This window comes from Festucalex cinctus, chromosome 18 (assembly GCF_051991245.1).
Source record: "Festucalex cinctus isolate MCC-2025b chromosome 18, RoL_Fcin_1.0, whole genome shotgun sequence".
Lineage (NCBI taxonomy): Eukaryota > Metazoa > Chordata > Actinopteri > Syngnathiformes > Syngnathidae > Festucalex > Festucalex cinctus.
The window spans coordinates 20,625,788-20,697,876 of NC_135428.1; the positions used below are offsets into that span (position 1 = coordinate 20,625,788).

The 72,089-nt window shown below is 42.8% G+C and overlaps 1 long non-coding RNA gene and 2 pseudogenes across 3 annotated transcripts; 1 reads left to right on the forward strand and 2 right to left on the reverse strand.

The window, feature by feature from the left end:
• Positions 1-13,322: 13,322 nt before the first annotated feature.
• LOC144006812 (pyridine nucleotide-disulfide oxidoreductase domain-containing protein 2-like) lies at positions 13,323-39,429 on the reverse strand (annotated as a pseudogene).
• Positions 39,430-40,075: 646 nt separating this feature from the next.
• On the forward strand, positions 40,076-43,636 carry LOC144006451 (uncharacterized). Of its 2 annotated transcripts, XR_013279833.1 has the most exons (4): positions 40,076-40,640; positions 40,729-41,925; positions 42,116-43,435; positions 43,559-43,636. It is a non-coding gene; the product is annotated as an uncharacterized LOC144006451 (long non-coding RNA). The 2 variants fall into 2 exon arrangements; XR_013279832.1 differs by having other exon boundaries at positions 40,729-43,435.
• A 1,943-nt stretch (positions 43,637-45,579) lies between these two features.
• LOC144006466 (pyridine nucleotide-disulfide oxidoreductase domain-containing protein 2-like) lies at positions 45,580-55,307 on the reverse strand (annotated as a pseudogene). The gene is made up of 16 exons (XR_013279836.1): positions 55,185-55,307; positions 54,815-54,834; positions 54,616-54,709; positions 54,189-54,262; positions 53,966-54,120; positions 53,730-53,883; positions 52,994-53,055; positions 52,812-52,909; positions 52,448-52,589; positions 52,215-52,349; positions 52,058-52,130; positions 47,370-47,523; positions 47,110-47,254; positions 46,684-46,782; positions 46,362-46,482; positions 45,580-46,276 (listed from the first exon to the last, which is right to left on the reverse strand). The product of XR_013279836.1 is annotated as a pyridine nucleotide-disulfide oxidoreductase domain-containing protein 2-like (transcript).
• Between the last annotated feature and the right edge of the window lie 16,782 nt (positions 55,308-72,089).

Consider the following 72,089-nt stretch of genomic DNA (forward strand, 5'->3'; position numbering starts at 1 on the left):
AGACTTAGAAAAAATTCTGGCCAGCATGGGACTTTGAAAATTTTCAACCAGGCATCAGACTTAGAAAAAATTCTGGCCAGCATGGGACTTTGAAAATTTTCGGCCAGGCATCAGACTTAGAAAAAATTCTGGCCAGCATGGGACTTTGAAAATTTTCGGCCAGGCGTCAGACTTAGAAAAAATTCTGGCCAGCATGGGACTTTGAAATATTTCAGGCAGGTGTCAGACTTAGAAAAATTTCTGGCCAGCATGGGACATTGAAAATCTTTGGCCAAGCATCAGACTTAGAAAAAATTCTGGCCAGCATGGGACTTTGAAAATTTTCGGCCAGGTGTCAGACTTAGAAAAAATTCTGGCCTGCATGGGACTTTGAAATATTTCAGGCAGGTGTCAGACTTAGAAAAAATTCTGGCCAGCATGGGAATTTGAAAATTTTCGGCAAGGCGTCAGACTTAGAAAAAATTCTGGCCAGCATGGGACTTTGAAATATTTCAAGCAGGCGTCAGACTTTGAAAATTTTCGGCCAGGCGTCAGACTTGGAAAATAATTCTGGCCAGCATGGGACTTTGAACATTTTCGGCCAGGCGTCAGACTTAGAAAAAATTCTGGCCAGCATGGGACTTTGAACATTTTCGGCCAGGCGTAGGACTTTGAAAAAATTCTGGCCAGCATGGGACTTTGAAAAAATTCTGGCCAGCATGGGACTTAGAACATTTTCGGCCAGGCATCAGACTTAGAAAATAATTCTGGCCAGCATGGGACTTTGAACATTTTCGGCCAGGCGTCAGACTTAGAAAAAATTCTGGCCAGCATGGGACTTTGAACATTTTCGGCCAGGCGTAGGACTTTGAAAAAATTCTGGCCAGCATGGGACTTTGAAAAAATTCTGGCCAGCATGGGACTTTGAAAATTTTCGGCCAGGCGTCAGACTTAGAAAAAATTCTGGCCAGCATGGGACTTTGAAATATTTCAGGTAGGCATCAGACTTTGAAAATTTTCGGCCAGGCGTCAGACTTAGAAAAAATTCTGGCCAGCATGGGACATTGAAAATTTTTGGCCAAGCATCAGACTTAGAAAAAATTCTGGCCTGCATGGGACTTTGAAATATTTCAGGCAGGTGTCAGACTTAGAAAAAATTCTGGCCAGCATGGGAATTTGAAAATTTTCGGCAAGGCGTCAGACTTAGAAAAAATTCTGGCCAGCATGGGACTTTGAAATATTTCAAGCAGGCGTCAGACTTTGAAAATTTTCGGCCAGGCGTCAGACTTGGAAAATAATTCTGGCCAGCATGGGACTTTGAACATTTTCGGCCAGGCGTCAGACTTAGAAAAAATTCTGGCCAGCATGGGACTTTGAACATTTTCGGCCAGGCGTAGGACTTTGAAAAAATTCTGGCCAGCATGGGACTTTGAAAAAATTCTGGCCAGCATGGGACTTTGAAAATTTTCGGCCAGGCGTCAGACTTAGAAAAAATTCTGGCCAGCATGGGACTTTGAAATATTTCAGGTAGGCATCAGACTTTGAAAATTTTCGGCCAGGCGTCAGACTTAGAAAAAATTCTGGCCAGCATGGGACTTTGAAATATTTCAGACAGGCGTCAGACTTAGAAAAAATTCTGGCCAGCATGGGACTTTGAAAAAATTCTGGCCAGCATGGGACTTAGAACATTTTCGGCCAGGCATCAGACTTAGAAAATAATTCTGGCCAGCATGGGACTTTGAACATTTTCGGCCAGGCGTCAGACTTAGAAAAAATTCTGGCCAGCATGGGACTTTGAACATTTTCGGCCAGGCGTAGGACTTTGAAAAAATTCTGGCCAGCATGGGACTTTGAAAAAATTCTGGCCAGCATGGGACTTTGAAAATTTTCGGCCAGGCGTCAGACTTAGAAAAAATTCTGGCCAGCATGGGACTTTGAAATATTTCAGGTAGGCATCAGACTTTGAAAATTTTCGGCCAGGCGTCAGACTTAGAAAAAATTCTGGCCAGCATGGGACTTTGAAAATTTTCGGCCAGGAGTCAGACTTAGAAAAAATTCTGGCCTGCATGGGACTTTGAAATATTTCAGACAGGCGTCAGACATAGAAAAAATTCTGGCCAGCATGGGACTTTGAAAATTTTCGGCCAGGCGTCAGACTTGGAAAAAATTCTTGCCTGCATGGGACTTTGAAATATTTCAGGCAGGTGTCAGACTTAGAAAAAATTCTGGCCAGCATGGGACTTTGAAAATTTTTGGCCAAGCGTCAGACTTAGAAAACATTCTGGCCAGCATGGGACTTTGAAAAAATTCTGGCCAGCATGGGACTTTGAAAATTTTCGACCAGGTGTCAGACTTAGAAAAAATTCTGGCCAGCATGGGACTTTGAAATATTTCAAGCAGGCGTCAGACTTTGAAAATTTTCGGCCAGGCGTCAGACTTGGAAAATAATTCTGGCCAGCATGGGACTTTGAACATTTTCGGCCAGGCGTCAGACTTAGAAAAAATTCTGGCCAGCATGGGACTTTGAACATTTTCGGCCAGGCGTAGGACTTTGAAAAAATTCTGGCCAGCATGGGACTTTGAAAAAATTCTGGCCAGCATGGGACTTAGAACATTTTCGGCCAGGCATCAGACTTAGAAAATAATTCTGGCCAGCATGGGACTTTGAACATTTTCGGCCAGGCGTCAGACTTAGAAAAAATTCTGGCCAGCATGGGACTTTGAACATTTTCGGCCAGGCGTAGGACTTTGAAAAAATTCTGGCCAGCATGGGACTTTGAAAAAATTCTGGCCAGCATGGGACTTTGAAAATTTTCGGCCAGGCGTCAGACTTAGAAAAAATTCTGGCCAGCATGGGACTTTGAAATATTTCAGGTAGGCATCAGACTTTGAAAATTTTCGGCCAGGCGTCAGACTTAGAAAAAATTCTGGCCAGCATGGGACATTGAAAATTTTTGGCCAAGCATCAGACTTAGAAAAAATTCTGGCCTGCATGGGACTTTGAAATATTTCAGGCAGGTGTCAGACTTAGAAAAAATTCTGGCCAGCATGGGAATTTGAAAATTTTCGGCAAGGCGTCAGACTTAGAAAAAATTCTGGCCAGCATGGGACTTTGAAATATTTCAAGCAGGCGTCAGACTTTGAAAATTTTCGGCCAGGCGTCAGACTTGGAAAATAATTCTGGCCAGCATGGGACTTTGAACATTTTCGGCCAGGCGTCAGACTTAGAAAAAATTCTGGCCAGCATGGGACTTTGAAAAAATTCTGGCCAGCATGGGACTTTGAAAATTTTCGGCCAGGCGTCAGACTTAGAAAAATTCTGGCCAGCATGGGACTTTGAAATATTTCAGGTAGGCATCAGACTTTGAACATTTTCGGCCAGGCGTAGGACTTTGAAAAAATTCTGGCCAGCATGGGACTTTGAAAAAATTCTGGCCAGCATGGGACTTTGAAAATTTTCGGCCAGGCGTCAGACTTAGAAAAAATTCTGGCCAGCATGGGACTTTGAAATATTTCAGGTAGGCATCAGACTTTGAAAATTTTCGGCCAGGCGTCAGACTTAGAAAAAATTCTGGCCAGCATGGGACTTTGAAATATTTCAGACAGGCGTCAGACTTAGAAAAAATTCTGGCCAGCATGGGACTTTGAAAAAATTCTGGCCAGCATGGGACTTAGAACATTTTCGGCCAGGCATCAGACTTAGAAAATAATTCTGGCCAGCATGGGACTTTGAACATTTTCGGCCAGGCGTCAGACTTAGAAAAAATTCTGGCCAGCATGGGACTTTGAACATTTTCGGCCAGGCGTAGGACTTTGAAAAAATTCTGGCCAGCATGGGACTTTGAAAAAATTCTGGCCAGCATGGGACTTTGAAAATTTTCGGCCAGGCGTCAGACTTAGAAAAAATTCTGGCCAGCATGGGACTTTGAAATATTTCAGGTAGGCATCAGACTTTGAAAATTTTCGGCCAGGCGTCAGACTTAGAAAAAATTCTGGCCAGCATGGGACTTTGAAAATTTTCGGCCAGGAGTCAGACTTAGAAAAAATTCTGGCCTGCATGGGACTTTGAAATATTTCAGACAGGCGTCAGACATAGAAAAAATTCTGGCCAGCATGGGACTTTGAAAATTTTCGGCCAGGCGTCAGACTTGGAAAAAATTCTTGCCTGCATGGGACTTTGAAATATTTCAGGCAGGTGTCAGACTTAGAAAAAATTCTGGCCAGCATGGGACTTTGAAAATTTTTGGCCAAGCGTCAGACTTAGAAAACATTCTGGCCAGCATGGGACTTTGAAAAAATTCTGGCCAGCATGGGACTTTGAAAATTTTCGACCAGGTGTCAGACTTAGAAAAAATTCTGGCCTGCATGGGACTTTGAAATATTTCAGGCAGGTGTCAGACTTAGAAAAAATTCTGGCCAGCATGGGAATTTGAACATTTTCGGCAAGGCGTCAGACTTAGTAAAAATTCTGGCCAGCATGGGACTTTGAAATATTTCAAGCAGGCGTCAGACTTTGAAAATTTTCGGCCAGGCGTCAGACTTGGAAAAAATTCTGGCCAGCATGGGACTTAGAACATTTTCGGCCAGGCATCAGACTTGGAAAAAATTCTGGCCAGCATGGGAATTTGAAAATTTTCGGCAAGGCGTCAGACTTAGAAAATAATTCTGGCCAGCATGGGACTTTGAACATTTTCGGCCAGGCGTAGGACTTTGAAAAAATTCTGGCCAGCATGGGACTTTGAAAAAATTCTGGCCAGCATGGGACTTTGAAAAAATTCTGGCCAGCATGGGACTTTGAAAATTTTCGGCCAGGCGTCAGACTTAGAAAAAATTCTGGCCAGCATGGGACTTTGAAATATTTCAGGTAGGCATCAGACTTTGAAAATTTTCGGCCAGGCGTCAGACTTAGAAAAAATTCTGGCCAGCATGGGACATTGAAAATTTTTGGCCAAGCATCAGACTTAGAAAAAATTCTGGCCTGCATGGGACTTTGAAATATTTCAGGCAGGTGTCAGACTTAGAAAAAATTCTGGCCAGCATGGGAATTTGAAAATTTTCGGCAAGGCGTCAGACTTAGAAAAAATTCTGGCCAGCATGGGACTTTGAAATATTTCAAGCAGGCGTCAGACTTTGAAAATTTTCGGCCAGGCGTCAGACTTGGAAAATAATTCTGGCCAGCATGGGACTTTGAACATTTTCGGCCAGGCGTCAGACTTAGAAAAAATTCTGGCCAGCATGGGACTTTGAACATTTTCGGCCAGGCGTAGGACTTTGAAAAAATTCTGGCCAGCATGGGACTTTGAAAAAATTCTGGCCAGCATGGGACTTTGAAAATTTTCGGCCAGGCGTCAGACTTAGAAAAAATTCTGGCCAGCATGGGACTTTGAAATATTTCAGGTAGGCATCAGACTTTGAAAATTTTCGGCCAGGCGTCAGACTTAGAAAAAATTCTGGCCAGCATGGGACTTTGAAATATTTCAGACAGGCGTCAGACTTAGAAAAAATTCTGGCCAGCATGGGACTTTGAAAAAATTCTGGCCAGCATGGGACTTAGAACATTTTCGGCCAGGCATCAGACTTAGAAAATAATTCTGGCCAGCATGGGACTTTGAACATTTTCGGCCAGGCGTCAGACTTAGAAAAAATTCTGGCCAGCATGGGACTTTGAACATTTTCGGCCAGGCGTAGGACTTTGAAAAAATTCTGGCCAGCATGGGACTTTGAAAAAATTCTGGCCAGCATGGGACTTTGAAAATTTTCGGCCAGGCGTCAGACTTAGAAAAAATTCTGGCCAGCATGGGACTTTGAAATATTTCAGGTAGGCATCAGACTTTGAAAATTTTCGGCCAGGCGTCAGACTTAGAAAAAATTCTGGCCAGCATGGGACTTTGAAATATTTCAGACAGGCGTCAGACTTAGAAAAAATTCTGGCCAGCATGGGACTTTGAAAAAATTCTGGCCAGCATGGGACTTAGAACATTTTCGGCCAGGCATCAGACTTAGAAAATAATTCTGGCCAGCATGGGACTTTGAACATTTTCGGCCAGGCGTCAGACTTAGAAAAAATTCTGGCCAGCATGGGACTTTGAACATTTTCGGCCAGGCGTAGGACTTTGAAAAAATTCTGGCCAGCATGGGACTTTGAAAAAATTCTGGCCAGCATGGGACTTTGAAAATTTTCGGCCAGGCGTCAGACTTAGAAAAAATTCTGGCCAGCATGGGACTTTGAAATATTTCAGGTAGGCATCAGACTTTGAAAATTTTCGGCCAGGCGTCAGACTTAGAAAAAATTCTGGCCAGCATGGGACTTTGAAAATTTTCGGCCAGGAGTCAGACTTAGAAAAAATTCTGGCCTGCATGGGACTTTGAAATATTTCAGACAGGCGTCAGACATAGAAAAAATTCTGGCCAGCATGGGACTTTGAAAATTTTCGGCCAGGCGTCAGACTTGGAAAAAATTCTTGCCTGCATGGGACTTTGAAATATTTCAGGCAGGTGTCAGACTTAGAAAAAATTCTGGCCAGCATGGGACTTTGAAAATTTTTGGCCAAGCGTCAGACTTAGAAAACATTCTGGCCAGCATGGGACTTTGAAAAAATTCTGGCCAGCATGGGACTTTGAAAATTTTCGACCAGGTGTCAGACTTAGAAAAAATTCTGGCCTGCATGGGACTTTGAAATATTTCAGGCAGGTGTCAGACTTAGAAAAAATTCTGGCCAGCATGGGAATTTGAACATTTTCGGCAAGGCGTCAGACTTAGTAAAAATTCTGGCCAGCATGGGACTTTGAAATATTTCAAGCAGGCGTCAGACTTTGAAAATTTTCGGCCAGGCGTCAGACTTGGAAAAAATTCTGGCCAGCATGGGACTTAGAACATTTTCGGCCAGGCATCAGACTTGGAAAAAATTCTGGCCAGCATGGGAATTTGAAAATTTTCGGCAAGGCGTCAGACTTAGAAAATAATTCTGGCCAGCATGGGACTTTGAACATTTTCGGCCAGGCGTAGGACTTTGAAAAAATTCTGGCCAGCATGGGACTTTGAAAAAATTCTGGCCAGCATGGGACTTTGAAAATTTTCGGCCAGGCGTCAGACTTAGAAAAAATTCTGGCCAGCATGGGACTTTGAAAATTTTCGGCCAGGCGTCAGACTTAGAAAAAATTCTGGCCTGCATGGGACTTTGAAATATTTCAGACAGGCGTCAGACTTAGAAAAAATTCTGGCCAGCATGGGACTTTGAAAATTTTCGGCCAGGCGTCAGACTTAGAAAAAATTCTGGCCTGCATGGGACTTTGAAATATTTCAGGTAGGCATCAGACTTTGAAAATTTTCGGCCAGGCGTCAGACTTAGAAAAAATTCTGGCCAGCATGGGACTTTGAAAATTTTCGGCCAGGAGTCAGACTTAGAAAAAATTCTGGCCTGCATGGGACTTTGAAATATTTCAGACAGGCGTCAGACTTAGAAAAAATTCTGGCCAGCATGGGACTTAGAACATTTTCGGCCAGGCATCAGACTTAGAAAATAATTCTGGCCAGCATGGGACTTTGAACATTTTCGGCCAGGCGTCAGACTTAGAAAAAATTCTGGCCAGCATGGGACTTTGAACATTTTCGGCCAGGCGTAGGACTTTGAAAAAATTCTGGCCAGCATGGGACTTTGAAAAAATTCTGGCCAGCATGGGACTTTGAAATATTTCAGGTAGGCATCAGACTTTGAAAATTTTCGGCCAGGCGTCAGACTTAGAAAAAATTCTGGCCAGCATGGGACTTTGAAAATTTTCGGCCAGGAGTCAGACTTAGAAAAAATTCTGGCCTGCATGGGACTTTGAAATATTTCAGACAGGCGTCAGACTTAGAAAAAATTCTGGCCAGCATGGGACTTTGAAAATTTTCGGCCAGGCGTCAGACTTGGAAAAAATTCTTGCCTGCATGGGACTTTGAAATATTTCAGGCAGGTGTCAGACTTAGAAAAAATTCTGGCCAGCATGGGACTTTGAAAATTTTTGGCCAAGCGTCAGACTTAGAAAACATTCTGGCCAGCATGGGACTTTGAAAAAATTCTGGCCAGCATGGGACTTTGAAAATTTTCGACCAGGTGTCAGACTTAGAAAAAATTCTGGCCTGCATGGGACTTTGAAATATTTCAGGCAGGTGTCAGACTTAGAAAAAATTCTGGCCAGCATGGGAATTTGAACATTTTCGGCAAGGCGTCAGACTTAGTAAAAATTCTGGCCAGCATGGGACTTTGAAATATTTCAAGCAGGCGTCAGACTTTGAAAATTTTCGGCCAGGCGTCAGACTTGGAAAAAATTCTGGCCAGCATGGGACTTAGAACATTTTCGGCCAGGCATCAGACTTGGAAAAAATTCTGGCCAGCATGGGAATTTGAAAATTTTCGGCAAGGCGTCAGACTTAGAAAATAATTCTGGCCAGCATGGGACTTTGAACATTTTCGGCCAGGCGTAGGACTTTGAAAAAATTCTGGCCAGCATGGGACTTTGAAAAAATTCTGGCCAGCATGGGACTTTTAAAATTTTCGGCCAGGCGTCAGACTTAGAAAAAATTCTGGCCAGCATGGGACTTTGAAAATTTTCGGCCAGGCGTCAGACTTAGAAAAAATTCTGGCCTGCATGGGACTTTGAAATATTTCAGACAGGCGTCAGACTTAGAAAAAATTCTGGCCAGCATGGGACTTTGAAAATTTTCGGCCAGGCGTCAGACTTAGAAAAAATTCTGGCCTGCATGGGACTTTGAAATATTTCAGGCAGGTGTCAGATTTAGAAAAAATTCTGGCCAGCATGGGACTTTGAAAATTTTCGGCCAGGCGTCAGACTTGGAAAATAATTCTGGCCAGCATGGGACTTTGAACATTTTCGGCCAGGCGTCAGACTTAGAAAAAATTCTGGCCAGCATGGGACTTTGAACATTTTCGGCCAGGCGTAGGACTTTGAAAAAATTCTGGCCAGCATGGGACTTTGAAAAAATTCTGGCCAGCATGGGACTTAGAACATTTTCGGCCAGGCATCAGACTTAGAAAATAATTCTGGCCAGCATGGGACTTTGAACATTTTCGGCCAGGCGTCAGACTTAGAAAAAATTCTGGCCAGCATGGGACTTTGAACATTTTCGGCCAGGCGTAGGACTTTGAAAAAATTCTGGCCAGCATGGGACTTTGAAAAAATTCTGGCCAGCATGGGACTTTGAAAATTTTCGGCCAGGCGTCAGACTTAGAAAAAATTCTGGCCAGCATGGGACTTTGAAATATTTCAGGTAGGCATCAGACTTTGAAAATTTTCGGCCAGGCGTCAGACTTAGAAAAAATTCTGGCCAGCATGGGACTTTGAAAATTTTCGGCCAGGAGTCAGACTTAGAAAAAATTCTGGCCTGCATGGGACTTTGAAATATTTCAGACAGGCGTCAGACTTAGAAAAAATTCTGGCCAGCATGGGACTTTGAAAATTTTCGGCCAGGCGTCAGACTTGGAAAAAATTCTTGCCTGCATGGGACTTTGAAATATTTCAGGCAGGTGTCAGACTTAGAAAAAATTCTGGCCAGCATGGGACTTTGAAAATTTTTGGCCAAGCGTCAGACTTAGAAAACATTCTGGCCAGCATGGGACTTTGAAAAAATTCTGGCCAGCATGGGACTTTGAAAATTTTCGACCAGGTGTCAGACTTAGAAAAAATTCTGGCCTGCATGGGACTTTGAAATATTTCAGGCAGGTGTCAGACTTAGAAAAAATTCTGGCCAGCATGGGAATTTGAAAATTTTCGGCAAGGCGTCAGACTTAGAAAAAATTCTGGCCAGCATGGGACTTTGAAATATTTCAAGCAGGCGTCAGACTTTGAAAATTTTCGGCCAGGCGTCAGACTTGGAAAAAATTCTGGCCAGCATGGGACTTAGAACATTTTCGGCCAGGCATCAGACTTGGAAAAAATTCTGGCCAGCATGGGAATTTGAAAATTTTCGGCAAGGCGTCAGACTTAGAAAATAATTCTGGCCAGCATGGGACTTTGAACATTTTCGGCCAGGCGTAGGACTTTGAAAAAATTGTGGCCAGCATGGGACTTTGAAAAAATTCTGGCCAGCATGGGACTTTGAAAATTTTCGGCCAGGCGTCAGACTTAGAAAAAATTCTGGCCAGCATGGGACTTTGAAAATTTTCGGCCAGGCGTCAGACTTAGAAAAAATTCTGGCCTGCATGGGACTTTGAAATATTTCAGACAGGCGTCAGACTTAGAAAAAATTCTGGCCAGCATGGGACTTTGAAAATTTTCGGCCAGGCGTCAGACTTAGAAAAAATTCTGGCCTGCATGGGACTTTGAAATATTTCAGGCAGGTGTCAGATTTAGAAAAAATTCTGGCCAGCATGGGACTTTGAAAATTTTCGGCCAGGCGTCAGACTTAGAAAAATTCTGGCCAGCATGGGAGTTTGAAAATTTTCGGCCAGGCGTCAGACTTAGAAAAAATTCTGGCCAGCATGGGACTTTGAAAAAGTTCTGGCCAGCATGGGACTTTGAAAATTTTCGGCCAGGTGTCAGACTTAGAAAAAATTCTGGCCTGCTTGGGACTTTGAAAATTTTCGGCCAGGCGTCAGACTTAGAAAAAATTCTGCCCAGCATGGGACTTTGAAAATTTTTGGCCAAGCGTCAGACTTAGAAAAAATTCTGGCTAGAATGGGACTTTGAAAATTTTCAGCCAGGCGTCAGACTTAGAAAAATTCTGGCCAGCATGGGAGTTTGAAAATTTTCGGCCAGGCGTCAGACTTAGAAAAAATTCTGGCCAGCATGGGACTTTGAAAAAGTTCTGGCCAGCATGGGACATTGAAAATTTTTGGCCAAGCGTCAGACTTAGAAAAAATTCTGGCCTGCTTGGGACTTTGAAATATTTCAGGCAGGCGTCAGACTTAGAAAAAATTCTGGCAAGCATGGGACTTTGAAAAAATTCTGGCCAGCATGGGACTTTGATAAAATTCTGGCCAGCATGGGAATTTGAAAATTTTCGGCAAGGCGTCAGACTTAGAAAATAATTCTGGCCAGCATGGGACTTTGAACATTTTCGGCCAGGCGTCAGACTTAGAAAAAATTCTGGCCAGCATGGGACTTTGAAAATTTTCGGCCAGGCGTCAGACTTAGAAAAAATTCTGGCCAGCATGGGACTTTGAAATATTTCAGGTAGGCGTCAGACTTTGAAAATTTTCGGCCAGGCGTCAGACTTAGAAAAAATTCTGGCCAGCATGGGACTTTGAAAATTTTCGGCCAGGCGTCAGACTTAGAAAAAATTCTGGCCTGCATGGGACTTTGAAATATTTCAGACAGGCGTCAGACTTAGAAAAAATTCTGGCCAGCATGGGACTTTGAAATATTTCAGGCAGGTGTCAGACTTAGAAAAAATTCTGGCCAGCATGGGACTTTGAAAATTTTTGGCCAAGCGTCAGACTTAGAAAAAATTCTGGCTAGAATGGGACTTTGAAAATTTTCAGCCAGGCATCAGATTTAGAAAAAATTCTGGCCAGCATGGGACTTTGAAAAAATTCTGGCCAGCATGGGACTTTGAAAAAATTCTGGCCAGCATGGGACTTTGAAAATTTTCGGCCAGGCGTCAGACTTAGAAAAAATTCTGGCCTGCATGGGACTTTGAAATATTTCAGGCAGGTGTCAGACTTAGAAAAAATTCTGGCCAGCATGGGACTTTGAAAAAATTCTGGCCAGCATGGGACTTTGAAAATTTTCGGCCAGGCGTCAGACTTAGAAAAAATTCTGGCCAGCATGGGACTTTGAAAATTTTCGGCCAGGCGTCAGACTTAGAAAAAATTCTGGCCAGAATGGGACTTTGAAAATTTTCGGCCAGGAGTCAGACTTAGAAAAAATTCTGGCCTGCATGGGACTTTGAAATATTTCAGACAGGTGTCAGACTTAGAAAAAATTCTGGCCAGCATGGGACTTTGAAAATTTTCGGCCAGGCATCAGACTTAGAAAAAATTCTGGCCTGCATGGGACTTTGAAATATTTCAGGCAGGTGTCAGACTTAGAAAAAATTCTGGCCAGCATGGGACTTTGAAAATTTTTGGCCAAGCGTCAGACTTAGAAAAAATTCTGGCTAGAATGGGACTTTGAAAATTTTCAGCCAGGCATCAGACTTAGTAAAAATTCTGGCCAGCATGGGACTTTGAAATATTTCAGGCAGGCGTCAGACTTTGAAAATTTTCGGCCAGGCGTCAGACTTAGAAAAAATTCTGGCTAGCATGGGACTTTGAAAATTTTCAGCCAGTCATCAGACTTAGAAAAAATTCTGGCCAGCATGGGACTTTGAACATTTTCGGCCAGGCGTCAGACTTAGAAAACATTCTGGCCAGCATGGGACTTTGAACATTTTCGGCCAGGCGTCAGACTTAGAAAAAATTCTGGCCAGCATGGGACTTTGAAAATTTTCGGCCAGGCGTCAGACTTAGAAAAATTCTGGCCAGCGTGGGACTTTGAACATTTTCGGCCAGGCGTCAGACTTAGAAAAAATTCTGGCCAGCATGGGACTTTGAAAATTTTCGGGCAGGCATCAGACTTTGAAAAAATCTTACAACCAGGCCAGAGAGCGGGTCGTCTGCCCGAGGAGGCCGCCCCAACACTCCTCTTTGTCGGACATAGGTCTGGCGAGCCTCCCTTGTTCAGCCCTGGAGATGTCACGTCTGAAATTGCTCCCTTCTGAAATCGTGACAACTCCATTTTGCGGTTTGGGTGTAAAGGTGCCCAGATAGGGAACCGGGTGCCCTATCTGCAGCGCCCCGCGATGGTGGCCCGCGGTACTGCAACCCTGGTAACCCAGGCTATTGAAGTGAATGGTGTGGGACTTTGAAAAAATTCAGGCAGGTGTCAGACTTAGAAAAAATTCTGGCCAGCATGGGACTTTGAACATTTTCGGCCAGGCGTCAGACTTAGAAAAAATTCTGGCTAGCATGGGACTTTGAAAATTTTCAGCCAGGCATCAGACTTAGAAAAAATTCTGGCCAGCATGGGACTTTGAACATTTTCGGCCAGGCGTCAGACTTAGAAAAAATTCTGGCCAGCATGGGACTTTGAAATATTTCAGGTAGGCGTCAGACTTTGAAAATTTTCGGCCAGGCGTCAGACTTAGAAAAAATTCTGGCCAGCATGGGACTTTGAAAATTTTCGGCAAGGCGTCAGACTTAGAAAATAATTCTGGCCAGCATGGGACTTTGAACATTTTCGGCCAGGCGTCAGACTTAGAAAAAAATTCTGGCCAGGCGTCAGACTTTGAAAAATTTCGGGCAGGCGTCAGACTTTGAAAAATTTCGGGCAGGCGTGAGACTTTGAAAATTTTCGGGCAGGCGTCAGACTTTTAAATATTTCAGGCCTGCATCAGTGTTTGAACAGTTGCTAGTGTCAAACAAATCACGAGTGTTTCCCCCTCCGGTGAGCCCAAAAATACTCTCCAGGTCAGGCGGAGTTAGGATGTCCCTGCCCACCACTGACTCTTTGAATCCAGGGGCGTATTTCTTCACCCACTCGAATACTACATGAAACAAACACAGGTGTTAACAAGATTAAACTATAACAGATTCCAGTTCAAATATTCTTACACTGTTTGACAAAAATGCTCAAGTATGTAGGGTATTTTTCCAAATTATGTCGCCAACACCTTAATAAATATTTCTAAATTTCCAACCTTTGACATAAAAACCAAATAAACATGACACCCTTTTCAAAATAAATAAACATTAAAATAATTTGATTAAAATAATTTCATCAAACCTTGTGTGAAGACAATGCATATGAAAGACACGACTTTTAATCTTGTTAAAACTATTTTGCCAGCATTTCTAACCATTATCTGAAAAGGCCTCTCTGTCCTGCTCAGTCCACTCTCTGCCCTCGATATGGAAGGGGGTGAACTGTGTGAACATTGACACCACATGACTGCCAGAGGGCGTCAATGTGCGGTCCAGCACAGACGGGATGGTCATCTCGATCATAGGCCTGAAGCACAAAACCCAAATAAATACTGGTAGATCAGATTGCGTGTCAGCTACTACAATGCGGTCAAATGTGATGTGTCATTTCAGAGTGCTGGTGAAATAATGAGACAGTTTGCCTGGTTGAGGGACGTCCATTCATGGCCTCCATGTAGGCTGCCTCCAGTATGTCCACACTCTCACAGTTGATGTGAATGGAGCATTGATGGTGAGGTCCTGGTTTATTGTCTGGTGTGGGAGCTGCGAGAAAGTTTGGCAGCTTGTCCACTGCCACTATTAAAAACAATTGGGCGGAGGGGGGATTACACTTAAAACAATGTGTGACTTATCCATGAAATTTCTGTTTTGATTGTAAAGTGTGACTTTTAAAGTTAATTTTACGAGGCCAAAGCTTGTTAGCTCGCAAGCTAGCTGGTTGCTATAGCGCCTCTTGTTGTCTTCCACGACAACCCAATGGGATATACTCCAGCCACTGGTTTTAAGCGAATAATATTTTTCGCCGATAGTTATTTGTAGGTATAAGAAAGATACTGGACCAAGTTGAATTTGATTGACAGCTGATAGACAAGCATTGTCTATGCAATGATAGAGACCAATTTAAAGTCTCATTTTTATATGCTTGGTGATTCTTTTTGATCATCCAAATTTGGGAGGATTAACAACATTTCTTTATGTGGTGCGTCAAAGTTATAAAACATATTGTTACTTTACAAGGACTTTAATTTTACAATACATTCTACTGTATATATCGGCCTTATCATCATATTTGATATTCACAAATGACTTAAAATGTTAATGTAATGTTTATGAAATAGTTAGTTAGTAATTAATAGTTATATAATAGTTAATCCCCAAACACCCTGGTCAAATTTTAGGTTAAATAAATTTTTTGTAGAATGGTAACATTTGATAAAGTGGCAAAAAAAAAAATTGAGTGTGAGAGTTTTTTAACTATAATTTGTAGGTATTGAGATTGAATAAATGGAAATTCGATTTTTGTTTATGTTATACTGTATTTTAATGTCATGTTTATTTACAGTAATATATCAATACAGTGTAATTTTTAAGGGGAAAATATTTTATAAATAAATACGTATTTATTATAATCATACGCCTGATCACGCGTGGCATCCATTTCAATTAATGTTTCTAAATATGCTGTGTAAACAATGCTGCAATATTTATGCCAATATATACCATTACTGCACTTTAAATGTTTTTTGTTGTTTTTTTCCGGCCCAATGTTTTTTTTTACATTTGCATAATAGGACCAAATATTTACCATTGATCTTAGTAATAGGTGAGGTGTAATCAATCTGATCGACAGCTTTCAAGAATTCTGATGACAGGGCACCCTTGAAAAAAAAAAAAAACAGGAACATGGAAAAAATATATCTTATGCAGTCATCAGTATTGCTAATTGTTGATCTATTATTAGGGCCCGAGCAGCGACCGCTGCGAGGTCCCTATTGTTCCTGAAGGAATTCTTATTAGGGCCCGAGCAGCGGCGGCGGCGGTGCCGCTGCGAGGCCCTATTGTTTTTGTAGGAATTCTTCTTATTATTATTAGGGCCCGAGCAGCGACCGCTGCGAGGTCCCTATTGTTCCTGAAGGAATTCTTATTATTATTCTTCTTCTTCTTCTTCTTCTTTTTCTTTGTTATTATTCTTTTCCGCAAACAACCACATTTTTGAGGCACTAAACATGAACGAAAACTCACCAAACTTTACACGCAGATCGGGTCTGGCGAAAAATTTGATATTTTAAAGTCGCCATACATGATAACAGAAAAATGGCTCTGTAGCGCCACCTACATAGGTTTAACGGATCCCTGTCCCGCTACGATTGTCCTATGGCTACGAAAATTGTGTGGCACCCGTAGCACATCCAGATGAACAAAAACCTCTTTGATATGTGTACCCTAAAATAGACAGGAAGTGAGGTATGAGTATTTGAATGTCCAATTTTGGCCCATTTTTGCACATTTACAGGGGTCATACTTTTGCCCGCTTCTCCTACACGGTTAACCCGATTGACTTCAAACTTGGGATGTACCATCTCAACACCTGGGACAACATCATGGTAAAAAATCTAAAGTTTTTGACATACTATATGACGGTGGCGGGGCATCAAATTTACAGTTTCAAAATTCTTACTTAACGAAGCATTGCCGGTGGTACGTTTAATCTAGAGCTACGAAAATTGGTACACATATGTAACAGACTATGATCTACAAAAAAGCCTGTTGGTGCCATATGCTAAACCTAACAGGAAGTCCGCCAGAGGCGAGGCATCAAATTTTGTGTTTCAAAATTCTAACTTAATGAAGCATTCCCGGCTGTACATTTCACCTAGACTTACCAATATTTGAAGACATATGTAACAGCCCTCAAGGTACAAAAAACTCTTTTTGAACCATATGCTAAACCGAACAGGAAGTCCGCCATTTTGATTTACTTTGGAACGTGTTGCCATTTTTTGGGCCATTTCATAGGGGTCTTATTTTAACGAACTCCTCCTACAGAGTTTATCCGATCATCTCCAAACTTGGTGTGATTCATCTTAAGATGTTGAAGATGAAAAGTTATTGAAAGCTTTTTATTTTGTCGCACGCTGTTGCCGTGGCATGCACAGTTTGCAAAGGAAAAAATTACTTCTTAATGAAGCATTCCCAGTTGTACGAAGCAGCTAGAGCTACGAAAATTTGGAGACAAATGTAACAGCCCACGATGTACAAAAAAGTCTCTTGGTGCCATGTGCTAAACCCAACAGGAAGTCCCGTAGGGGCCGGGCATCACATTTTGAGCTAAAAAACTCCTCTTTAACGAAGCATTCCCGGTTGTACGTTTCACCTAGCGCTATGATAATTTAGAGGCATACATAAGAGCCCACGATGTACAAAAAAGTCTCTTGGAACCATGTGCTAAACCAAACAGGAAGTCCGCCATTTTGATTTATGATGGGATTTGTAGCCTTTTTTTGTGGCCTTTTTTAGGGGTCATATTTTAACTCCTCCTACAAAATTCATCCGACCGTGTTCAAACTTGATGTGTTTCATCTTAAGATGTTTAAGATGCAAATTTATCGAAAGTTTTTTATTTTGTCGCACGCTGCTGCTATAGCGATGCATTGGTTGCCAAGTAAAGTGCTGCTTTGTTTTTTTTTATCTATACATGTGTGAAAACTCGTAAAACTTTGCACACACATCAGACTTGTCATTAACATGAATTTTTAGAGATTTCTTGTGCAATTTGCAATAAATCGCACCCTCTATACATTTTTTATGGAGCATTTCCGATTGGATGATTCAAGCGCGAAATAACTAAAGATGATTTGACTTGACCTAGATTTGTGAAAACTCAGAGGCATACCTATTATATTATTATTATTTTTTGTACCTTACAAGATTATCTCTTGTGCCACATTAAACCCCTTTGCAGGCCTGAGCCAAACCACGGTCCATACATTTGATACCACTGCTTTATTTCAATGGTCAAGTACTTCATAACCACACCTACTTATGCTTGTCCTTGCATATATAGTAGACAACAAAGAGCTCTTTCAACAAAAGACATTTCCATCTACAAAGTCATACAAGGTAAGCACTCTATAAATTCTGCAATCACTACACTTCTATTCCTAAATTATCACTTCAAATACCAACAATGGTTAATACAGCTACAAATTTCTTGTATGTTTATGAAGTATGATACTGTATTTATTTCTACTCCTTTGCTTTTCTACAGAACATGAACAAATCACCAAGCAAATTCTCTTTTGATAAAGACCCTCTAATCATCTCCATACGCAAAGATTGCCAACTTTTTTCCGTAAGTATACAATACATAAACTAAACAGGACAACTTTCTCAATCATATACAGTATGCCATACATATATGTATTAAGTTCTCATTTATTAACAGGTTTGTTAAAGGCACCTTTAGTGTGTTTTTCTGTTTGTAATGTTTCTCCACGAGCACGTCTAGCCATTGATATCATGTAGAACACATATGCTAACCTTTTAGAGACAATTGAAGCTTACTTGCACAGTAGCCACTATCTTAACCACTTAATTCACATGTCTACTTGACAACTTATTACATGTAGTGAAATGGTACTTTGTGCGTCTTATGCTTTTTTCTGAACACTGCTTTTCAACTCTTTCCTTAAAACCAATACATGCGGTACTGTTATACTGTATAAATATATATGTCCGTGTGTATATATTTGTATATTCTTTCAAATAAACTCGTTTTGACACACACAGCCATTGAGTAACATGCAACACGACCACAACGTTTTGCACCAACACGTTACACTTACATAACCATTTATGTACCTGTCGTATCCTTACTTTTATTCATCATTTCATCACACAATCCTAAAACATTGCTTTTTGACCCAGATGATTCAACTATACCATTTTTGCGTGTCTTATTACTTACTAGCTATATTATTTATTAACGGGCAAAAACTATGAATATAAGATCACCGTCGAATATTACGTCTGTAATATCCATATACAGTGCATTACATAATATGCATTTGTATTAAGACACTACCATGCTAAAAATATGCACACGACTGTTCTGTAAACTACACCTAAGACAACCAAACTTCACAGATCTAACATGATTCTTCATTCTTTTTTGTTCTACAGATGTATCAAATGCTGCCACACAGACAGAAGAAGCCACTGAGGACATGCACGAAGACGATGATCACAATATAACAGGACAGGTTAACCCCCCTGAAGTTTTAGCCCGCAGGTCAAAGCGTCCTAGGACTAATTCATCCATGGAGGTTACATTATCCTAAGACAGACTATGTGCTAACCCAAACTCTTTGACCCCAAGGGATTCATCTGTCCCAGAAAACTTTTACACTAAAGAGTTTATCTGTCCTAGGGCGCTGTTAACCCCAGGTTAAAGTGTTATTTAATCTGTCCTGTTACAACAGCTATACATAAACAGCTGCATTCCTCTCCTGTTCCATCTCTCGCACTTCTTTCGTCTCTTTTTCTCCTCTACTTATACCTATGCTTGCTCATGTGCTTTTTTCCCCTTTAGATGATGTCATTGGTTAGCCTGCTTCAAAGCTAAATTTTTTCTTGAATAACTGTCACACATTTACTGTTTGCTGGACCCTACAAAACTGTCACAATACTTCACTATGTCATGAATACATATGTGTTGCACAGCGACACCACATTAAGAGTCATCAAAAAGCTTTTTATTTGATCACACACCATCTCTGTGCCATGCAATGTTTTCAAATGAACAGATGCTGGTTTTGAATATCAAACGAGCGACTTTTCATGAAACTTTGCACACACATCAGAAAATCCACACTTTTGAATTTATTTTGGGAATTGTGCATCATTTTTGGCCTTTTACTGCACCTTTTTACACACAAGGCAAGGCAAATGCATTTCTATTTTCCATGGTCCTTATCTATTTAACAGTACCCCAACGTGCAAGTCCCCCGACTTGCATATACCCCAACGTGGCCCGGGTTGCGAGGGCCCTTTATAGCTGCTCGCAGCTCTAGTTATTATTATTATTATTATTCTCCGCAAACGATCACATTTTTGAGACACTAAACGTGACCGAAAACTCACCAAACTTTACACGCACATCAGGCCTGGCGAAAAATTTGATATTTTAAAGTCGCCATACATGATAACAGAAAAATGGCTCCTTAGCGCCCCCTACATAGGTTAAACGGATCCCTGTCCCGCTATGATTGTCCGACGGCTATGAAAATTGTGTGGCGCCTGTAGCACATCCCAATGAACAAAAACCTCTTTGAAGTGTGTACCCTAAAATAGACAGAAAGTGAGGTATGAGTATTTAAATGTCCAATTTTTGCCAATTTTTGCACATTTACAGGGGTCATACTTTTGCCCGCTTCTCCTACACGGTTAACCCGATTGACTTCAAACTTGGGATGGACCATCTCAACACCTGGGACAACATCATTGTGAAAAATGAAAAGTTTTTGATATAATATATGACGGCGGCGGCGCATCAAATTTAGAGTTTAAAAATTCTTACTTCACGAGGCATTGCCGGTTGTACGTTTAATCTAGAGCTACGAAAATTGGTACACATATGTAACAGACTATGACCTACAAAAAACTCTTTTTGAACCATATGCTAAACCTAACAGGAAGTCCACCATTTTGATTTATTTTGGAACGTGTTGCCATTTTTTTGGCCATTTCATTGGGGCCTTATTTTAACGAACTCCTCCTACAGTGTTTATCCGATCATCTTCAAACTTGGTGTGATTCATCTTAAGATGTTGAAGATGAAAAGTTATTGAAAGCTTTGTATTTCGTCGGACGCTGTTGTCATGGCATGCACTGTTTGCAAAGGAAAAAAAATATCCTTAAAGAAGCATTGCCAGTTGTACGAAGCAGCTAGAGCTACGAAAATTTGTAGACATATGTAACAGCCCAAGATGTACAAAAAAGTCTCTTGGTGCCCTGTGCTAAACCCAACAGGAAGTCCCCCAGGGGCCGGGCATCACATTTTGAGCTAAAAAAAACTCCTCTTTAACAAAGCATACCCGGCTGTACGTTTCACCTAGAGTTACCAAAATTTGTAGAGGTATATAACAGCCCTCGAGGTACAAAAAACTCTTTTTGAACCATATGCTAAACCTAACAGGACGTCCGCCATTTTGATTTACTTTGGAATGTGTTGCCATTTTTTTTGCCCATTTCATAGGGGTCATATTTTAACAAACTCCTCCTACAGAGTTTATCCGATCATCTTCAAACTTGGTGTGATTCATCTTAAGATGTTGAAAATGAAAAGTTATTGAAAGTTTTTTATTTCGTCACACGCTGTTATCGTGGCATGCACTTTTTGCAAAGGAAAAAAATCCTTCTTAATGAAGCATTCCCAGTTGTACGAAGCAGCTAGAGCGACGAAAAATTGTAGACATATGTAACAGCCCAGGATGTACAAAAATGTCTCTTGGTGCCATGTGCTAAACGCAACAGGAAGTCCCCCAGGGGCCGGGCATCACATTTTGAGCTAAAAAAAACTCCTCTTTAACGAAGCATTCTCGGTTGTACGTTTCACCTAGCGCTATGATAATTTGCAGGCATACATAAGAGCCCACGATGTACAAAAAAGTCTCTTGGAACCATGTGCTAAACCAAACAGGAAGTCCGCCATTTTGATTTATGATGGGATTTGTTGCCATTTTTTGTGGCCTTTTTCAGGGGTCATATTTTAACGAACCCCTCCAATAAAACTTATCCGACTGTCTTCAAACTTGGTATGTTTCATCTTAAGATGTTTAAGATGCAAAGTAATCGAAAGTTTTTTATTTTGTCACACGCTGTTGACATAGCAATGCATCGAATTGCACACCATATTTTGCGTTTTGATTAAACAGACAAAGCATTCCCGGTTGTACGTTTCACCTAAAGCTATGATAATTTGCAGGCAAACATAAGAGCTCAGGATGTACAAAAAAAGTCTCTTGGAGCCATATGCTAAACCAATCAGGAAGTCCACCATTTTGATTTACGTTTGGATTTGTAGCCATTTTTTGTGGCCTTTTTTAGGGGTCATATTTTAACGAACTCCTCCTACAAAATTTATCCGACTGTCTTTAAACTTGGTGTGCTTCATCTTAAGATGTTTAAGATGCACAGTTATCGAAAGTTATTTATTTTGTCGCACGCCGTTGTCATGGCGATGCATTGTTTGCCAAGTAAAATGCTGCTTTTTTGTTTTGGTCTAAACATGTGAAAAAACTCATGAAAATTTACACACACATCAGGCTTGTCATCAGCATGAATATTTTAGAGATTTCTTATTCAATTTGCAATAAATGGTTCAATAGCGCCCGCTTTTGCAAATGTTTTGTGTTTTATGATTCAGATACATTTGTAAAAATTGGGATACCTATCAGCCTAAGACTTACAAAAGGTTTCTAAAGCCATATGCTGAATCAAAAAGGAAGTCTGCCATTTTGATTTACTTTGGTATTTGTAGCCATTTTTTGGGGCCTTTTATAGGGGTCATATTTTCAACAGAACTTATCAGATCGTCTTCATTCTTTGGCGTGTTTCATCTTAAGATATTTAAGATGAAAAGTTATTTAATTTTTTTATTTTGTCACACTCCTTTGCTGTAGCCATGCATTGTTTGTGAAGAAAAATGCTTTTTTGAGAGTCTAAATATGGGTGAAAACTCACAAAACTTTGCACACACACCAGACCTGTCTGGAACATGAATATTTTATTTAGAGATTTGTTGTGCAATTTGTAATAAATGGCTCAATAGCGCCCTCTAGACATTTTTATGAAGTCTTTCCGATTATATGATTCAGCTAGATGTGTGAATATTGGCAGGCATGCCGAATATATTCAAAAAGTATTCTATATAGCCATGTGCCAATCCATTTTGATTTTATTTTGTTAATTGTGCATCGTTTTTGGCCTTTCCATGAAACTTTAAAAACACAAAGCATGGCAAAAACGTTTACAATTTAGATGGTTTCCTATTTGACAGTACCCCAACATGCCAGTACCCCGACGTGCAAATACCCCAACGTGGCCCGGGTTGCGAGGGCCCTTTATAGCTGCTCGCAGCTCTAGTTATTATTCTTCTTTTTATTTGTTATTATTCTTTTCCGCAAACAATCACATTTTTGAGACACTAAACGTGAACGAAAACTCACCAAACTTTACACACACGTCAGGCCTGGCGAAAAATTTGATATTTTAAAGTCGCCATAGGTGATAACAGAAAAATGGCTCCATAGCGCCACCTACATAGGTTAAACAGATCCCTGGCCCGCTACGATTGTCCGACGGCTATGAAAATTGTGTGGCACCTGTAGCACATCCAGATGAACAAAAACCTCTTTGATGTGTATACCCTAAAATAGACAGGAAGTGAGATATGAGTATTTAAATGTCCAATTTTGGCCAATTTTTGCACATTTACAGGGGTCATACTTTTGCCTGCTTCTCCTACACGGTTAATCCAATTGACTTCAAACTTGGGATGTACCATCTCAAGACCTGGGACAACACCATGGTAAAAAATCTAAAGTTTTCGACATACTATATGACGGCGGTGGGGCATCAAATTTAGAGTTTCAAAACTCTTACTAAACGTAGTATTGCCGGTTGTATGTTTAACCTAGAGCTACGAAAATTGGTACACATATGTAACAGACTATGACCTACAAAAAAAGTCTGTTGGTGCCATATGCTAAACCCAACAGGAAGTCCGCCAGAGGCGGGGCATCAAATTTTGAGTTTCAAAATTCTTACTTAATGAAGCATTCCCGGCTGTACGTTTCACCTAGAGTTACCAAAATTTAAAGACATATGTAACAGCCCTCAAGGTACAAAAAACTCTTTTTGAACCATATGCTAAACCTAACAGAAAGTCCACCATTTTGATTTACTTTGGAACGTGTTCCCATTTTTTTGGCCATTTCATAGGGGTCCTATTTTAACGAACTCCTCTTACAGAGTTTATCCGATCATCTTCAAACTTGGTGTGATTCATCTTAAGATGTTGAAGATGAAAAGTTATTGAAAGCTTTTTATTTCGCTGCACGCTGTTGTCGTGGCATGCACTTGTTTGCAAAGGAAAAAAATTCTTCTTAATGAAGAATTCTCAGTTGTACGAAGCAGCTAGAGCTACGAAAATTTGTAGACATATGTAACAGCCCACGATGTACAAAAAAGTCTCTTGCTGCTTTGTGCTAAACCCAACAGGAAGTCCCGCAAGGGCCGGGCATCACTTTTTGAGCTAAAAAACTCCTCTTTAACGAAGCATTCCCGGTTGTACCTTTCACCTAGCGCTATGATAATTTGGAGGCATACATAAGAGCCCACGATGTACAAAAAAGTCTTTTAGAACCATATGCTAAGCCAAACAGGAAGTCCGGCATTTTGATTTACTTTGCTATTTGTAGCCATTTTTTGGGGGCCTTTTATAGGCCTCATATTTTCTACAAAACTTATCAGATTGTCTTCATTCTTTGGCATGTTTCATCTGAAGTATTGCCGGTTATACGTTTAATCTAGAGCTACGAAAATTGGTACACATATGTAACAGACTATGATCTACAAAAAAGCCTGTTGGTGCCATATGCTAAACCTAACAGGAAGTCCGCCAGAGGCAGGGCATCAAATTTTGCATTTCAAAATTTTTACTTAATGAAGCATTTCCGGCTGTACGTTTCACCTAGAGTGACCAAAATTTGAAGACATATGTAACAGCCCTCGAGGTACAAAAAACTCTTTTTGAACCATATGCTAAACCTAACAGGAAGTCTGCCATTTTGATTTACTTTGGAACATGTTGCCATTTTTTTGGCCATTTCATAGGGGTCTTATTTTAACGAACTCCTTCCACAGAGTTTATCCGATCATCTTCAAACTTGGTGTGATTCATCTTAAGATGTTGACGATGAAAAGTTATTGAAAGCTTTTTATTTCGTCGCACGCTGTTGTCGTGGCATGCACATTTTGCAAAGGAAAAAAATCCTTCTTAATGAAGCATTCCCAGTTGTACGAAGCAGCTAGAGCGACGAAAAATTGTAGACATATGTAACAGCCCAGGATGTACAAAAAAGTCTCTTGGTGCCATGTGCTAAACCCAACAGGAAGTCCCCCAGGGGCCGGGCATCACATTTTGAGCTAAAAAACTCCTCTTTAACGAAGCATTCCCGGTTGTACGTTTCACCTAGCGCTATGATAATTTGCAGGCATACATAAGAGCCCATGATGTACAAAAAAGTCTCTTGGAACCATGTGCTAAACCAAACAGGAAGTCTGCCATTTTGATTTATGATGGGATTTGTTGCCATTTTTTGTGGCCTTTTTCAGGGGTCATATTTTAACGAACCCCTCCTACAAAATTTATCCGACTGTCTTCAAACTTGGTGTGTTTCATCTTAAGATGTTTAAGATGCAAAGTAATCGAAAGTTTTTTATTTTGTAACACGCTGTTGCCATAGCAATGCATTGTTTGTCAAGTGCTGTTTTTTTTTTTTTTTTTTATACACATGAAAACTCATGAAACTTTGCAAACACATCAGACTTGTCATGAACATGAATTTTCAGAGATTTATTGTGCAATTTGCAATAAATAGCGCCCTCTAGACATTTTTATGAAGCATTTCCGATTGTATGATTATGCTAGACCTACAAAAAAGTATTATGTAGCCATTTGCCAAACCAAAGAGGAAGTCCGCTATTTTTATTTTTTTTGGGAATTATACATCATTTTTGGCCTTTTTCATTAAACTTTGCACAGACAAGGCATGGAAAAAACTAACATTTTAAATGGTCCTTGTTCCATGTAACAGTACCCCAACGTGCCAGTACCCTGACGTGCAAGTAACCCAACGTTGTGCTCTATAGCGCCCTCTATGCATTTTTATGGAGCATTTCCAATTGTATGATTCAAGCGATACACAACTAAAGATGACTTGACCTAGATTTGTGAAAACTGGGAGGCATACCTATTAGCTTAAGACCTACAAAAAGTATTCTGTAGCCGTATGCTAAACCTAAAAGGAAGTCCGCCATTTTGAATTTATTTTGGGAATTGCGCACCATATTTTGCGTTTTGATTCAACTTTGCACACACAAGGCTTGTCAAAAACATTTTAGATGGTCCTTGTCCTATTTGACAGTACCCCAACGTGCCAGTACCCCGACGTGCAAGTACCCCAACGTGGCCCGGGTTGCGAGGGCCCTTTATAGCTGCTCGCAGCTCTAGTTATTATTATTCTCCGCAAACAATCGCATTTTTGAGACACTAAACGTGAACGAAAACTCACCAAACTTTGAACGCACATCAGGCCTGGCGAAAAATTTGATATTTTAAAGTCGCCATACATGATAACAGAAAAATGGCTCTGTAGCGCCACCTACATAGGTTTAACGGATCCCTGTCCCGCTACGATTGTCCTACGGCTACGAAAATTGTGTGGCACCTGTCGCACATCCAGATGAACAAAAACCTCTTTGATAGGTGAACCCTAAAATAGACAGGAAGTGAGGTATGATCATTTGAATGTCCAATTTTGGCCCATTTTTGCACATTTACAGGGGTCATACTTTTGCCCACTTCTCCTACACGGTTAACCCGATTGACTTCAAACTTGGGCTGTACCATCTCAACACCTGGGACAACATCATGGTAAAAAATCAAAAGTTTTTGACTGGGACAACATCATGGTAAAAAATCAAAAGTTTTTGACATACTATTTGACGGGGGCCGGGCATCAAATTTAGAGTTTAAAAATGCTTATTTAACGAAGCATTGCCGGTTGTAAGTTTAATCTAGAGCTACGAAAATTGGTACACATATGTAACAGACTATGACCTACAAAAAAGTCTGTTGGTGCCATATGCTAAACCCAACAGGAAGTCCGCCAGAGGCGGGGCATCAAATTTTTGCGTTCTTACTTAATAAAGCATTCCCGGCTGTACGTTTCACCTAGAGTTACCAAAATTTGAAGACATATGTAACAGCCCTCAAGGTACAAAAAACTCTTTTTGAACCATATGCTCAACCTAACAGGAAGTCCGCCATTTTGATTTACTTTGGAACGTGTTGCCATTTTTTTGGCCATTTCATAGGGGTCATATTTTAACGAGCTCCTCCTACAGAGTTTATCCCATCATCTTCAAACTTGGTGTGATTCATCTTGAGATATTGAAGATGAAAAGTTATTGAAAGCTTTTTATTTCGTCGCACGCTGTTGTCGTGGTATGCACTGTTTGCAAAGGGGAAAAAAATCCTTCTTAAAGAAGCATTCCCAGTTGTACGAAGCAGCGAGAGCTACGAAAATTTGTAGACATATGTAACAGCCCAAGATGTACAAAAAAGTCTCTTGGTGCCCTGTGCTTAACCCAAAAGGAAGTCCCCCAGGGGCCGGGCATCACATTTTGAGCTAAAAAACTCCTCTTTAACAAAGCATTCCCGGTTGTACGTTTCACCTAGCGCTATGATAATTTGCAGGCATACATAAGAGCTCAGGATGTACAAAAAAGTCTCTTGGAGCCATATGCTAAACCAAACAGGAAGTCCACCATTTTGATTTACGTTGGGATTTGTAGCCATTTTTTTGGCCTTTTTTAGGGGTCATATTTTAACGAACTCCTCCTACAGAGTTTATCTGATCATCTTCAAAGTTGGTGTGTTTCATCTTAAGATGTTGAAGATGAAAAGTTATTGAAAGCTTTTTATTTCGTCGCACGCTGCTGCTATAGCGATGCATTGTTTGCCAAGTAAAGTGCTGCTTTGTTTTTTTAATCTATACATATGTGAAAACTCGTGAAACTTTGCACACACATCAGACTTGTAATGAACATGAATTTTTAGAGATTTTTTGTGCAATTTGCAATAAATAGCGCCCTCTAGACATTTTTCTGAAGTATTTCCGATTGTATGATGATGCGAGATTTGTGAAAATTAGGACAGACCCCTATCAGCCGAAAACCTACAAAAAAGTATTATGTAGCCATTTGCTAAACCAAAGAGGAAGTCCGCTATTCTGATTTTATTTTGGGAATTATGCATCATTTTTGGCCTTTTTCATGAAACTTTGCACACACAAGGCATGGAAAAAACATTAACATTTTAAATGGAACTTGTTCCATGTAACAGTACCCCAACGTGCCAGTACCCCAACGTGCAAATAACCCAACGTTGTGCTCAATAGCGCCCTCTATGCATTTTTATGGAGCATTTCCGATTGTATGATTCAAGCACTATATAACTAAAGATGACTTGACCAAGATTTGTAAAAACTGGGAGGCATACCTATTAGCCTAAGACCTACAAAAAGTATTCTGTAGCCGTTTGCTAAACCTAAAAGGAAGTCCGCCATTTTGAATTTATTTTGGGAATTGCGCACCATCTTTGGCCTTTTGATAAAACTTTGCACACACAAGGCTTGTCAAAAACATTTTAGATGGTCCTTGTCCTATTTGACAGTACCCCAACGTGCCAGTACCCCGACGTGCAAGTACCCCAACGTGGCCCAGGTTGCGAGGGCCTTTTATAGCTGCTCGCAGCTCTAGTTATTCTTTTTCTTTGTTATTATTCTTTTCCGCAAACAATCACATTTTTGAGACACTAAACGTGAACGAAAACACCAAACTTTACACACACGTCAGGGCTGGCGAAAAATTTGATATTTTAAAGTCGCCATACGTGATAACAGAAAAATGGCTCCATAGCGCCACCTACATAGGTTGAACGGATCCCTGTCCCGCTACGATTGTCCTATGGCTACGAAAATTGTGTGGCACCTGTAGCACATCCAGATGAACAAAAACCTCTTTGATATGTGTACCCTAAAATAGACAGGAAGAGAGGTATGAGTATTTAAATGTCCAATTTTAGCCCATTTTTGTACATTTACAGAGGTCATTCTTTTCCCCACTTCTCCTACACGGTTAACCCGATTGACTTCAAACTTGGGCTGTACCATCTCAACACCTGGGACACCATCATGGTAAAAAATCAAAACTTTTTGACGTACTATATGACGGGGGTGAGGCATCAAATTTAGAGTTTCAAAACTCTTACTAAACGTAGTATTGCCGGTTGTACGTTTAACCTAGAGCCACGAAAATTGGTACACATATGTAACAGACTATGACCTACAAAAAAAGTCTGTTGGTGCCATATGCTAAACCCAACAGGAAGTCCGCCAGAGGCGGGGCATCAAATTTTGCATTTCAAAATTCTTACTTAAAGAAGCATTCCCGGCTGTACGTTTCACCTAGAGTTACCAAAATTTGAAGACATATCTAACAGCCCTCAAGGTACAAAAAACTCTTTTTGAACCATATGCTAAACCTAACAGAAAGTCCACCATTTTGATTTACTTTGGAACGTGTTGCCATTTTTTGGCCATTTCATAGGGGTCTTATTTTCACGAACTCCTCCTACAGAGTTTATCCCATCATCTTCAAACTTGGTGTGATTCATCTTAAGATGTTGAAGATGAAAAGTTATTGAAAGCTTTTTATTTCGTCGCACGCTGTTGCCGTGGCCTGCACTTGTTTGCAAAGGGAAAAAAATCTTCTTAATGAAGAATTCCCAGTTGTACGAAGCAGCTAGAGCTACGAAAATTTGTAGACATATGTAACAGCCCACAATGTACAAAAAAGTCTCTTGGTGCTATGTGCTAAACCCAACAGGAAGTCCCCCAGGGGCCGGGCATCACATTTTGAGCTAAAAAACTCCTCTTTAACGAAGCATTCCCGGTTGTACGTTTTACCTAGAGTTACCAAAATTTGAAGACATATGTAACAGGCCTCGAGGTACCAAAAACTCTTTTTGAAACATATGCTAACCCCAACAGGAAGTCCGCCATTTTGATTTACTTTGGAACGTGTTGCCATTTTTTTGGCCATTTCATAGGGGTCTTATTTTAACGAACTCCTCCTTCAGAGTTTATCCGATCATCTTCAAACTTGGTGTGATTCATCTTCAGATGTTGAAGATGAAAAGTTATTGAAAGCTTTTCATTTCGTCGCACGCTGTTGTCGTGGCATGCACTTTTTGCAAAGGAAGAAAATCCTTCTTAATGAAGCATTCCCACTTGTACGAAGCAGCTAGAGCTACGAAAATTTGGAGACATATGTAACAGCCCACAATGTACAAAAAAAGTCTTTGAGTGCCATGTGCTAAACCAAATAGGAAGTCCGCCATTTTGATTTACGTTGGGATTTGTAGCCATTTTTTGTGGCCTTTTTTAGGGGTAATATTTTAATGAACTCCTACAAAATTCATCCGACCGTCTTCAAACTTGGTGTCTTTCATCTTAAGATGTTTAAGATGCAAAGTTATCGAAAGTTTTTTAGTTTGTCGCACGCTGTTGCCATGGCGATGCATTGTTTGCCAAGTAAAGTGCTGCTTTTTTTTTTGTCTATACGTGTGAAAACTCATGAAACTTTGCACACACATCAGACTTGTAATGAACATGAATTTTTAGAGATTTCTTGTGCAATTTGCAATAAATCGCGCCCTCTAGACATTTTTACGGAGCATTTCCGATTGTATGATTCAAGCGCTATATAACTAATGACTTGACCTAGATTTGTGAAAACTGGGAGGCATACCTATTAGCCTAAGACCTACAAAAAGTATTCTGTAGCCGTATGCTAAACCTAAAAGGAAGTCCGCCATTTTGAATTTATTTTGGGAATTGCTCACCATCTTTGGCCTTTTGATAAAACTTTGTACACACAAGGTTTGTCAAAAACATTTTAGATGGTCCTTGTCCTATTTGACAGTACCCCAACATGCCAGTACCCCGACGTGCAAGTACCCCAACGTGGCCCAGGTTGCGAGGGCCCTTTATAGCTGCTCGCAGCTCTAGTTATTCTTATTATTATTCTTCTCCGCAAACAATCGCATTTTTGAGACACTAAACGTGACCAAAAACTCACCAAACTTTACACGCACATCAGGCCTGGCGAAAAATTTGATATTTTAAAGTCGCCATACATGATAACAGAAAAATGGTTCCTTAGCGCCCCCTACATAGGTTAAACGGATCCCTGTCCCGCTACGATTGTCCGACGGCTATGAAAATTGTGTGGCACCTGTAGCACATCCCAATGAACAAAAACCTCTTTGAAGTGTGTACCCTAAAATAGACAGAAAGTGAGGTATGAGTATTTAAATGTCCAATTTTTGCCAATTTTTGCACATTTACAGGGGTCATACTTTTGCCCGCTTCTCCTACACGGTTAACCCGATTGACTTCAAACTTGGGATGTACCATCTCAACACCTGGGACAACATCATTGTGAAAAATGAAAAGTTTTTGATATACTATATGACGGCGGCGGCGCATCAAATTTAGAGTTTAAAAATTCTTACTTCACGAAGCATTGCCGGTTGTACGTTTAATCTAGAGCTACAAAAATTGGTACACATATGTAACAGGCTATGACCTACAAACAACTCTTTTTGAACCATATGCTAAACCTAACAGGAAGTCCACCATTTTGATTTATTTTGGAACGTGTTGCCATTTTTTTGGCCATTTCATTGGGGTCTTATTTTAACGAACTCCTCCTACAGTGTTTATCCGATCATCTTCAAACTTGGTGTGATTCATCTTAAGATGTTGAAGATGAAAAGTTATTGAAAGCTTTGTATTTCGTCGCACGCTGTTGTCATGGCATGCACTGTTTTTAAAGGAAAAAAATATATCCTTCAAGAAGCATTCCCATTTGTACGAAGCAGCTAGAGCTATGAAAATTTGTAGGCATATGTAACAGCCCAAGATGTACAAAAAAGTCTCTTGGTGCCCTGTGCTAAACCCAACAGGAAGTCCCCCAGGGGCCGGGCATCACATTTTGAGCTAAAAAACTCCTCTTTAACAAAGCATACACGGCTGTACGTTTCACATAGAGTTACCAAAATTTGAAGACATATGTAACAGCCCTCGAGGTACAAAAAACTCTTTTTGAACCATATGCTAAACCTAACAGGAAGTCTGCCATTTTAATTTACTTTGGAACATGTTGCCATTTTTTTGGCCATTTCATAGGGGTCTTATTTTAACGAACTCCTTCCACAGAGTTTATCCGATCATCTTCAAACTTGGTGTGATTCATCTTAAGATGTTGACGATGAAAAGTTATTGAAAGCTTTTTATTTCGTCGCACGCTGTTGTCGTGGCATGCACTTTTTGCAAAGGAAAAAAATCCTTCTTAATGAAGCATTCCCAGTTGTACGAAGCAGCTAGAGCGACGAAAAATTGTAGACATATGTAACAGCCCAGGATGTACAAAAAAGTCTCTTGGTGCCATGTGCTAAACCCAACAGGAAGTCCCCCAGGGGCCGGGCATCACATTTTGAGCTAAAAAACTCCTCTTTAACGAAGCATTCCCGGTTGTACGTTTCACCTAGCGCTATGATAATTTGCAGGCATACATAAGAGCCCATGATGTACAAAAAAGTCTCTTGGAACCATGTGCTAAACCAAACAGGAAGTCTGCCATTTTGATTTATGATGGGATTTGTTGCCATTTTTTGTGGCCTTTTTCAGGGGTCATATTTTAACGAACCCCTCCTACAAAATTTATCCGACTGTCTTCAAACTTGGTGTGTTTCATCTTAAGATGTTTAAGATGCAAAGTAATCGAAAGTTTTTTATTTTGTAACACGCTGTTGCCATAGCAATGCATTGTTTGTCAAGTGCTGTTTTTTTTTTTTTTTATACACATGAAAACTCATGAAACTTTGCAAACACATCAGACTTGTCATGAACATGAATTTTCAGAGATTTATTGTGCAATTTGCAATAAATAGCGCCCTCTAGACATTTTTATGAAGCATTTCCGATTGTATGATTATGCTAGACCTACAAAAAAGTATTATGTAGCCATTTGCCAAACCAAAGAGGAAGTCCGCTATTTTTATTTTTTTTGGGAATTATACATCATTTTTGGCCTTTTTCATTAAACTTTGCACAGACAAGGCATGGAAAAAACTAACATTTTAAATGGTCCTTGTTCCATGTAACAGTACCCCAACGTGCCAGTACCCTGACGTGCAAGTAACCCAACGTTGTGCTCAATAGCGCCCTCTATGCATTTTTATGAAGCATTTCCAATTGTATGATTCAAGCGATACACAACTAAAGATGACTTGACCTAGATTTGTGAAAACTGGGAGGCATACCTATTAGCTTAAGACCTACAAAAAGTATTCTGTAGCCGTATGCTAAACCTAAAAGGAAGTCCGCCATTTTGAATTTATTTTGGGAATTGCGCACCATATTTTGCGTTTTGATTCAACTTTGCACACACAAGGCTTGTCAAAAACATTTTAGATGGTCCTTGTCCTATTTGACAGTACCCCAACGTGCCAGTACCCCGACGTGCAAGTACCCCAACGTGGCCCGGGTTGCGAGGGCCCTTTATAGCTGCTCGCAGCTCTAGTTATTATTCTTCTTCTTCTTCTTCTTCTTTTTCTTTGTTATTATTCTTTTCCGCAAACAACCACATTTTTGAGGCACTAAACATGAACGAAAACTCACCAAACTTTGCACGCAGATCGGGCCTGGCGAAAAATTTGATATTTTAAAGTCGCCATACATGATAACAGAAAAATGGCTCTGTAGCGCCACCTACATAGGTTTAACGGATCCCTGTCCCGCTACGATTGTCCTATGGCTACGAAAATTGTGTGGCACCTGTAGCACATCCAGATGAACAAAAACCTCTTTGATATGTGTACCCTAAAATAGACAGGAAGTGAGGTATGAGTATTTGAATGTCCAATTTTGGCCCATTTTTGCACATTTACAGGGGTCATACTTTTGCCCGCTTCTCCTACACGGTTAACCCGATTGACTTCAAACTTGGGCTGTACCATCTCAACACCTGGGACAACATCATGGTAAAAAATCTAAAGTTTTTGACATACTATATGACGGTGGCGGGGCATCAAATTTACAGTTTCAAAATTCTTACTTAACTAAGCATTGCCGGTGGTACGTTTAATTGAGAGCCACGAAAATTGGTACACATATGTAACAGACTATGATCTACAAAAAAGCCTGTTGGTGCCATATGCTAAACCTAACAGGAAGTCCGCCAGAGGCGAGGCATCAAATTTTGTGTTTCAAAATTCTTATTTAATGAAGCATTCCCGGCTGTACATTTCACCTAGAGTTACCAACATTTGAAGACATATGTAACAGCCCTCAAGGTACAAAAAACTCTTTTTGAACCATATGCTAAACCGAACAGGAAGTCCGCCATTTTGATTTACTTTGGAACGTGTTGCCATTTTTTGGGCCATTTCATAGGGGTCTTATTTTAACGAACTCCTCCTACAGAGTTTATCCGATCATCTCCAAACTTGGTGTGATTCATCTTAAAATGTTGAAGATGAAAAGTTATTGAAAGCTTTTTATTTCGTCGCACGCTGTTGCCGTGGCATGCACAGATTGCGAAGGAAAAAATTCCCTCTTAATGAAGCATTCCCAGTTGTACGAAGCAGCTAGAGCTACGAAAATTTGGAGACAAATTTAACAGCCCACGATGTACAAAAAAGTCTCTTGGTGCCATGTGCTAAACCCAACAGGAAGTCCCGTAGGGGCCGGTCATCACATTTTGAGGTAAAAAACTCCTCTTTAACGAAGCATTCCCGGTTGTACGTTTCACCTAGCGCTATGATAATTTAGAGGCATACATAAGAGCCCACGATGTACAAAAAAGTCTCTTAGAACCATCTGCTAAACCAAACAGGAAGTCCGCCATTTTGATTTACGTTGGGATTTGTAGCCATTTTTTGTGGCCTTTTTTAGGGGTCATATTTTAACGAACTCCTACAAAATTTATCCGACTGTCTTCAAACTTGGTGTGCTTCATCTTAAGATGTTTAAGATACAAAGTTATCGGAAGTTATTTATTTTGTCGCACGCCGTTTCATGGCGATGGATTGTTTGCCAAGTAAAATGCTGCTTTTTTTTTTTTGGTCTAAACATGTGCAAAAACTCATGAAACTTTACACACACATCAGGCTTGTCATAAGCATGAATATTTTAGAGATTTCTTATTAAATTTGCAATAAATGCTTCAATAGCGCCCTCTAGACATTTTTATGAAGTCTTTCCGATTATATGATTCAGCTAGATGTGTGAATATTGGCAGGCATGCCTAATATATTCAAAAAGTATTCTATATAGCCATGTGCCAATCCATTTTGATTTTATTTTGTTAATTGTGCATCATTTTTGGCCTTTCCATGAAACTTTACAAACACAAAGCATGGCAAAAATGTTTCAAATTTAGATGGTTTCCTATTTGACAGTACCCCAACATGCCAGTACCCCGACGTGCAAATACCCCAACGTGGCCCGGGTTGCGAGGGCCCTTTATAGCTGCTCGCAGCTCTAGTTTTTACCTGTTTTTAAATGTGACATAAGGAGTAGCATTTGAAAGAACAATTGTACTCCGGATCTCTGTACCGTCCTTCAGCACCAATCCCTTGGCGGCACCATCTGAGCCCACAACAACATGCTCTACATCCTACAAGTCACACGTTGGATTTGATCAAAGAAAAGACCACTATTGGCAAAAGCAATTACACACTTGTGGCAGAGGCCTTCCTATAATTAAGCATTTACCTTTTCTGTGAAAATGTCTGCGCCGTAAGATCGGACGGCGCTGGCTAAAGCCTTAGACACGCCTCCCATGCCACCTTCAACGTAACCCCAGGCACCTTTCTCCTTCTCCAACTCTCCCATCACGTGATGTAAGAGCACATATCTACAAGTAAATGTCAAATCTGATTCCATTCATCCACTTCTAATACAGTGGGACCTCAAATGTGGAACACTCTGGGGCACTGGTAGAATTCTAAATTGATCTAATAAGCAAAAATAAAAAATAAAATAAATAAAACATAGCATCCGTTTTTAAAGCGCATGTCCTCCACTCCAAATGGTCCAACTTTTGGGGCATTTCCATTTCCTTAACATGTTGTCTCACCCACTACCAGGATTGCTGGGACTGGTCATAGCTCCAATCACACCGTCCATAGCCAGGGTTGCTTTCAGTGGCTCCGACTCGAACCAGCGATTAAGGATCTAACGGGAGAAAACACGAGCTGCGTTACAGCGCCACCTAGAGACAGCAGTAAATATTCAGCTGGCTAAATAAGACCAACAAACCTTCATGATTGGTGCTGTTATGATTTCGTAAAACTCTGGAATGTTACGGCCTAACTTCAACCCTGTATTTAAAGAAAAAGAAAAAAACAGTATAAGGGGGACTCATTTCATTTTTATGACATCTATGTTTAAAGTGGAAGTCAACCATAAACATTTCTTGACAATATGTTATGCTGTATGTGACCTCACAAGTCTAAACATGACATTCTGTTTAATATTATGTTTGTGGACTATGAGTTATGAAGCCAAATTTAGCCATTTTAATCTATCTCAGGTAACAACCAATCACAGCTCAGCTTCAGTAAACAAGTGAGCTGTGATTGGTTGTTGCCAGAGCCTGAGCAATGCTGATGTCATCTTCAGTCGACAACAAATGGCAAAATGGCCGCCCCCGGGCTCCGGTGCCGGTGCCGGCGTGGGTTCGCTTCCCTGCCTGGAAGACCATGTAAGTTTGTGCGCGTGTTTGTGTGAGTGAGTATTAAAAACAAAACAAACAAAAAAAATGGCCGCCCCCTGAGATGGATAAAAACAGGTGGGTTTTGCTGCTTATTACGGAATATTAATCAGAATGCCATATTTAGACCAGTGTGGGGCTGCATAGAACATATTATTGTCGACAATAATAATAATAATAATAATAATAATAATAATAATAAGAAGAAGAAGAAGAAGAAGAAGAAGAAGAAGAAGAAGAAGAAGAAATGTGTTACCCACCACATTTGACAACAGGCTTCAGTGTTTTAGCCGCAGCCAGCCTCCTCCTCAATGATAATGACTGTGACACCTGGAATGTCAACAGGAGGGGCATCGAGGAGTGGGTGGATAGCTCCAGCTAGCTTCTCAAGGTGCAAAACAAAGTCTGAAAAAGCCTGGTTGCAAAGACAATTCAAGTTGATTCATATGCAGCAGTTTATAAAACTAAGCAAGCATGCTTCACAATGCTTGAACCACCTTTGCATCTTTCTGGGAAAATTTGCCAATCTCCTTCTGGTTCTCGGCAAGATCCGAGCCTCGCGTGAGGGATCTTGGCGGCCCACCCCTGACCCCTCCTCCAACATGGGTGTGAAAGCATGGGGATCCCTCATATGCACCTTCAGCCCATGTTTCTGAAAACACAAAATATACCGGGCAGTTCAAAAGCATATCACGTGATTTCTTAAACCTGATTGTTTACCTTCAGCTCCAAGTCTGTTATAATGTGCGGCCGTAATAAGCTGAGCAAATAGGAGCACCTGGAGAAGTGGAAACCTGCACGCAAAATACAAGTGGTATTATAATTGTTTAAATTGTTGCAGCCACTTTGTGATCACGTCTTTGCCACTAACACCAAAGTTTCTCCATACCTTTTAACATTTTCTGAGAACATCTAAGAAGATTGGAAAATGTACAACATATTAACTGATTAGTTACAAATGAAAAAATAATGAATAAAAACACAATTCAGTCTACTGGTATTTCCGTTATCCTCCCAATCTCAATCTCCGACATGGCAGACAAACTAGTGACCTGAATTTCTGTGATATTTCCATGTAATTTTACAAAATCCAGAACGCAGTCGAGGACCCGCTGCCCAGACTGAGGATGGAGGCATCTTATCTTACCGGGGAAGATCTCCTCTGTCACTGCTGCACCTCCCAGCACATGCCTGCGTTCCAGCACTGCGGTCTGTAAACCTCCCTTCTGCAGGTAGGCAGCCTTGTGTATACACAAACACACACAATAAACAAAACAAACCTTTGACCAACAATCAGAAGAGCCACAATGCTATAAAAGTGTTCAAGGAAAAATGTCTTGACTCACTGCCACCAGTCCATTGTGTCCTGCAGCGACATAAATAAAATCATTTCACAGGAACAAAGGTAGAAAATCTGCTTACATGAAGTAAGCTTGTGTGTGGGGGTGTGTGTGGGTGTGGGTGTGGGTGTGGGTGTGGGCGTGTGTGTGTGTGAGTGAGTGAGTGAGTGGTTACCAAAAAAAAAAAGGTAGAAAATCAAATATCAATGTATAAAATGAAGATGCACACGTTTTTTTTTTCTCCCCAATCTAGTTTAATTCAGTCCAATGTATAAGAGGGCCACACTGGTCAAGCTGCAGCTTAACTTTGCAAAGCATTTACACAAAGTCACACATTAACTAATGAGCTTATTTTCCACAAGAAGAATATTGCAAAATGACTAGTTGTGCATTGACATTGCAGTAGAGTGAGATGAAACGTTGTATTAAATATTACAAAGCACAACTATTTTTTGTTATTTTTTTTTACAAAATTCAAAAACTCCCTATTCTGCTCGTTTTACAAAGTGATCACTCATTTCATTTTCAGCACGAGACTAAACCATAAAGCATAAACAATGCTGAATATAAATATTGATTAAAAATAAATTCAGTTTTGTTTTTAAAGTGTGTGTTGCTTGTTGTTATCTACTTTGACCGCATGATGGCGGAGTTGTTCCATACAAGGAGTTAGCAACTGGTCACATCACCAAAACCAGCTTGGTAGCACTTTACCTGAAAACAGTGCTCACATCGGCTCGACCAGCGATTGTGCAACAGTCAAACCCCCTCAGAGAGAATTAAAAAACTCGGGTTGGCATCTCCCACACCCTTTATATACATACAGTATAGGCCTCTGGCCTACTCTAGGCAATGCATTTTATCCTACATTTGTAGTAAAAGTAATTGTTTTTATGTGGAACTGCCGTAAACAGATCATGGATGCATACCACACTGTTATTGTTAAAGACACTATCACCATGGACTGACACGATTTATTTCTATTTGCAACATTTAAATTCATATGAGTGACTGTGTGTGCTTTGGTGCTACTTTGTTTTTGGTTAGCAACAGAGTTCAACGGGCTAAGCAATACATTACCCAGTGATTAATTGGGTAGCTGGTTTTATTTGTCTGTTTTTTACAGGGAGGAAATGAAGAAATGTGGTCTTGTGAACTTGACAGGGTTATTGGTTCTAAGCTAGATAAAATATTGATATAAAATATTGCTACTTTCACTGTCTCACCTGAAACTTGGTATTCTCATCCATGTATTGTAAATGTACCACATATAAACAACCAATGAAAACATGTTTTATTGTGTCATATTTTTACCATTAGGCCCAGAGGTTAGTTTCTACAAGTTTTCCTTCTTTGTTTATGCTATTCAAATAGGCAATGAGGCAATTAAAAAGATTTGCCTAAATTGAATATATATATTTGTCTAGTTAAGTGAAAATTCCTTACTTTTACCAGGATATGTGAAAGGTTTGTTACCTTGTAAACCAACACCAACATTTTATTTTCATTACTAGTCTGCTTTTTTGCTCTTCAATGATGTTGCAACTTGCTAATGAGGAAAACAATTATTATATATTATATTATATTATATATAATATTAATGTCTATTCTGCTGCTATTGGCTAGCTTACTAATGTGTGTTGTGTGAGCCATGGACATAAGATTGCTTTTTAGCAAACAAAAGATCCATTTTGAAGTATTTGTATTAAGGACAAGATGTAAAAAGGCAGACACAAACTGTCAGGCCTGCGGGCCCAGCCCGCTGAGTGTGTGTGTCTTCCAGGTGTGGTGCATTGGAGTCAAGCAGCAGGTGTGTCCAATTAATCAGCAGCCTACTTAAGCCAGCCTCTGACTCCACCACACCGCCAGATCATCACAACTCCTGAATGAGTTTGTACATCCAGCTAGACCTTGAAACTTGAAATCAACTCTTACTTACCTTTCCTGACTTGCATTTCCGTCCTGCTTTTCAGCCTGTCGTCCTGCCCGCAGACCCTGACCTTGACACACGCCTCGCCAACCAGAACCAGCCCCCAGCACCCAACGGACTGCAACCTCTTTCTGGCCGTCCACTATTGTAATAAAACTTTGCCAACTCATTCATTCTGTTTTTCTGCATTTGGGTCCCCACTCCGCACCGGAACCCTGACAGCACGATCTGGCCAGCTATGGACCCAGCAGAGAACGATTCCGTTCGTCAGACCCTGACCGGACAAGGTGTGCATTTGGACCAACATGACAATGCCCCGAACTTCTTGATTGGACAGGTACGTGAATTTTCGCAAGACCTCACGACCCTCCAACAGTAACATGCGGCCTTTCAAACACAAAGACCATCTGCAGCTACACCTGCCACGCCCGCCGCACCTCCTCCCCATGTCGTTAAAGAACCGTACGTGCCCACGCCTGCCCCTTATGATGATTTAGGAGCTTGCCGTCCTTTTCTAGTCCAGTGTTCTCTAGTCTTCAGTCAGTAGCCACTGTCATGTTTCCGACCACACTAAGATTGCTTACCTCATAGGCTGCCTCCGCGGCGCGGCTCTCGCATGGGCCACTGCTGAGTGGGACAAACAGTCCCCTGCTTGCACTTCCTTTTCCACCTTTACCCAGGAAATGAAGGTCTTTACCACCCGGTCCGTGGGAGGGAGGCTGCAAGACGTCTCATGTCGCTACGACAGGGTGCTCGTTGCGTGGCAGAGTTCTCCCTTTCAGGACTCGCTGCTGAGATCAACTTTAACCATGAGGCACTCCAGGAAGTCTTCCGGGCAGCATTAAACGAAAACATCAAGGATGAATTGGCCTCGAGTGATGATCCAAGCTGTCTTGACTCGCTCGTTGACTTGGCCATAAGGCTGGATTGTCGCCTCCGGGAGCGCGAAAAAGAGTGCAATGCCAAACTGCAGACTCTGCCCATGCTCCCGCCCACTGCTGGGCCATCCCTGTCTGAACCATCTCCCATGCCACTGGCTCCAGCTTCCGCCTCCGGCCCGCCCCCAGACACTGGCAGTGTCCCTATGCAGCTGGGACGTGCTCGTCTGTCGGACTTGGAGAGGGCGCGCAGACATTCCTCTAACCTGTGCCTGTACTGTGGAGCCAACGGCCACTACATCGCTCAGTGCCCCTCCCGGCCAAAAGGACTGACTCGCCAGTAATGGGGAACGTATTGGTGAGTCCCGTTATGAGTTCCCCTGATTCTAATCGTTTTATGCTTTCTGCTACCCTCTGCTGGGCTAATCTGTCTTTGCCCGTGTCAGCCCTTGTAGACTCCGGAGCCGATGAGAACCTGATTGATCACCGTCTGGTAGAACAAATGGCCATAAACCTGCAAGCCTTGACCACTCCTTTGGATGCCACAGCCCTAAATGGTGCACTGATCTCCCATGTCAGACAACAAACGGTACCAGTTGTACTAAAGCTCTCGAGTAACCACCAAGAGGTAATCAGTCTACACGTGTTTGACTCTCGCCAAGTTCCCATAGTGTTGGGCATGCCATGGCTCAAGCAGCACAACCCACATATTGACTGGACTGTGCCCAACATCATTTCCTGGTGCAATTATTGCCATGAGAATTGCTTACTGTCTGCTGTTGTGCCACCCAGTGGCCAAAACGCACAAGAACTGCCCGACCTGTCCTGCGTCCCTCCCGAGTATCATGACCTTGCCCGGGTCTTCAGCAAACACCATGCTTCTTCTCTGCCCCTTCACCGACCATACGACTGCGCTATCGACCTCCAGCCCGGAGCGCCACTTCCACGAAGCCGGCTTTACAACATCTCATGGTCGGAGCGAGAAGCAGCAGATTCTTACATCAATGAATCACTGGCAGCAGGTATTATCTGGCCTTCCTCATCACCAGTGGGAGCTGGGTTTTTCTTTGTGGACAAAAAAAAGACAAGACGCTCCGCCCTTGTGTTGACTATCGTGGTCTGAATGACATCACCATAAAGAACAAATATCCCCTACCCCTGATGTACTCCACGTTCTCACCTCTTCATGGAGCCACAGGTTTTTTCATCAGACTACAGTTGTGCCGCAGCTCCTCTTACCGCCCTTACGTCCACAGTGGTGCCCTTCAAGTGGTCTGAGGAGGCTGACCTGGCCTTTAGCAAGCTCAAACATATGTTCACCACTGTTCCCGTGCTTGTCCATCCAGACCCACAGAGGCAGTTCATAGTTTAGGTGGATGCCTCAGAGGTGGGGGTTGGAGCAGTTTTGTCCCAGCAGTCTCTGGAGGACGGTAAGGTCCACCCGTGTGCTTTCTACTCCTGCAGGCTCTCTCCGGCAGAGAGGAACTATGGGATCGGTGACGGGAACTCCTGGCGGTGAAGGCAGCATTGGAAGAATGGAGGCACCTCCTGGAAGGGGCCGAGCAGCCATTTGTTGTATGGACCGACCTAAAAAATCTGGAGTACATCCCCTCAGCCAAGAGACTAAGCTCACGTCAAGCCAGGTGGGCCTTGTTCTTTGATCGGTTCACTTCACCTTGTCTTTCCACCCAGGGTCCCAGAATACAAAGCCGGATGCCCTGTCCCGCCAGTTTGCAGCAGAGGGCACCAGATCAGATCCGGGCCCTATCCTGCCTCCCACCTGTTTCATTCGATCTGTCACGCCTGTTTGTCCCTGACCCTGTCTGCTCCCAGGTGCTACAGTGGGCCCACTCCTCGTGACTGACCTGCCACCCGGGAATCCGCAGGACATTGGCCTTCCTCCACCAACATTTTTGGTGGCCCACAATGGAGGAGGACACCTGCTCGTTCGTCTTGGCATGCACGGTATGTGCCCAGAACAAAACTTCCTCCAAGCCCAGCTCTGGCCTGCTCCACCCGCTTCCTATTCCCAAACACCCGTGGTCCCACATTGCCCTGGACTTTGTTACCGGACTTCCCCCGTCTAGAGGTAACACAGTAATCCTCACCATTGTTGACAGGTTTTCCAAAGCAGCCCACTTTCTTGCTCTTCCCAACTGCCAAAGAAACCGCTGACCAGTTAGTCCAACATGTTTTTCGCCTACATGGCATCCCTTCAGACATTGTTTCGGACAGGGGGCCCCAGTTCACTTCACAGGTCTGGAGGGCCTTTTGTGCTGCATTAGGCATCGGCGTGAGCCTCTCATCCGGTTACAATCCTCAAACTAATGGTCAATGTGACTGCACCAATCAGCAACTGGAGACAACCCTCCGCTGCATCACACAGTCCCATCCCGCTTCATGGAGCACTCGGCTCGCTTGGGTAGAGTATGCCCATAATTCCCTACCCAACGCCTCCTCAGGTATGTCCCCTTTTCAGTGTTCTCTGGGCTACCAACCACCACTGTTTCCTTCCCAGGTCAGTGACCTCTCCGTTCCATCTGTGCAAAGCCACATGCGCCTATGCTCCAGGGTCTGGAGGAAAGCCCGCTCCGCCCTACTCCGGTCCTCTGCCAGAACGCAGGTACAAGCCAACAGTCGCCGCATTCCTGCTCCTACTTATGCCGTCGGCCAGAAGGTATGGCTCAGTATGAGAAACCTGCCGCTAAAGGCCGAATCAAGAAGCTGTTTCATCGGCCCCTTTGAGATTGAGGCTGTGATCAACCCCTGTGCTGTGCGTCTCAAGATCCCGACCTCTCTTCGTGTACACCCAACTTTTCATGTCTCAGATAAAACCTGTTTCATCTAGCCCTCTGTCCCCTGCTGTGCTGCCACCGCCCGCTCCTCATGATTGGACATCCCGCCTACACTGTACACCGCCTTCTGGACGTTCGCCGCCGCAGTCGCGGCCTCCAGTACTTGGTAGACTGGGAGGGTTACGGACCGGAAGAACGCAGCTGGATCCCTGCTAGCCAGGTCGCTGATCCGTGACTTCCATCGTGTCCATCCTGGTCGCCTGGGCCGTGCTGCACCTGGTGGTGCTCGTAGGGGAGGGGGTACTGTCGTGTGTGTGTGTCTTCCTTCCAGGTGTGGTGCATTGGAGTCAAGCAGCAGGTGTGTCCAACTCCGCCAGATCGTCAAAACTCCTGAACTAGTTTGTACATCCAGCTAGACCTTGAAACGTGAAATCAACTCTTACTTACCTTTCCTCACTCGCATTTCCGTCCTCCTTTTCAGCCTGTCGTCCTGACCTTGACACAGGCCGCGCCAACCAGAACCAGCACCCAACGGTTGTAACGTCTTTCTGGCCGTCCACTGTTGTAATAAAACTTTGCCAACTCATTCATTCTGTTTTTCTGCATTTGGGTCCCTGCACCGGAACCGTGACACAAACAGTGTTTAGGTCTATTTATTTTGTTAATGTTTAATATGTCTGCACCGGAACCGTGACACAAACAGTGTTTAGGTCTATTTATTTTGTTAATGTTTAATATGTCTGCACCTCACCTATACAGACTTGTACATTTATTTTGTAGATTTAAGTTTTTTGTTTTTGTTTTTTTTTTTAACGTCTATGTAGTAGGCTATAGTCAAAAAACAAACATTCTGTAGTAAGTTAATGTATGCTACTATATTTTACATGTTTCATTTAAAAGAAAATTTCAAAAACAAGTCGGCCTACAAGGTCCATTTTAGTTAATTCTCACTGTAAACCGTGGGATGCTGGTTTACTCCAGAAACATGCATACTGTCAATGTGTATGTTGAGGAGCTGTTGTATCAAAAACAGTACCGGTACCCTTCCCAAGAAATTAGGATTTGTAGTGAGTATAACATAATTAACCCACGGAACCTTGGGACGAAGGAGGAGTTGGATGGGATGAAAGGATAAAAGAACAAAATGTTGGTAGGTCTGTGAGCCTCGTGCAGAGTGAGTGGTTGTTGCTGTTAAACGCTGAGAAGCTGATGTCAATAAATCGCCGGTCTTTGGCTCCGGACTTCAACACTCTGCCTCCGACTCCCGTCACTGCTCGCTACATTGGTGACCCCGACATCCGCCTCGATGTTTCCGAGGCTGAGAATTTGATCGAATTGAGCGACATGGCGAACTCCGCTGGTCTTAAGTTACCGGAGTTTTGGGAGTCGGCCGCGGCAACGTGGTTTGTACAAGCTGAAGCTCAGTTTGCCATCCGGGGAATTACGGACGATTCCACGCGCTACTACCACGTCGTGGCCGCGCTCGGGAGCTCCACGATGGCCAGAGCGGTGAGTTTTATCACCTCTCCCCCGGCACGGGATATGTACGCGGGGCTCAAAGCGTACCTCCTTAGGACCTTCGAGCTGTCACGACCGTAAAGGGCTCGCCGCCTTTTCGCCATCCAGGGCCTGGGGGACAGTTTTGCCGCCCCGTCATCCGGAGTTGGATTGTGGGTGAATTCTGGGGGGCTTGTGTAGTGAGTATAACATAATTCACCCACGGAACCTTGGGACGAAGGAGGAGTTGGATGGGATGAAAGGATAAAAGAACAAAATGTTGGTAGGTCTGTGAGCCTCGCGCAGAGTGAGTGGTTGTTGCTGTTAAACGCTGAGAAGTTGTCAATAAATCGCCGGTCTTTGGCTCCGGACTTCAACACTCTGCCTCCGACTCCCGTCACTGCTCGCTACAGGTTTTATATTTTAAGTCCTTTTATCCTTTGCACAACTTTTATAGATTTTATTTACTTACTGACTTCCCTTGCAATTGTTGGAGCAGAAAGTACCCACAAACCACGACAACATACCTATCACTGCAAATTCACATCCCCTCCCCACACTTTGGATCACCCAAGCATGTGTCTTTATAGCACCCCTAAACCGCTGAGCCTAAAATCACCTCTATTGATACCACTTGTACTTTGATACAAAAAAAATTAAAAAAAAATCCCCCCAAAAAACGACACAAATTTTTAAAGAGACATATATCACAGAGCTTTTTTTTTCTTTTTTTTTTCTTCAAATTGCATGAAATGTGTAGCAATTTCCTATTCTTCCTTGCTAAAGCTGCTGCCCTTATGACTGTACCCGGTTCATGGATGGATGGAAATGTTTTAGTTCCTGATTGTAAAACTTAACCCCATACATCTATTGGCCCACCCCCTTGTGGTTGATACTGATATCGGACACTAATTCATATGCTTTATCCCAGGAGGTGCCATGAATTTATTTTTTTTATTTTTTTTAGTTACAAAATTGTGCATCGGTGCGTAATGGAGAGTGAGATGACACATGCTTGACCAGGAAAAACAACTCCAGCATGCAACCTGCCTAAATGTTTGCAGATAATAACAAGGGCAACTGCTACTAAAATTCAATTTAGATTTATTTACCTGACTTCATATAAAAAATAAAAAAAATCTAATAAAAAAACCACAAAATAGTTGCACATGTTTGGAAATGATGAGAAAGTATGTTTGTAACAATTTTCAATTTACAGTATCAAGCATGCATAACATACGTAGATTCATCATTTTAAAACGTGTGGCAATATTGCACTATTACACAGGGAGTGAGCTCACTTTTTACCCACTAGTGAGCTTTTAAAATGAATAATCAATTAAGACTACAGTAGACTGAATTTTTTTCTTTTTTTGTGCATACAAAATTTTGATGGAAAGCACTGATAGCGGGATATTCCCATTGATTCAATAATTTTTGGAGTTAAAAAACATGAAATACAATGTCATGCAATTGTAATGGCTGTCAATTATATGCGGATTTTCGCGATTCGCAGGCTGGCCTTGTCAGACGTGGAACCGATACGTGTTAATGATTGAGCTTTGTTTGACATACAGAGTGCCCGACAGAGCATCTGATCAGATAGGAGTGTTGAGTGTTTCAACTGTTTGTCAGTGGCGTTTCAGGTCAGCCATGGCGGTTAGTGCAGCGTTCCAGCCAGGAGACCCCATCACACCTCCACCTGAAAACAAACAAAACAAATGAGCAGATAACACTTTGTTAATTGTTTGAATATGACAGCAGTTACTTGCGTGTTCTAAGCAAACCTGGATGACTGCCACTGCCACAAAGATACAGGCCTTTAATTGGCGTACGGTAGACCGAGAGTGAGGGCAATGGTCGCGCTAGGTACAGCTGGTCCAGTGACATTGACCCATGAAAGATATTCTGTCAACCAGAGTTGAAAATTCTGTTTGCGTTGGCATGAAAATCAACAGTACTATATGTGCCTGGTGAGTACAGAAAACTAGCAAATGTGCTGACTCGACACAAACGCTCGTCGATTACATTACAGCATAATCCAATGACATTTAACGACATGGGCGTGTTTGAACAGTTGCTAGTGTCAAACAAATCACGAATGTTTACCCCTCCGGTGAGCCCAAAAATACTCTCCAGGTCAGGCGGAGTTAGGATGTCCCTGCCCACCACTGAATCTTTGAATCCAGGGGCATATTTCTCCACCCACTCGAATACCACATGAAACAAATACAGGTGTAAACTAGATTAAACTATAACAGATTTCAGTTCAAATATTCTTACAATGTTTGACAACAATGCTCATATATGTAGGGCGTTTTCCAAAATGACGTCGCCAACACCACAATAAATATTTCGAAATGTCTAACTTTTGACATAAAAAACAAATGAACATGGCACCCTTTTTCAAAATAAATGAACATCAAACTAATTTGATTAATATAATTTCATCAAACCTAGATAGTTAGTGAAGACAATGCATATGAAAGACACGATTTTTAATCTTGTTAAAACTATTTTGCCAGCATTTCTAACCATTATCTGCAAAGGCCTCTCTGTCCTGCTCAGTCCACTCTCTGCCCTCGATATGGAAGGGGGTGAAATGTGTGAACATTGACACCACATGACTGCCAGAGGGCGCCAATGTGCGGTCCACGGGATGGTCATCTCGATCATAGGCCTGAAGCACAAAACCCAAATAAATACTGGTAGATCAGATTGCGTGTCAGCTACTACAATGCGGTCAAATGTGATGTGTCATTTCAGAGTGCTGGTGAAATAATGAGACAGTTTGCCTGGTTGAGGGACGTCCATTCATGGCCTCCATGTAGGCTGCCTCCAGTATGTCCACACTCTCACAGTTGATGTGAATGGAGCATTGATGGTGAGGTCCTGGTTTATTGTCTGGTGTGGGAGCTGCGACAAAGTTTGGCAGCTTGTCCACTGCCACTATTAAAAACAATTGGGCGGAGGGGGGATTACACTTAAAACAATGTGTGACTTATCCATGAAATTTCTGTTTTGATTGTAAAGTGTGACTTTTAAAGTTAATTTTACGAGGCCAAAGCTTGTTAGCTCGCAAGCTAGCTGGTTGCTATAGCGCCTCTTGTTGTCTTCCACGACAACCCAATGGGATATACTCCAGCCACTGGTTTTAAGCGAATAATATTTTTCACCGATAGTTATTTGTAGGTATAAGAAAGATACTGGACCAAGTTGAATTTGATTGACAGCTGATAGACAAGCATTGTCTATGCAATGATAGAGACCAATTTAAAGTCTCATTTTTATATGCTTGGTGATTCTTTTTAATCATCCAAATTTGGGAGGATTAACAACATTTCTTTATGTGGTGCGTCAAAGTTATAAAACATATTGTCACTTTACAAGGACTTTAATTTTACAATACATTCTACTGTATATATCGGCCTTATCATCATATTTGATATCCACAAATGACTTTAAATTCTAGATTTTAAATCAAGAAAATTATTTTGGTCTATAACTGGACTGAAAAATGTTAATGTAATGTTTATGAAATAGTTAGTTAGTAATTAATAGTTATATAATAGTTAATCCCCAAACACCCTGGTCAAATTTTAGGTTAAATTAATTTTTTGTAGAACGATAACATTTGATAAAGTGGCAAAAAAAAAAATTGAGTGTGAGAGTTTTTTTAACTATAATTTGTAGGTATTGAGATTGAATAAATGGAAATTCGATTTTTGTTTATGTTATACTGTATTTTAATGTCATGTTTATTTACAGTAATATATCAATACAGTAATTTTTAAGGGAAAATATTTTCTAAATAAATACGTATTTATTATAATCATACGCCTGATCACGCGTGGCATCCATTTCAATTAATGTTTCTGAATATGCTGTGTAAACAATGCTGCAATATTTATGCCAATATATACCATTACTGCACTTTTGACACGACGAGGAGAGGTAGGACTCAGACGCAGGATAAAGGTAGGCCACAAAGGCAACAGATTTATTGCCGGTCAGCAGCTGTCTCCTCTCACACTGAGAGGAGAAAGGGGTATCAAAAAGTGGAGAACTAAAAACGCTCCACTGGGGAGGAAAAAACAGGCAAAAGGTACAGGGGACAACAAAAGGCGCTCCGCTAGGGAGGAAACAAGGCTCAAGGCACAAGGGGTAACTAAGGGCGCTCCGCTGTGGAGGATAAGGCACAAAAACAAGGCAAAACAACAAGGCAACAGGAACAAGGACTCGAGGACTGTGGGACGCTTCCATGCACTAACTGTGACACTTCGGCACTGAGGGTAGAATGTGGGTGGCTTTTATTGTCAGTCTGATTGGTGGCAGGTGTTCGTAATCATGGGCGGGGACCGGTGATTATGGAGCGGCAGGAAGGGTAAGTGACCTGGAGTGATAGGAGAGTTAGGATTTTCACAATAATACAGGAAACATGGATAACAAAATAAAAGCATGGCCTGTCACGCAGGTGGCGGCGTGACAGTACCCCCCCCTCAATGGCCGGCTCCTGACGGCCATCCGACCCATAGAGTCCAAAAACAAGGGCAGGCGGAAGGGGGCACGGAGGTGGGAACACGGCCCACCCCTCCGTCCCAGACAAAAGGGCAGTCCAGGAGGGCGACCATGAAGCCAGACAAGGGGCCGTTCAGGATGTTCCCGATAGAAGAGTCCGCGGGCGGACTTGACGTGACTTGGCGAGGCGTAGCAGACGTGGCGTGGCAAGCTTGGCAGACTTGACGAGGCGTGGCAGGCTTGGCAAACGTGGCAGAATTGGCGTGACAGGCTTGGCAGACTTGGCGAGACGTGGCAGGCTTGGCTGGCTTGGCAGACGGGGCAGACTTGGCGTGGCAGACGGGGCAGACTTGGCGTGGCAGACGGGGCAGACATGACGAGGCGTGGCAGGCTTGGCAGACTTGACGAGGCGTGGCAGGCTTGGCGTGGCAGGACAGGCTGGGCCGACCTGGCGTGGTGTGGTAGACTTTGGCGTGGACGGCTTTGGCGTGGACGGCTTTGGCGTGGACGGCTTTGGCGTGGACGGCTTTGGCGTGGACGGCTTTGGCTTGGTCGGCTTTGGCTTGGTCGGCTTTGGCTTGGTCGGCTTTGGCTTGGTCGGCTTTGGCTTGGTCGGCTTTGGCTTGGTCGGCTTTGGCTTGGTCGGCTTTGGCTTGGTCGGCTTTGGCTTGGTCGGCGTGATGCAGAGACTTGGAGTGACCTGATGCAGAGACTTGGCGTGACATGATGCAGAGACTTGGTGTGGCTCAGGGTCTTGGAGATGCGCCCGGCGAGACTCGGGGGCTTGAGGCGGTGACTGGCGAGGTTCAGGAGCGAGAGACTCAAGGGTGACCAGGTTGACTGCGGCTGAGGATGCACTGGTCGCTGATTGGTCCAAAACGTGATCCCTACAATCTTTTCCCCAATCCAGTATATTCCCGGAGTTCCAGTCAATTCGGGGGTTGTGTTGACGTAGCCAAGGATATCCCAGTACCAAAGTGGGAGACGAAGCTTGGATTACGTGGAAACGGAGATTCTCAACATGTTGTCCAATTTGTACTTCCAGGGGTTCGGTGATGTGGGTGATGTTGAAGAGCTCCTTGCCATTCAGGGCTCTGGCCTGGATGATCCGGGGAAGGGGTTCGGTGGTGGCTCGTACTTGCTCAACGAGGCCCCAGTCCATGAGGCTCTCGTCGGAACCGGAGTCGATGAGTGCTGGCATGTCAATGGTCATAGCATGGTGGCGTATCTGGGCTTGCGTGATTCGTTGTGTCTTAACAGGTCGGGGTGACGGGAAACTCACCGGTGAACCTCTTTTCACGGTGCAAGTTCCCACCAGATGACCAAGTTCACCACAGTAGAAGCAGCGACCTTCTTGGCGGCGACGCTGTCGCTCCTCTGTGGTTAACTGGGCCCGACCAAGCTGCATGGGTTCCTCCTCGACGTTCCGCACTTCCCTTGGCGCAGGTCGGGGAGGCAAGATGAGCTGTGGCATTTCAATTTCCATTGGCGATGACAAGGGGGTTGGTTCTACCCTTCTATGGTGCCCGCTGGACTTGGTCAACTCCCGTCGACGTTGATCAGCCCGGATCGCTAGGGAGATCAGAGCATCCAAGTCGGTGGGAAGGTCCACGGGTATCAGGAGTTCTTGGATGGCGGGTGAGAGTCCTTTCAGAAAATGGTCCTGTAATGCTGTGGAATTCCAGCCACTGTTTGTGGCCAAGGTGCGAAAACGGATTGCGTAATCGTTGACGGGTGCTTTGTCTTGTTGGAGCCGGCTCAATGCTCGTGCCTTCTCTCGGTCATTGTTGTCGGGATCAAAGACCTGGCGCAAGGCGGCTTGAAAATCCTGTACATTCTGGCAGACCGAGGAGCCCCTGGCCCATTCCGCGGTTGCCCAGGTCTTAGCTCGTCCAGTCAGGTGGGACACCATGAAGGCTACCCGGGACCGAGCTGTGGAAAATGCCTGTGGTGAGTGTTCAAAATGGATGTCACACTCCGTGAGAAAGGTCTGACATTGTCCAGGTTCACCGGAGTATCGTTCTGGGGAGGCCAGTCTCAATCCTACCCCGGTGAATGACGTGGTCGGGACAGAGAGTTCGGGGAGGGGTAGCTGTCCGGTGGGGGCTGGAGCCCGACGCCGCGATTGGCTCACCAGTTCGTGGACCTGGCTCGACAGCTCCTTCAGCTCCGAAATCACGGCTTGCTGAATCTTTTCCTGGTTGGCAAGCCGGACCTCTAGGCTCTGCAGCGCAGCCTCGACCTTTCCTGCTGGGTCCATGCTGGCCGAAGTGTACTGACACGACGAGGAGAGGTAGGACTCAGACGCAGGATAAAGGTAGGCCACAAAGGCAACAGATTTATTGCCGGTCAGCAGCTGTCTCCTCTCACACTGAGAGGAGAAAGGGGTATCAAAAAGTGGAGAACTAAAAACGCTCCACTGGGGAGGAAAAAACAGGCAAAAGGTACAGGGGACAACAAAAGGCGCTCCGCTAGGGAGGAAACAAGGCTCAAGGCACAAGGGGTAACTAAGGGCGCTCCGCTGTGGAGGATAAGGCACAAAAACAAGGCAAAACAACAAGGCAACAGGAACAAGGACTCGAGGACTCGAGGACTCGAGGACTGTGGGACGCTTCCATGCACTAACTGTGACACTTCGGCACTGAGGGTAGAATGTGGGTGGCTTTTATTGTCAGTCTGATTGGTGGCAGGTGTTCGTAATCATGGGCGGGGACCGGTGATTATGGAGCGGCAGGAAGGGTAAGTGACCTGGAGTGATAGGAGAGTTAGGATTTTCACAATAATACAGGAAACATGGATAACAAAATAAAAGCATGGCCTGTCACGCAGGTGGCGGCGTGACAACTTTAAATGATTTTTTTTTTTTTTTTTTTCCGGTCCAATGGTTTTTTTTACATTTGCATAATAGGACCAAATATTTACCATTGATCTTACTAACAGGTGAGGTGTAGGACCAAATATTTACCATTGATCTTAGTAACAGGTGAGGTGTAATCAATCTGATCGACAGCTTTCAAGAATTCTGATGACAGGGCACCCTTGGAAAAAAAAAAACAGGAACATGGAAAAAATATATCTTATGCAGTCATCAGTATTGCTAATTGTTGATCCATTATTTTTACCTGTGGCGTGAGGTTTTGAAATGTGACATTAGAAGTAGCATTTGAAAGAACAATTGTACTCCGGATCTCTGTACCGTCCTTCAGCACCAATCCCTTGGCGGCACCATCTGAGCCCACAACAACATGCTCTACATCCTACAAGTCACACGTTGGATTTGATCAAAGAAAAGACCACTATTGGCAAAAGCAATTACACACTTGTGGCAGAGGCCTTCCTATAATTAAGCATTTACCCTTTCTGTGAAAATGTCTGCGCCGTAAGATCGGACGGCGCTGGCTAAAGCCCTAGACACGCCTCCCATGCCACCTTCAACGTAACCCCAGGCACCTTTCTCCTTCTCCAACTCTCCCATCACGTGATGTAAGAGCACATATCTACAAGTAAATGTCAAATCTGATTCCATTCATCCACTTCTAATACAGTGGGACCTCAAATGTGGAACACTCTGGGGCACTGGTAGAATTCTAAATTGATCTAATAAGCAAAAATAAAAAATAAAATAAATAAAACATAGCATCCGTTTTTAAAGCGCATGTCCTCCACTCCAAATGGTCCAACTTTTGGGGCATTTCCATTTCCTTAACATGTTGTCTCACCCACTACCAGGATTGCTGGGACTGGTCATAGCTCCAATCACACCGTCCATAGCCAGGGTTGCTTTCAGTGGCTCCGACTCGAACCAGCGATTAAGGATCTAACGGGAGAAAACACGAGCTGCGTTACAGCGCCACCTAGAGACAGCAGTAAATATTCAGCTGGCTAAATAAGACCAACAAACCTTCATGATTGGTGCTGTTATGATTTCGTAAAACTCTGGAATGTTACGGCCTAACTTCAACCCTGTATTTAAAAAAAAACAACAACAAAAAAACAGTATAAGGGGGACTCATTTCATTTTTATGACATCTATGTTTAAAGTGGAAGTCAACCTTAAACATTTCTTGACAATATGTTATGCTGTATGTGACCTCACAAGTCTAAACATGACATTCTGTTTAATATTATGTTTGTGGACTATGAGTTATGAAGCCAAATTCAGCCATTTTAATCTATCTCAGGTAACAACCAATCACAGCTCAGCTTCAGTAAACAAGTGAGCTGTGATTGGTTGTTGCCAGAGCCTGAGCAATGCTGATGTCATCTTCAGTCGACAACAAATGGCAAAATGGCCGCCCCCGGGCTCCGGTGCCGGTGCCGGCGTGGGTTCGCTTCCCTGCCTGGAAGACCATGTAAGTTTGTGCGCGTGTTTGTGTGAGTGAGTATTAAAAACAAAACAAAAACAAAAAAATGGCCGCCCCCTGAGATGGATAAAAACAGGTGGGTTTTGCTGCTTATTACGGAATATTAATCAGAATGCCATATTTAGACCAGTGTGGGGCTGCATAGAACATATTATTGTCAACAACAATAATAATAATAATAATAATAATAATAATAATAATAATAATAAGAAGAAGAAGAAGAAGAAGAAGAAGAAGAAGAAGAAGAAGAAGAAGAAGAAATGTGTTACCCACCACATTTGACAACAGGCTTCAGTGTTTTAGCCGCAGCCAGCCTCCTCCTCAATGATCCGGCTGTGGCACCTGGAATGTCAACAGGAGGGGCCTCGAGGAGTGGGTGGATAGCTCCAGCTCGCTTCTCAAGGTGCAAAACAAAGTCTGAAAAAGCCTGGTTGCAAAGACAATTCAAGTTGATTCATATGCAGCAGTTTATAAAACTAAGCAAGCATGCTTCACAATGCTTGAACCACCTTTGCATCTTTCTGGGAAAATTTGACAATCTCCTTCTGGTTCTCGGCGAGATCCGAGCCTAGCGTGAGGGATCTTGGCGGCCCACCCCTGACCCCTCCTCCAACATGGGTGTGAAAGCATGGGGATCCCTCATATGCACCTTCAGCCCATGTTTCTGAAAACACAAAATATACCGGGCAGTTCAAAAGCATATCACGTGATTTCTTAAACCTGATTGTTTACCTTCAGCTCCAAGTCTGTTATAATGTGCAGCCGTAATAAGCTGAGCAAATAGGAGCACCTGGAGAAGTGGAAACCTGCACGCAAAATACAAGTGGTATTATAATTGTTTAAATTGTTGCAGCCACTTTGTGATCACGTCTTTGCCACTAACACCAAAGTTTCTCCATAAATTTTAACATTTTCTGAGAACATCTAAGAAGATTGGAAAATGTACAACATATTAACTGATTAGTTACAAATGAAAAAATAATGAATAAAAACACAATTCAGTCTACTGGTATTTCCGTTATCCTCCCAATCTCAATCTCCGACATGGCAGACAAACTAGTGACCTGAATTTCTGTGATATTTCCATGTAATTTTACAAAATCCAGAACGCAGTCGAGAACCCGCTGCCCAGACTGAGGATGGAGGCATCTTATCTTACCGGGGAAGATCTCCTCTGTCACTGCTGCACCTCCCAGCACATGCCTGCGTTCCAGCACTGCGGTCTGTAAACCTCCCTTCTGCAGGTAGGCAGCCTTGTGTATACACAAACACACACAATAAACAAAACAAACCTTTGACCAACAATCAGAAGAGCCACAATGCTATAAAAGTGTTCAAGGAAAAATGTCTTGACTCACTGCCACCAGTCCATTGTGTCCTGCAGCGACATAAATAAAATCATTTCACAGGAACAAAGGTAGAAAATCAAATATCAATGCATAAAATTAAGCTGCACACGTTTCTCCCCCCCCAATCTAGTTAAATTCAGTCCAAAGTTTAAGAGGGCCACACTGGTCAAGCTGCAGCTTAACTTTGGAAAGCATTTACACAAAGTCACACATTAACCAATGAGCTTATTTTCCACAAGAAGACAAGTATTGCAAAATAACTAATTGTCTAGACATGACTAGACATTGCAGTAGAGTTAAATGAGACGTTGTATTAAATATTACAAAGCACAACTAAACTTTTTTTTTTTTTTTTTTAACAAAATTCGTCGGACCTCACCTCCGCCGATGACCATTGCATCATAGTGTGATTTGAAACCGATGTGCGTGTAGGCTCTGCATCTCGCCACAGAGCCCACGACGTTCGCGAGCCTCCGTGCACGATGAGTCCATACAGCAGCAGCAGCCATTGCGAGTCTGAAAGTCCCTCTTCCCGCCCCCAGTTTCGCCCACTGAAAAGAGTGAAAACAGGTCGGTGGTCACTTCAAGTTCAAAAACTCGCTATTCTGCTCGTTATAAAAAGTGATCACTCATTTTCATTTTCAGCACTAGAGTAAACCATAAAGCATAAACAATGCTGAATATAATGATAAAATATTTTAAAAATAAGTTCAGTTTCGTTTTTAAAGTTTTTGTTGCTTGTTGTTATCTACTTTGACCACATGAGGGCGTAGTTGTTCCATACAACGAGTTACAACTGGCCACATCACCAAAACCAGCTTTATGATGATATGGTACCACTTTACCTTCAAACAGTGCTCATATAGGCTCGACCAGCGATTTTGTAACATAAGACCCTCTCAGAGAGAATACAATCTCCCACACCCTTTATATACATACACTGTATGTCATACAGTAGGGCCTATTGGCCTTTGGCCTCCTGTAATAATGTAGGCTATGCATTTTATCCTACATCCATCCATCCATCCATCCATTTTCTTGACCGCTTATTCCTCACAAGGGTCGCGGGGGCTGCTGGCGCCTATCTCAGCTGGCTCTGGGCAGTAGGCAGGGGACACCCTGTACTGGTTGCCAATCAATCACACAGAAATGAACATCTATCCACACTCACAAGCACACCTAGGGACAATTCGGAGCGCCCAATTAACCTGCCATGCATGTCTTTGGAATGTGGGAGGAGACCGGAGTACCCGGAGAATTATATCCTACATTTGGAGTAAAATTAATTATATTTATGTGGAACGGCAGTAAACAGAACATGGATGCACACAATACTGTTAAATTATTGCATTGCATTGCATTATTATTATTATTATTATTATTATTGTTATTATTATTATTATTATTATTATTGCATTATAGCAACAGATATCAAAGGGCTAAGCAATATGTCACCCAGTGATTAATTGGGTAACTGGTTTTGTTTGTTTGTTTGTTTGTTTGTTTTTACAGGGAGGGAACTAGGAAATGTGGTATTGTGAACTTGACAGGGTTATGAGTTATAAGCTAGATAAAATATTGATATGAAATATTGATACTTTCACTGTCTGACAAACTCAGTATTCTTGTCTATGGATGGATGGATGGATGGATGGATGGATGGATGGATGGATGGATGGATGGATGGTGGCTTTTATTGACGCATTTTTATAATATTTAATTACATTATGTTCTAAGATTCATTCTATCCCTGGTGATGCTCTGTTAGGCCTCTACTGCAACGTCTATCTGCATGTCTTTTAGTTTCATATTTGGAAACTGTACAGTAATATGAATGAATGATGTGTTGCTACAAACAGCGGGAATTATATGGCGAGTATAGTAAATAATGCTATAATGTATACTTTTCATGCTACTATATACTATAGTGAATAAGAATGTTTCTGTTCCTGACTTGAGACTTGTGCTGTACATTATAGTGTACTTGACTTGGTTAATTGTCATAAGAGTGCTGAGATGAGCTCTTGAGACATTACTGTTGCCGAAGATATTGGCCTGCTTGAAAAGCCGTAGATCATCATCATTGTCATTCTCAGTCCACAGGGAGAATATCACTTGGATGACAGGAAGGAATAGTTTTACTTGGGACCAAAACAATAGCACATAACCATGTAAACTTGTCCTCATAATGGCGAGTTCTGGATTGTATTTTGCTTACAAGGTGTAAAATAATTCTTCTTGGTTGCACAGACGTGCACTCTGTTGGCTGAGGGAGTACAATGAGGTGTTGTGGGGGTTCAAGGATTTCCCTCCTGAGCCGCCACCATTCTCCCTTGTTGTCTTAGAGCAGACAAGAGAAATGATCCTGACAGGATGAACACTTCGCCTTTCCTATAAGGAACGTCTGCGGACGACGCTCAATCGGCCCTAATGAGATCACAAGTAGGAGATTTTGTTCTTGTAAGCAGAAATTAACACTTCAATGCCCTTTGTAGGCAGAAATTCAACACTCGGGCCTGCCAAGGCTCTCAGGCATTAAAGGAGAAAATGCAATTATGTTATTAGTACAGAACCACAACAAAACACAATAGCATCATTTGCTAGTTGGAAAGAAGACCTTCTTTCCCTTCAGGTTGAGAAACTGATGGCCTGCAGTAAATGTACTGACATCTTGAAGTATTCTTAATTATATCAGATATATTAAGATGTATGATTCAAATCAGCAATCGACTTATCTGATCATGAAGCTGAGTATTTGATTTTAAAGACTAAACTAAATGAAATACAATTTATCAATCATCTTTCTTATAATAATGACCTAAGTCATAATTTGACCAAAATGTTTGAGGGTTTTTTGCCTTAAACTTCTTCTCATGATATGCGCCACTTCTGCTGAAATCAGACACATCATTAGTTTAACACAGGGGTGTCAAACTCATATTAGCTCAGGGGCCGCATGGAAGAAAATATATTTCTAAGTGGGCCGAATCGGTAAAATAATGGTATATAACTTAAAAACAATTGCTGTCAATTATATGCAGATTTTTGAAATTTTTGGGCCAGCCCTAAATTACAGAGCTCAACTGTAATCTATTGTTTAAAAAAAAAAGAACACGAATGCAAATAAAACGCAGCAACACTTTGCCTGTATGAGTTCTAGATGTGTTAAATCTTCCTGTTTTGCATATATATATATATATATATATATATATATATATATATATATATATATGGGCGGCACGGTAGTCGAGTGGTTAGCACGTCCGCTTTCCGGTTCGAGTCCAGGCTCGGACCTTTTCCTGGGTGGAGTTTGCATGTTCTCCCCGTGCCCGCGTGGGTCTTCTCCGGGTACTCCGGTCTCCTCCCACATTCCAAAGACATGCATCGCAGGTTAATTGGGTGCTCCGAATTGTCCCTAGGTGTGCGTGTGAGTGTGGATGGTTGTTCGTCTCTGTGTGCCCTGCCATTGGTTGGCAACCAGTCCAGGGTGTCCCCCGCCTACTGCCCAGAGCCAGCTGAGATAGGCGCCAGCAGCCCCCGCGACCCTTGTGAGGAATAAGCGGTCAAGAAAATGGATGGATGGATATATATATATATATATATATATATATATATATATATATATATATATATATATATATATATATATATATATATACACACACATTCTAACTGCTGATTCTGCGTATTCTACCTGGTGGATTGAGTCACTGCGCAGTCCTAATCTGACAGTTCAACATAAATAAAATCGAATAATTATTCATTTAGAATTTTTCCTACAGATCTTTTATCAGAGTTATACTTTTAGAGGTTCCTAAATGGCTCAATTATAGCAGCCATTGGGCGTACATAGTGATGTAATGACAAATGTCTCCATCTTGTGGACTCAAATGGCATGTACAACACAATAAATTATTATGGCTACGGACGGATGGATATATATATATATATATATATATATATATATATATATATATATATATATATATATATATATATATATATATATATATATATGTATATATATGTATATATATACAGTATATGTATACAGTATATATATATATATATATATATAGTTCCCAGAATGCATTGTGTGCACAGCTAATGAAGTTATAACAACATTAATCCCTGTCATATGTATTTGTGTTACCAGTAATTGAATTTGTGTCGTATTTAACACGTTTATGTTGGTCTATAACTAAAAACAACAAACATTTTTTTGAAACAAACCATAACTTTAAGTTGTGTGTAAAATAATGACTTCTAGGGAGATTCCATGTACACGTTACATTACTCATCTGAGGACTGCTTGTGAAATTACAAATGTATATATTTGATTGTGGTTGGCTGATTAATTGGTCTGACATTACATTTTTTTTTTTTTTTTTACTTTACAAAGTCGTCTTGCGGTTCAGATTAAACCACTTTGCGGGCCTGATCTGGCCCACGGGCCGTATGTTTGACACCACTGGTTTAACAGATAATTCAATTTTACCCCTAAAATGAAATTATTAATAAATATAAGATAGCCTAATCAGTATTTGGTTCAGTATTTGGTTCAGTTTTTTATTTTTTCCGAAAACTTTTTTTTTTTTAATGATTTTGTCCATTATTTTAGGAAGGTAGACGATATGTTCGATTTACAGGTATATGGTCAACATATGTCACTTAAAATATTATATTTTACCACTTAATTTATAGTACTGTTTAGGTGAAGTTAAATCAGACTTCTGAATGGATTTGTCAGATAATAATTTAACAGATTGTATTGGAGGAAATATTTTTTAATGGTAATTTTTACAAATTATGAAAATTTTAGTAAGATTTGAAGCTGAAACGTGTTGAATATATAAATATAATTTAAAAAATAATTCATAGTGTCCATGGATGCTAAACTTAATAATATTAATATAATGTAAAATGTAATAATAATAATAATAATAATAATAATAATAATATAACTAGCAAAAGAACATTTTACACTAAATTACAATTATTATTGTTTTTTAAACACTTAAATTACTTTAGATTTCTTAATGTAGCTACATCAGAAGTTGCTATCATCGATACATACTGTCCATTTTCTATTCCAAAGGTGAGCTGCAGCCTATCGCATTTGACTTTGGGTGTGAGGGGGTACACCAGTAATGGTTGCCAGCCAATCACAGGACACATAGACAGACAATTATTCATATTCTGACCAAATGGACCCTTTAGAGTCTTCAAATTAGCAAAGAAGCATGTTTTTGGAATGCAGGGGGAAGCTAAAGTATCTACAGAAAAATCACACAATCAGGGAAAAAAAACACAGGAAGGCCGCAGGTCAAATTCCAATCTGCAACCTCAGAATGGTGAAGCGGATGTGGCAGTCCAAGATGTAATCATTTCAATAATATTCATGACATTCACTTGTATATCATTTTAAAAGTAGAGTACCTTTCTTCGTTGATTATCTGCTGGATTCTACTCCTTTGAAATAAGGCGAGTGGTGGTCATTTCAAAACAAATTTCAGTTCCTGCCAGTGATGGTTTCTTTCCCAGTGAAGGGCTAAGGCAAAATGATGGGAAAAGCACCCTGGCAACTGGCAAGACAAGCAAAGTATTGTAGGGAACACAAGGCAGAGCATCAAGCTAAACAAACAATGAACTTGAACCACAAGTTATACGATAACAGCTTTACAAAGACCAGCCAGGGTGACTAATATAAACTGACAGAGGACATCAAAAGATAGCTTACCTTGATGAATAATGACTGACATGCCTGCGTCAAGAAATTGAGATAATCAGGACAACAGTTAATTGCATGTATCAAACACAATTAAAGTGACAACCTTTGAGCATGTCGTAAATAGATGCATCGCTTCTTGTGCAGCTGCGATTGGCTGGCAACCAGTTCAGGGTGTACCCCGCCTACTGCCCGGAGCCAGCTGGGATAGGCTCCAGCACCCCCGCGACCCTGGTGAGGAGTCAGCGGTCAAGAAAATGGATGGCTTCTTGTGCAGCAATACATGGTGCCTCTCATTGAATAAAGTGAAAGTCAATGAGGAAGTGCCCAGTCATAAAGTTGATCTAATCTTGTGTAGTGTCTTTCTGTTTGTGAGTTACTCTTATACGCTCACTGGACATTTCATTATGGATACAGCACAATAGAATGATGTTTATTTAGCTATTGACTATGGGGAAAATAAGCAATTAATTAGTTGCTTTTAATGGGTGGGACATTATTGCGACAAAGCATTGAATAGTTATTTTTCACTTAGCTGGTGTCACGTATACTTTAGACACCTTCTTTTGTCATAAATAGGATAACTTCTCTTTCCATGCTAGCGATATATAGTGACAAGTAGAACATTTAACAATGAAATTTTCATTACCAATTTGACAATAGAATAATATAGCTTTGTGTATAACTTAACATTCCGAGATTTGACACCAAAGTAAATGTGTAAATAAATTTGAAACGCGATCATCATTTTGTCAGAATATAAATACACAAAGACAACTGACAAGGCAAAACTTCCAAAAATAAGGCCACCAAAAAAACAAAAAAACAAAAAAAACAAAAAAAAAACATTACTTGTGGCTACAGTCACCGTTTTGAATGACAGGTCTTTCAGCCAATAGTGTGCGGAGGACATGCCTCTCGGAGCCAATCATGTTCGTCGCTTAGGCCGTAGCGTGTTTCCGTGTGTTTCCGTCCTTGCTCGGCCTTGCTTGGCTGGTTACGGCTGGGAAGTAACGACGCGGGTGGGAATGTTGGAGCGGGGCAATTAGCTGCCAAGCCCACCTATAATATGGCGTTAGATTTGTGCCACAATTCTGCAAGCGTAATGGGAAGTACCGTGTGCAAAAGGCGTGTTTCGTGCGTACCAAAGATGTGTTTCGTACGTACAAAATGTGTTTCGTGCGTACCAAAAATGTGTTTCGTACGTACAAAATGTGTTTCGTGCGTACCAAAAATGTGTTTCGTACGTACAAAATGTGTTTCGTGCGTACAAAACAGTCCTCGCGCACGCTTGCTACGTCTCTCCTCAACACGTACAAAACTTTGATTTACGCTTGCGATGCAAGGGTCGAGGCGTAATATTTGTGCCACAATTCTTAACCAATCAGGAGTCGGACAGGAGAGCAAAACCTGATTGGCTGTTTAATATCCAATCAGGCAGAACTTTGACAACGTGCCGTCACGCCGCGTTGCATCATGGGCGCTTCTTCGATTTTTCTTTTTTTTGTTTTGTTTTGTTTACTAGCTCTCGGTCCTTTCCTGTTTGTATTTTATCTGCATTTCTGCTGACTTTTATTTACTTAACAAAGGTTTTGTTATATTACGGGTTGAAGCAGCTCCCAACTGTTTCCTGCTTAGCGGAAGACAAGTTTTAGCCCTCATGGGACCGTTGGATGACCGTTGGGGGGGACGCTAACTTCCGAATCAAAGACTACTTTCAACATTTTCATTACGGTAAGTAGCATAAAAGTAGCATCTTTTAACTTGGCCACTATCACACACAGGCTTCCAAGACAAGCAAAATTGTATGTGATAGTTACATACACGACTTTGGCAATGAATGTGCAGTTATGAAGAAAAAAAATCGCCACCCCCTTTCTTTATCTTCTTGTGCATTTTTAGTGCCTAGTGCCACCAAATGTATATCGTGTAACTAACAGACAGAAAAGAAAAACATGGAATGTCCAAAAGCACTGTTAACACAATGCCATAGTTACTGATTTAAGTACGTTCGTGATATTGATTAGTTATGAAAATCGTGGAAAATTACGAGATATCAGCTCTTGAATTCAATTCCCGAGTTAATTTTGTTGTCATTACCTGTATACTTGTGCACATAAATGCCATATCAAACAAATCACTAAAGCAGCTTTTTACCACCTAAAAGACTTCGACAGAAGGGTTGCATGCTCCATACCAGAAGAACCTGACTTTTGAGCGTGGCCGGACAACCCCTTTCCTCCAGTCGTTCGGTTTCTCATGGAAGCGGATGGATTTGTTAAGGAGGCGTCGGATGATAGCGGAGTCTGCAGGCAACGATCCCGGGGTTGCTGGCGCATCTGCCGGGGCAGAAGTTCGATGGCTGGGGGGCAGGTTCCTGGGAGTTTCGGAAAGTATCGTGGGAAGCCTGTCGCCGAGGATCGGAGGCGAGACCGAACTGTCACGCCGCCACCAGAGTGGCGGGTCAAGCTTTTATTTGTCACAGTCAGGTTCCTGTTTTATTTTGAAATTACTAACTCTCATCTCATCCCAGGTCACTTACCCTTCCTGCAGTTCACTGATTACCGGTCCACGCCCATGATCACCACCACCTGTTCCCAATCAACCCGGACATAAAAGCCACCTGCATTCTCCCCTCCGTTGCCGAAGTGTCACATCTCAGTGCATGGAAGCGTCCTCACAGTCCTTGATCCACAGTCCTAGTTTGATGTCTTGCCTTGCTTTGTCTTGCGCCCTTTGTTTGCCCCTTGTTTTCCTCCCTTGTGGAGCGCCTTTAGTTGTCCCTGTTTTTGAGTGCCCTTTTTGTATCTCCAGTTTGGAGCTCTTTTTGTTCAGCCTTTTTTCCCTCGTTGAGAGGTGTTTTGAGTTTCGATATATTAAAACTGCAGCCTTGTTGGCCAACTGTCACTCTGCGTCTGAGTCCTACCTCCTCGCTTCGTGTCACGAACTACAAACTGTTGACATCTCCCGCAACGTACAGGATCAAAGTGATGACTCTGAACCTATGGAATATGAGGGCTTGCCACAGGGAGCCTCCACGAGCACCCACATGTTGGCCGGAGCCGTGGCCGGTCATGGAGCATTGCCTCATGTTCCCCATCGATTGTGTCAAGGTAGCCTATCTCGGCGGCGGCCAACTAGTTGCACAATTTAGCCTGTTTCTGCGCCATGCATATTGATAGACTTCCGTTGCTGTTAGCATAGCTTGTTAGCCTCCCATGCTAACCCAAACACGCGTCAGAGCTGAGCGCAAGGTCAGCGGCTCGCTTCTCCTTGGTAACGCGCTAGCATGCACACCTCAACCAGTTAACCAACGTTTGCTAGTTAACGTACCATTTATGTTACGTTTTGTTTTTGTTTTTTAAACCCAGTCGTTTATTAGATGTATCGTTCGTCCCGAGTTCAAGCTAAACCTCTATTAGCTTGTTTCGTAACCAATGTTTACGCTTTTATTTGGAGGGAAACGGGAAAAAACCCAAAAAAAGTTGCTAACATGAGTCCACAGTTGGTTGGTCAGCCTTGTCTGAGCCACAGAGCTATCAATCAATCAGTCAGCTTTATTTGCACACTTTCGGTCCAAGGCATAGATAAACAGGATACACAATGTAAAGAAAACAACAACAAATAAATGCACATACCAGCAGAAGCATAAGTATAATATATTAATTACCGAACAGAGGTTTTTGGTCGCCACCGCGGCGATTTCATATTTTTCGTGAAAATATGGACGTATGGAGAGAGTTTAAACGCGAAAGCAGACATTTAGATTGGATTTGTGATTATTATTATTATTTTTACTATTCGTATTTATTGCATTCTATTATTTAGAGTCTGATTAGTTAATCTCTTAAACACAAAATCAGTGGTTATAGTCAAATAAAAATAATGGCATTCTATGTTACCCCAAACTTAGAATACCAGCCTGTGTCTCCTGATCTTGTAATTATCAAAGTCAGTGGGTGGGACCACCTGTTTGAGCCAAGTTCGCCGTGACGCCTACGCCGTAGCCTGACGCAGAAGTTTAAAAAGGCCTTTACGTTATGATCCGATTCTAAACGATTTGCTACTTCTTGGAGTACTTCTGAAAGTGACTTATCTTCCGTATCCATGCTTTAGCAAGCCTGTGACCGCCGTGGCTGCTCATCAGGCGCTAAACTCTCCACGCGTGAATCGATACTGCAAGTGCTGCTGCTCATGTCTGTATAAGGGACTCACGTAACTGGCTCCGCCTCATGTCATTTGATTGACAGACCAAGTCATTCGGCTGTAAAACGCCATTATGTAAAAGAAGACCATTGTGGAAAAGGACATTGTGAAATAAAATCTTATAAATCTTATAAAACTTTGAAAATAAATTACATGTCATTATTTTTAAAAAGTATGACGTCGCTAAATTAAAATAATCATTATGAAATATTTAATCAAAATAAAATATTTGTTCCATATTAAAGAATAGTATAACACTTTTCATAGTAATACTAACACCTCATTTTAAAATTTAATGGCCATATTACATAATTGTCTGTTATATATTGACAGGATAGTTTTTCAAAATGACCTTTTTACTTATTGAATTATGACACTTTTGGGCTTCCATACACGACACAATAAAAATTCTTTGGTCATATTTGGTCTCACTGTTGTTTTTGTCTGCTAATTTATTGTTTACAAGTTTGACTCAACGATATTACCATTGTAATATCATGAGAAGACCAAAAGTAATTTTGTTTTGTTATCTGTTATAGAGAAACCTGCAGTTTTGTAATAACCCTTATATAAAACGGGCTCCGAACTTGGAGAGACAGAGCCTTCTCCATCGCTGCCCCAACCACTCCGTGTCTTCTCTGACCTCTCCACTTTAAAGAAAGAACTCAAAACCCATCTGTTCAAAGTTGCTTTTAATGTTTAATGTTTGTATTATGAATGTTTAATTTTGTACTGATTTTATTATTGTACTGATTTGATGTTTTAGACTTTTCAAGCGTTTTAATACTGATTATTTTTTTTTAACTCTGTGAAGCGTCTTAGAGTCTCTTGAAAAGCACTATACAAAATAAATTTATTATTATTATTATTTATTATAAAATGGAAGTGTGAAACTACCAGTGTGACAAGGCGAGGACAAGTAGGACTCAGACGCAGGCGTAAGGTAGGCCACCAAGGCAGCAGGTTTATTTCCGGCCAACAAAGGTCTCCTCTCAAACTGAGAGGAGAACAGGGAGGGGAAAAAGTGGAGAACAAAAAGCGCTCCACTAGGGAGGAAAAAACAGGCAAAAGGTACTGGGGACAACAGAAAGCGCTCCGCTAGGGAGGAAAAAGGGCACAAGGCAAAAGGGGTAACTAAAGGCGCTCCAAAAGGGAGGAAAAGGCACAAAAACAAGGCAACAACGCTAGGCAACATGAACAAGGACATAAGGACTGTGGGACGCTTCCATGCACTGACGGTGACACTTCGGCAACGGAGGGGAGAATGCAGGTGGCTTTTATTGCTGTAGGTGATTGGTGGCAGGTGGTGATAATCATGGGCGGGGACCGGTAATGAGTGAGCGGCAGGAAGGGCAAGTGACCTGGGGTGAGAGGAGAGTTAGGATTTCAGAGTAAAACGGGAAACAGAGGCACAAAAATAAAAGCATGAGCCGCCACGCCTGGTGGCGGCGTGACAGTACCCCCCCCTCAACGGCCGGCTCTTGACGGCCCAGGAATGTCAGGGTGATCTTCATAAAATTCATCAATTAACGAGGGATCCACGATGAACCGGGAGGGGACCCATTGCCTTTCCTCCGGGCCGTATCCCTCCCAGTCCACCAGGTATTGTCTTCCGCGGCCCCGATTACGAACATCCAAAAGTTTTCTAACCTTGTAAACGGGGCCGCCTTCAATCATCTCCGGGGGGGGTGGGTCGGGTTCGGAGGGCACCAGTGTGCTTTCACGGACAGGTTTGACTTGGCTGACATGGAACGTGGGATGGATTTGGTAAGCGAAGACGAACTGCAGCAGGACCTATGGACTTGGTTACGGGAAAAGGCCCCACAAATCGCGGGGCCAACTTTGGACATGGTACCTTGAGCCTGAGGTGTTTGGCTGATAGCCAAACTCGCTGGCCTGGGCGGTATTCTGGTGCCGGTCTCCTCTTCCGGTCGGCGGCCCTCTTCACCCGGTCTCCCTGGCGTTGAAGCGCCGTCCGGGCCGCCGACCAGACCTTGTGGCACCGACGGATCATGGCCTTGACCGAGGGGACCGTTGCCTCCTCTTCCAGTTCGGCGAAGAATGGCGGATCGTAGCCGTGGACGCATTTAAAAGGGGTGAGACCTGTGGCAGATGTGGGCAAAGAGTTGTGCGCGAGCTCGACCCATACTAGATACTTGCTCCAGGTTGTCGGGTTCTGGGAGACGAGGCATCGGAGACCGGTTTCGAGCTGCCGGTTCAGCCGTTCTGCCTGCCCATTGGCCTCAGGATGGTACCCAGAAGTCAGGTTAGCTTTGGCACCTAGGGCTTTACAAAATTGAGTCCAAAATCGGGAGACGAACTGTGGTCCACGGTCGGAAACGATGTGTAAGGGGAAACCATAAAACCTGAATATGTGGTGGATCATGATGTCGGCTGTGGTCTTGGCGGATGGGAGCTTGGTTAATGGGATGAAACGAACCATCTTAGAGAATCTGTCGACGACTGTGAGGATTGTGGTTTTACCATGGGATGGTGGTAGTCCGGTCACAAAATCCACTGAAATTTCCGCCCATGGTCTGGATGGGATTGGTAGTGGCTGGAGTAGACCCATCCGGGACTGGTTTGACGTCTTGTTGCGGGCACAGGTAGGACAGGCAGCTACGTAGTCCTTGATTGTGGTCTCCATTGCCGGCCACCAGAATCTCCGGGCGACAGCATACATGGTCCTGCGGACTCCAGGATGGCAAAATAATCGTGAAGTATGGGCCCAGTGTATTACCTGGGCCCTCAGTTCCTCAGGCACAAAGAGTCGGCGTGGTGGGCATGACGTGGGGGGAGTGACGTTCCGTAGTGCCTCTTTGACATCGTCCTCAATTTGCCACCTCATGGCCCCGACTATGCAGTCCCGGGGCAGAATGGTCTCAGGCTCGGCTTCCAGTGGTTCGGACTCGTGAATTCTTGACAAAGCGTCAGCCTTGACGTTCTTACTGCCGGGTCTGTAGGTCAGAGAGAAAACGAAGCGGTTAAAAAACAAAGACCATCTGGCCTGTCGAGGGTTGAGTCTTTTGGCCTGGCGTAGGTATTCCAGATTTCGGTGGTCGGTCCAGATCACGAAGGGGAGTTCGGCGCCTTCCAACCAGTGTCTCCACTCTTCGAGAGCCACCTTTACAGCTAGGAGCTCCCGATCACCGACTGAGTAGTTGCGTTCTGCTTTAGATAATTTTCGTGAGAGGAAGGCGCAGGGATGTGTCTTGCCGTCCTCCTGACAACGCTGAGACAGTACTGTCCCAATTCCAATACTCGAGGCGTCTACCTCCACCACGAACTGGCGTTTGGGGTCAGGGACTCTGAGGATTGGCGCATTGGTGAAGCGAGCCTTTAAGTCCTTGAATGCTCTTTCTGCTTCCGTGTTCCACCTAAATCGAACCTGTGGGGAGGTCAAGGCGTGCAGAGGGGCGGCAATGGTGCTGAAGTTTCTGATAAATCGCCGGTAGAAGTTGGCGAATCCGAGGAATTGTTGCACCTTCTTTCGTGAGTCCGGCGTGGGCCAATCTCGCACGGCGCTGACCTTGTCCGCTTCCATCTCCACTTTTCCGGGTGACACGACGAATCCCAAGAAGGAGATGGTGTTGACGTGGAACAGGCTCTTTTCTGCTTTAACGTAAAGCCGGTGATCCAGCAGGCGTTGCAAGACTCGGTTCACGTGGTTTCGATGGTTTGCTTGGTCAGGAGAGTAGATCAGGATATCATCCAGGTAGACGTACACGAAGTGGTCGATGAAATCTTTGAGTACTTCGTTTATCATGGCCTGGAAAACTGCTGGAGCGTTCGTGAGGCCGAAAGGCATGACCAGGTACTCGTAATGTCCCCGGGGAGTGTTAAACCCAGTCTTCCATTCATCTCCCTCGCGGACCCGGATGAGGTGATAGGCGTTCCGGAGATCGAGCTTTGTGAAGATTTTGGCTTGTTGCAACTGGTCGAAAACCGAGGACATCAATGGCAGTGGGTATCGATTTTTAACTGTGATATCATTCAAGGGGCTGTAGTCAATACATGGGCGTAGGGATCCATCCTTCTTGCTCACAAAAAAGAAGCCTGCTCCCGCAGGCGAGGAAGATGGTCGGATGAGGCCGGCTTTCAAGGAGTCGTCTATGTAGGTGTTCATGGCCTGGCGTTCGGGTCCTGAGACCGAGTACAGTCTCCCCTTGGGGATAGTTGATCCGGGAATCAGGTCAATCGGGCAGTCATACGGTCGGTGGGGAGGAAGAGTCATGGCCTTGGTTTTGCTGAAAACCTCCCGCAGGTGGTGGTAGCAGGAGGGAACGGTGTGCAGGTTCGGGTATTCCTCTTGAGCGGACGAGGCGAGGGACACCTGGTGAACCTGGGCTGTGGTGTTCCAATCTGTGAGTCATGCAGTCCTTTCCCCACTCCAGAATGACTCCAGAGTTCCAGTCGATTCTGGGATTATGTAGACGCAGCCAAGGGTGGCCCAGAACCAAAGTGGGGGAAGCAGAATGGAACACATGGAAGCGAAGGGTCTCGAGGTGCTGTCCGATGTGCACTTCCAGAGGTTCAGTGATGTGGGTGATTTTGAAAAGTTCCTTGCCGTTCAGCGCTCGAGCCTGGATGGTTGAAAGAAGTGGTTCGGTGGAGACTCGTAGTTGCCTCACGAGCTCCCAGTCCATGAGGCTCTCGTCGGAACCGGAATCGATGAGGGCTGACAGATTTGTGGTGACATTGTGGTGGTTTATCTGCATTTGCGTGAGCCTGTGGTTCTTGGCGGGTCGGGGTGATGGAGAACTCACCGGTGAGCCGCCCTTCGTGGTGCAGGATCCCACTAGGTGGCCAAGACCACCACAATAGAAGCATCGGCCCTCTCGGCGGCGGCGCTGTCGCTCCTCGGGCGAAAGCCGAGCCCTTCCAAGTTGCATGGGTTCTTCTCTGGCGAGGCCCACCTCTCCTGGTTCCAGTCGGGAACGAAGGATGGGTGGCGGCCTTCCGGTCTCCGGTGGCCGTGACCAGGGGGTGGGTTCCTCCCTCCTTCGGAGTCCACCGATCTTGGCCAGTTCCTGGCGACGGTGATCGGTGCGAATGGCGAGGGATATCATAGCGTCCAGGTCCGTGGGGAGTTCTATGGGAATAAGGAGTTCTTGAATGGCAGGTGACAGTCCTTTCAAGAAATGATCATGTAATGCTATGGCGTTCCAGCCACTGTTTGTTGCCAACGTTCGAAAGCGGATTGCATAATCGCTGACGGGCTCTCTGCCTTGTTGAAGCCGGCTCAAAGCTCATGCCTTCTCTCGGTCGTGGTTCTCGGGATCGAAGACTTGGCGCAAGGCGGCTTGAAAGTCCTTTCCGCTCTGACAGACCGAGGAACCCCTGGCCCATTCCGCGGTTGCCCAGGTTTTGGCCCGTCCAGTCAGGTGAGAAACCATGAAGGCCACCCGGGACCGGGCTGTGGAGAATGCCTGTGGTAAATGTTCGAAGTGGATATCACATTCCGTGAGGAAAGTCTGACAGCGTCCGGGTTCACCGGAGTATCGTTCTGGGGAGGCCAGTCTTAACCCTACCCCGGTGAATGGCGTGGTCGGGACGGAGAGTTCAGGATGAGGAATCTGTCCAGTGGGAGCTGGCGCTCGACGCCGTGAAAGGCTTACCAGCTCGTGGACCTGGCTGGTCAATTCCTCCATCCGGGACAGCATGGTCTGTTGGATCCGGTCCTGGTTGTTGAGCCGGGCCTCCTGGCTCTGCAGTGCGGCCTCGACCGTGCCTGCTGGGTCCATGCTGGCCGAAGTGTACTGACAAGGCGAGGACAAGTAGGACTCAGACGCAGGCGTAAGGTAGGCCACCAAGGCAGCAGGTTTATTTCCGGCCAACAAAGGTCTCCTCTCAAACTGAGAGGAGAACAGGGAGGGGAAAAAGTGGAGAACAAAAAGCGCTCCACTAGGGAGGAAAAAACAGGCAAAAGGTACTGGGGACAACAGAAAGCGCTCCGCTAGGGAGGAAAAAGGGCACAAGGCAAAAGGGGTAACTAAAGGCGCTCCAAAAGGGAGGAAAAGGCACAAAAACAAGGCAACAACGCTAGGCAACATGAACAAGGACATAAGGACTGTGGGACGCTTCCATGCACTGACGGTGACACTTCGGCAACGGAGGGGAGAATGCAGGTGGCTTTTATTGCTGTAGGTGATTGGTGGCAGGTGGTGATAATCATGGGCGGGGACCGGTAATGAGTGAGCGGCAGGAAGGGCAAGTGACCTGGGGTGAGAGGAGAGTTAGGATTTCAGAGTAAAACGGGAAACAGAGGCACAAAAATAAAAGCATGAGCCGCCACGCCTGGTGGCGGCGTGACACAGTGTGGGGTAAAATGTTTTGACTGGGTTATGTTGTCCGATTGTACCACAAAGTCGTTTGAATATATTGATAAACTCGTTCAAACATCTCGTTTGAATATATTGATAAACTCGTTCAAACATCTTGGTAAAGTCGTTTGAATGTATTGGCACAATATTGACCAAATGGCTAAAAATATTTTTTTACTCCCCTAATGCAATGGAGTATTTTCTCATAATGCCACAAGATAATGCCACAATTGTATATGCTCTAGTAGTCAATACCCTGTGGCATGATGGAAATTTTGCCAAGAATTATAAACAACTTTATCAAGACGTTCGAACGACTTTACGAATACATTGGAATGACTAGTACATTCGAATGACTTTACCATAATGTTCAAATAACTTGGCAATATGTTTGAATGACTTTATCAATATGTTAAAATGACTTTACAGTAAGAATGACAGACTAGTCAAAACTGTTTACTTCACACATTGGCAGTGCACACTTCCGTATTGTAATGGTTTGATCCTTTTTTTTTTTTTTTTGAATACATTTTCAGAAATTCCTAAGTTGGATGCTGAAAGTTGCAATTGAATATGGTGCATGCTAGTTGTAATTTTGAGGATTTGCTTCCATTTCGTGTTATAAAGAGGGAAAGTGTTATTTTAGGTGATATCACAAATTTCTTAGCGTGTCTGAGGTAAAAAGTCAAAGGTTGCATACATTATTTATCTTCTTGGTGATTACACATTACATCCTACTGTAGTAGCAAACATATGCACATGCACATTCAAAACATAGAAATTCCCTTTCATGCGCATGTAATGTAAGAACATTTTACAACTATATATTTCATCTTCGCATTTTGAACCAAGTAGGCTACAACTAATGTGAACCTTTTATCTGGCAATTGCTTACTTGCACCTATGGAAGCTGTGTGAACATGTACAACTGCTCAAGATTCGAACTTACTGCACGACAGTCACAAGAGACGGGTGGAAAAGGGCGTGAAGAAATTAGATACTTGAGCAACGGTGCAGAGGCCTCACA